This window comes from Triturus cristatus, chromosome 10 (assembly GCF_964204655.1).
Source record: "Triturus cristatus chromosome 10, aTriCri1.1, whole genome shotgun sequence".
Lineage (NCBI taxonomy): Eukaryota > Metazoa > Chordata > Amphibia > Caudata > Salamandridae > Triturus > Triturus cristatus.
Window position 1 is genome coordinate 152,875,965 of NC_140593.1, and position 72,089 is coordinate 152,948,053.

The 72,089-nt window shown below is 47.0% G+C and overlaps 2 protein-coding genes across 2 annotated transcripts; both read left to right on the top strand.

The window, feature by feature from the left end:
* The first annotated feature begins 2,875 nt into the window (after positions 1 to 2,875).
* LOC146789091 (uncharacterized) lies at positions 2,876 to 28,902 on the top strand. The gene is given in 4 exon segments (XM_085631028.1): positions 2,876 to 3,014; positions 21,229 to 22,183; positions 22,185 to 22,531; positions 28,751 to 28,902. Coding segments are annotated over 4 exon segments (1,593 nt in total).
* Positions 28,903 to 51,625: 22,723 nt separating this feature from the next.
* Positions 51,626 to 60,708, top strand: LOC146789092 (uncharacterized). Its single transcript, XM_085629993.1, has 10 exons — positions 51,626 to 51,773; positions 51,917 to 53,377; positions 54,135 to 54,227; positions 54,473 to 54,577; positions 55,180 to 55,289; positions 55,471 to 55,665; positions 56,903 to 57,065; positions 58,481 to 58,646; positions 59,137 to 59,231; positions 60,623 to 60,708. The coding sequence occupies exons 1-10, from the start codon at positions 51,626 to 51,628 to the stop codon at positions 60,706 to 60,708; spliced, it is 2,622 nt and encodes an 873-aa protein (XP_085486119.1).
* Positions 60,709 to 72,089: the final 11,381 nt, after the last annotated feature.

The window sequence follows — 72,089 nt, forward strand, 5'->3', positions numbered from 1 at the left end:
GTGAGAGGTGGTGTGGGTGCGGCAAGATAGGTTGACTGTTTTAGAACTTAAAATTATCATGTCTATGCTTCTCAAGGAGGCCTCCATGTGCAGCTGGGTGCAGGTGCTGTACAGCATCTGTGCACTACCGTAGACTGCACTCATCAAGTGATGACTTAGAGCAGGCGGACACATGTATGTTCAACTGTGAACAAAAAGGGAAGGTAGTTTATAGCTGTTGTTGACCTTAAGCCATGACTGTAGGGAAAGAGCACAGGTACTGGGAACCTGGACAGCAGGGACCCAGTACACCTGCATCAAAAGCCAGGCAAAATGTGGGGGGGGGCAGGTGGGGGGCACTGCACCAGAAACCCAGTCTCTTCTGGCTGGCCACTTGGAGAACTGCACTCTAGTCCACCACTAGCAGTCCCAATTAGCTATATTCTATGCATGCTGCTTTACATCTCACAATGGCACTCAGATATGAGATGCTAGTAACTAAGTCCACCCGAGCAGATCTTCCTGACCACTTCTCTCACCAAACATGCCTGCTCAGGACCATGAACTGTAAACAAAATATCAGACTGGACAACCCAGTGCAGTAACCATATAAATATATCATGATCATATGAAATACCACAAAAAGACCTGCACAGTTGATCAAAGCTGCGTGCCTACAAAAAAACAAGAAATGCACGATTGTCTCAACCTAATATAAACTATTTTTGACTTGTACTTGTGTTGGTTGTCTATTTACTTATGTAATATTGCGCGACCTCCTCTGATGTGTCTGTAAAACTTACCTTTTGTCTAGAATTTTTGTCCTGAATTTTGACCTTCAGTCCTGATTTTTTGTCCTGAATTTTGACCCTTTGTCCTGAATTTTTACATTCACCATCCTGAATTTGCAACCATGCCAGTTGGTCACCCTAGCAGTGATAATGCTAATAATAATGTGCACAAAGTTGGCACCCATTACCTAGCAGTGACAATGCAGCTCTTTGGGTTTTTGAGAAGCGCACATAGCACGTTAATGCTACCTCACAGCGCCATGACATAAAAGGTGCACGGAGAACGGTAGTAGAGATGGTCGGACCGGGTGTTGCACACGTCTGATGGCGATTAGTGACCCAAGGCCTCAGAATGCTGGTGAGATGTAGAAACATAAAGAGCTGCTGGGGCCGGGTGTGGAGTGAGACACCAGCGGTGACTGACCCGTGCGCACTCCAGCTGCCCCAGCCTGACGGGCTCCAGATTCACCCACACTCCGGACTCACTCCGGGTTCAGCCCATACTACGGATTTACTCCAGGATCTGCCCACACACTCCAGACTCATCAGCCCACACTGTGGATTCAGCACATACTACGGACTTACTCAGGGTTCGGCCCACACTCCAGACTCATCAGCCCAGACTCACTGCGGATTCAACACAGACTCACTTCGGATTCAGCCCACACTCCAGACTCACTTCAGAATCAGCCCACACTCCAGACTCACTACGGATTCAGCCCACACTCCAGACTCACTTCGGATGCAGCCCATACTTCAGACTCACTGCGGATTCAGCCCACACTCCAGACTCACTACGGATTCAGCCCCCACTCCAGACTCACTTCGGATTCAGCCCACACTTAGACTCACTTTGGATTCACCCCACACTTCAGACTCACTGCGGATTCAGCCCACACTCCAGACTCACTTCGGATTCAGCCCATACTCCAGACTCACTTCGGATTCAGCCCACACTTCAGACTCACTGCGGATTCAGCCCACACTTCAGACTCACTGCGGATTCAGCCCACACTCCAGACTCTCTTCGGATTCAGCCCACACTCCAGACTCACTGCGGATTCAGCCCATACTTCAGACTCTCTGCGGATTCAGCCCATACTTCAGACTCTGCGAATTCAGCCCACACTCCAGACTCACTGCGGATTCAGCCCACACTCCAGACTCACTGCGTATTCAGCCCATACTTAAGACTCACTTCGGATTCAGCCCATACTTCAGACTCTCTTCGGATTCAGCCCACACTCCAGACTCACTGCAGGATCAGCCCATACTTAAGGCTCACTTCGGATTCAGCCCATACTTCAGACTCTCTGCGGATTCAGCCCATACTTCAAACTCTCTGTGGATTCAGCCCACACTTCAGACTCTGCGGATTCAGCCCATACTCCAGACTCACTGCGGATTCAGCCCGCCCTTTAGGTTTACTCCAGCCGCAGGATGCCGGAGCCAGGAAAGGCACCAGAGCCCCTTCACTATTCCATTGGGATCTTGTCCATCTCTGTAGGTAGGACCTACACTGCTTCGTTTAAATAGCGCTAAAATCCGATTGAGGCAGGCAAGCGCTTTGTGAATGGAGAGTCATGGGTTCTCTTTAGATGAGGTGTTGGGGAATCATATTAGTGTTGAGTTGCTTTCTGAGGCCTAAGAGAATGGTTTAGGATGGGTTACGGGTGCCGGTAGAGCTGGCGAGAGTCAGTGACATGCTATCTTCACAACTCAGTGTGACTGACTGTTTCAGCTCTACCGGCCTTCGGAGGCAGAAGCGTCTCGGGAAGTCTTGGGTCCCCTATAGCTCAGCTCATGTCTGAATACAGCCATGTAGGCCGCTTTTCCACAGTTCCTCACCTGTAACCGATCAATATTTAATATTGGAATAATGAGGTGAACAGGTGTTTCCTGGGTTAACGGGCGTGCTGCCGAGATCTAAAAGGAACATGTGTGTTTGTGTCACGGATGTCTTTGGTGTGTATCCGGCTCCTCCCAAGATGGGAGAGAGGCTGGGGTGAGTGAAAGTTATCATTTCATGTCTGTCTCTGTTGTGTTTCCAAATTCCCTCCTAAAGAGGGACCCTGGCGGGCGTGTGTTTTATTTATCGCTGCATAATGGCTGTCTTTGCTGTTCTTCCAGGCTCCCTCCTGCTGTCAGTGACGTCATACAGCTCCTCCAGAGCCACGCCCTCATCCCCAGCAAAATCCCTGGGGGTCCTGCTGGTCATATTGACAGCTCTGCTGGGATATACAGGTGAGATCACATGCGTGGGGTTCAGGGGAATTGGGGAGGGAGGCACACGGCTGAGACTTTGTGCGACATAGTGCCTAAATACATAACGATTGCTTCAATGCGCTTATGACAACTCGATATGGGAATGTAGTGCTTGAAACTAATGCTAGGTGGAGATGCCCAGAGAGGAAGTCTTCCCTCGCCCACCCTGTGGGAGGGCCTCGGGGTCATGAGTGAGAAGAGACCCTTTCTTACGGAAAATGAAAGGAAAGTAAACATGTCGAAAAACCTGCGGCCTGTTCTGTGGGTTAATGGCGGGCAAAACAAGTGCAGTCTAGGAACTAATAAAGCCTGACCCCGTCTCTGGCTGAGATTTTACAGAAAAAATTTCGGGGGACTGAATCTTTAAGCAATAGGCAGAGTGGAGCTGATTTCGGGGGGGAGGGGGGGCTGAATCTTTAAGCAATAGGCAGAGTGGAGCTGCAGGGGACTTAGAAGGGGAGAAACAACAACAAGGCCTCATTAACATGCAAATGGTCTTTTAAAGACCTGTGAAGTGCTCGGGCGGGTCTGTGTGTGTGCCCAGGAAGCTGTCTCATCCCGGGCTGCCACACACGACGGGGGGGGGGGGGGGCTGAAGCCCTTTGAGTCCATAGGGTGTTGCACACCTGATTCCAGCATGCACACGGGGAGACAAACGAGACAGAAGATGTGCACGCGGGGATTGGATGCTTTACTGGTGGCGTGATACACCGGGGACTTTTTTTTCCCCGCCAGTAAAGGCAGTCCCCGCGTCCACATCTTCTGTCCGTCCTATGACGGGCCGCGCTTGTTGACAATCTGACCTCTATTCCTCAGGGAGCGGGCATCCCTACAGACCGACGGTGATGCTTCCCTCGGCGCCTCGTCGCAAACTTGCGACACAGGCGCACGTTTAAAATAGCCCCCTTCTAAGGTGGGGCCAGAGACCAAACCTACCATCGAGTTGTCTCCCCTGTCCCGTCACTGTGCCGAGTGCTCACCATTGTGCCCAAGTGTCTGAAGTGAGAATGCATCTTCCGATCTCTCTTTGAGAGAGCGCTGATAGAGTGAAATTCAATTTATAGTGAATTTTCTTTTTCTGATGTGCCAATCTGCCCGTTCACTTCCATTGCCTGTCACGCTTGTTTCGGAGGAACGCGGCCCCGTGCTACTCGAAACCAAGGTGACATTTCCTTCCCGCTCCCCAGAATTAATAACAGGCCTCGTATTCATGTGATCTTTGCTCCACTGTCTACTTCTGTATTGTTAAAGCTACACGTGGTTTTAATTGGTGTCGGTACCGTATGTGTGTAACTGGGCAGTGTGGTCAGCCTTCCATTAAGCTTGTCACCGCAGGAATCCATGTCTCTAGACCTGGGCTCTTCTTACTTTGAAGTTACTCCAGCTGGTTCAAAGGAAGAAACCCAAGACTACATGTGAGAAGGTAGCCTGATATATATGCTGTCCACTAGTTCTAGTGGGCACCTTGTATCAGTCCAAACAACCCCTTATGGTGATAGGTTAAAGACAACCTTTATTGAAAGCTATCCTAGTGGTAGCTATGGAGTGCAGCCTTCAGGCTAAGTCTTGAAGGAATGTAAAGCAGCTTGTTTTACCTGTCTATAATCTCTTGAATGATCAAATGAAAAGACAACCACGCCAGGTATATATTCAAAATATGTATTTAGAATAAAACACACCCTTTAGTCTCTTTATGAGACTGGAGTTTGAAGTACTTAGTTTACAACTCAGTAATTATCAGTAATAGCACAAATACACGTTTGGGCCCTAGGGGCGCACCAAACCATATACCAAAAAAGTGGTATAAGAACCACGACTGGAATAGACACTAGGCTTATAGCCTCTACAATCGCTGGGACCCCAAGGAACCACCCAAGGTAGTGACACAGGGGACCCACGGGGACTGTATGCAGTTTGTAAACACAACCGCGGGTTCCCGTTATCTTCTATGGGCAATGTCGCGGTTGGAAATTTAAAGATTAGGGACACTTCTAATCGAGTCAGGACCAAACCCTTTTGTACTTAAGAAGTTCTAGGGCTAGCACCCACGAGAGCACTGGAGTACTCGCGTTACGTCACCCAGGAAAACCGGGTGCATAGGTGTCTTTTGGTGTCGGGTCGCGTTGTCGATTTCAATGGGAGCCTGCAAAGAACTGCTGCTGCCGTGAAGAGGAAAAGTGTCCGCAGAGATCCAAGGCCGGATCTAGGATGGAAGGAACCTGAAAGCAGAGGGGACAGAGTCTGGGTCACTTGCCAGTGACTTAGGGCAGGATGGACCAATGCCCACAGATGTCGGGTGCTTCAGGTGAGTTGATGGGTGTCTTGACTGTTCAGCCACGAGGTCCAGGAGGTGTTGACGAAGTCCACAAGCCGGGTTCAATCTGTCCCACAAAGTCTGTCGAGTACTGCGGTGTTGGCGACCAGAAGGTCTGAGGGACTCACCCAGCAAGGGTAAGTCAGGGCACATCTGGAGCAACCAGGAAAGCCTAAGCAGAAATGGAGTTGCCTTCGTGGGGACCTGCTAGCCAACGGGCTAGTGATCGCGAAGGAGCCTTGAGCGGTCGCACTTGAAGCTGGCCCACGGATCACTCGTGGTGTGGAGGCCAACAATCTTCGGTGCAGAAGGTGAGCCAGGCTGGGGCTACTCAGAGCCTAAAGCACAACTTCAAGGAGGACCAGGAAGATAGTGTTGCTGCAAAAGTTCACGGTGTCCTGGGGTCACGGTTCCACGTCACCCACGATATCCACGGGCCTCGGCTTTGCTGTGGACTCAGGGTAGCCTCGGGGAAGTCTGGAAATCCACCTCTGGTGATGCAAAGACACCAGCATCCGGCGGGAGCTTCAGCGATGCAGACCAGTCAGATGTTTCTTTGGTGCCTGCCAAGCAGGGAAGTCACGCCTTGACCCCAAGGGAGATTTCTTCAGTCTTCTAGTCAGGATAGAACGTCGAAGGTCCAGGATATCTGTAGCAGAGTTTCGTCCAGGGTAATCTAAAGTCCTAGGGGCTGGATTCCTATACTTATAGTAAGTTGAGGGGATGGACTAACTCTAAGGCCCCACCTATGGGTGGGCCTGGAAAGAGGGGTGGTTACACCCATTTACTTTGTCCAGTTTCAGATCAGGGGCAGGTAGCCCCTGCAACCGGTTTGAACTGGGCTATGCACAGGGACAGCAAACGTGCCCCCAGTGCAGGACTTCCAAGCACCAGAGAGTGCTCCCACCCAGCCCCAATACACATCTGCCTGTCTGGGGAGATGGTCACACCTCCCTTCGACAGAAAACCTATTGTCCAGGCCTCCCCTGCCGGAGTTTCAGTCAGCAGCAGGAGGCCAGACCTGTGTCTGTGGCAGAGGCATCCAATTGTGATGCCCGGGCTCAGCAAAGTCCTACCGGGTTTAGCCAGTGTGAACATGTCTCTCCCTCTAGAAGGGTGGAATGCTACCCCCGCCGCCAGAACTGGCTGGGGGTGGGGTAGTATTCCAAAGCGTTTGTCACCAAACACAACATGTTTTGATGCAACCATTCCAAAGTTAGCATTTACCGCGAGGTTAAATGCACTTAAGAATATATAGTATGGCTGTATCACAGAACAGCCATAATAAAGTATTTCTGAAAGCTGCAGAGGGGCTCAGCTCATGCTTGGGCACCCTCTCACATAAAACCAAGCACTCTGCCTTCAGGATTGTCAAGGCCTGCCATAGGAGGGGCTTATAGGTTTATATGTGTCTGTATATATGTGTGGATATAGGTAGCCTATACCACTGTAAGGGTGCAAGCACACCCTTACCCAGGCTGCAGTAGCAGACCTGTGGTGCCATTTTGGAGTGCTTCCCAGGGGTGGCATAATATATGTTGCAGTCCCTGGGAGGCCTCTGAGGTACCTATGCCCTAGGTACATAGTATACCATATACTAGGGGCTTATAAGGCACTCCAGAATCCAATTAGATATGTACCTAATGTACATGGAAACTATTTTAGAGAGGAAGCAGCTAGGCTGTGGTCCTGATTAGCAGGGCCTCAGCCAGACTAAGGTAGACAACCAGTGAAACACCAGCAAAAAGTGTGAAGCAGATCCTACTCTCCTACACTACAATTGAGGTTCTGAAATTTGTCGTTTCTCGATCGTACCCAGACTCCATCTTGTGTTTTCCGCCATCTTAGGTTGCCCTCACTCAGGCAGCTGGTAAACAAGATGTTTTTGTCATTTCTGCCCTTGCGTGTCAGGTAGCTTTTCGTCCCGTGTTTATTAACTAGTGTCAGGGTCTGGCCGAATAGACTAATTCATGTCTGAGCCGGATAATCCCCGCCCGAACTATCTGTTAGCTCACACCATTCTTTCCTCCCGCTTATCTTATCTACTGCCCTTCGCTACACATCTCATGCATTCTCTGGTCTCACGACTGTCCTTCTAGAACATACAACCATGTTTTCTTTCCTTGTAAACTGTATCATGTGGATTCTCTTTGCAATTTGCTTAAAGGGGCCAGCAACAAACATCACCTGGAACACAAGTCAGTTTTTAGCTTAAACCATTGTTGGTAACATTTGTCGATGTCTCAAATTCTATATGTGTTTGGGTTATCCATTGTATCCATTGTATTTCACTGTATAAAAGCTTGTGCGCCACGGAGGTCAGGAGCAGTCTCTTGTGAACCCATCCCTGTGTGACTTCACAGACAACTGTACTAGCTGCAGCTAATAAAACTCGATCTTTTACGCCAGACGGAGTGTCCAGTGTCTCTGTATTGCAAGACAGGAGAACTAGAGAATTTCAGGCGTACTCTGCGCCGCTTGGCCCTTAAAGGTCAGGTTCCTCAAATGGCGACCACGAAGGGACGGCTTCAGTGGTAGCGGTGCAGCCAGAGGATCGTGAGGGGCCCCACAAGGAAAATCCGGAGGAGGCGCCCCACGTGATTGACCCCTGTATGTTGGAAGTGGACCGAAGGATTTTGCGGCGTGGCTTCTCCTTTCAGACGGCTGCTGCGACTGCTGCACTGACTGCCGTCCTGCCTTGGCCCCAGTTTTTGTGAAGATTTGGTAGAGCGAGACGATAGACGGACTTCCGGTTGGCGTAAGAGGATACTTAGTTAAGTATTTGATTGGTGGGTCGCTCCCACAAATTTTGCTTTTTGGGTCTTTTGAGTTTCCTTTTTGTATTTCAATTGTTGCAATAATTGAAGCCAAGGGTGAGTACGTTTGTGCTGTTTTGTTAAGAATTGACACCCCCCCCCTTTTTTGAAGTTTGTAGAACAGTCCAGAGAAATAACGATGCCTGGTCTAAGTAAGTTTCGTCGATTTTGTTGCTTAGGTTGTACTAGGAACTCCCAGCTCGAGGACTCTTGTCCGATTCCTCCGGTTGGAACTCCCACTTATGAGCTCTATTCAAAACATGGTATTGGCCCCATTACTTTTAACAAAACATCGGTCCGATATACCAGAAGAGATGGTGTTTTGCAGTGGCCACAAAATGGCAGTTTTGAGTCTAATATATTAGACAATTTAGAAACCACTTGGTTTAGAAGAAAAGCCCGGCCGGCAATGTTTGACTCGTTCCGCCTTTGGCGAAAGGAAGCCAAACAGAAAGAAATGAAACAAGCAAGAAGAGATCAAAAAGATACAAATATGTCGATTTTACAGGCTCCCCAGCAGTTAAGAAATAACGAAGTAGACTCTGCTAGGGAGGTATCAGAAAGACAACATCGCCTGGCAGTAGATAGATGCTATCCGGTGTTGCCTACTTCCCCTTCAGAGAAGAGTAAAGATATAGAGGAAGACCCTTTAATGTCTTGTTTGTTGAATTCTCCTCCACCCTATGTTAATGTTAATGTTATTAGAACTTATATAGCGCACAGCTACCCTAGGGTGTCCCGGCGCTTGCTGAAGTTCTCCCAACGCTTGCTACATTAGAGTCAAAACAACCAGGTTTTGAGCGCTTTCCTAAAGGAAAGAAGATCCTTGGAGTTCCTCAACTCAAAAGGAAGCTGATTCCAGGCCCTGGCCGCTCCTGCCACAAAACTTCTCCCACCCCATCTAGCTTTTCTTATGATGGGAAGGATGATAAGCTTTGCTCCCTGAGAGCGCAATGATCTTACTGGAACATACCAGCGAAATTGTTGTCTTAGATGCAGAGAGCCTGAATCATGCAGAGCGCGGAAAACTAAACAAAGAGCTTTGAATAAAATACGCTTTTTCACAGGTAGCCAATGAAGTTTCCTTATGGCGTCAGAAATAGAGGAAGACCTAGACGTTCCTGTGAGCAGCCTTGCTGCTGAGTTCTGGAGCAACTGGAGTTTATAAAGGTTACCTTCCTGCGTATTCACATAGAGACTATTGCAATAGTCCAGGCGAGACAAGATCAACGCTGTGACTACGTTGGATTTACATTCTATGGGTAGAAGCGGAAGCACTTTCCTCAGGTTCCTGAGAATGTACGAGGTGGAGGAGACCACCGCATTCACCTGAGCTTGCATGGAAAGGCAATCATCCAAAACTACACCCAGATTTTTTACTTTTCTCGAGGGTGCAACTCCTAATGCACCTCCTATGGCTCAGCCAGCAGCTGCTCAGAGACCAGCTCAGCCAAATAATACTTCTCTTCCTCCTCAGCCTTTGTTTTCTCCTTCTCCTGTTATTCCATCTCCTTTAAATTACTCTCTATCCCCTGTTCTGGTGAGAAACTCTCCAGGTACACCGAGGAGACTCACAAATGCTGTCACAAGTTTCTTTTCTCCCTTAATTGGAGCCCTGAATCTGTCTCCGTCTTCTTCTAGACGACAATCTCGTTGTCAGCTTCCTCTTACGGAAGAAAAAGCAGTATTAGGTTCCCTCGCCCGTAAATGGATTGAGAAAGGTCCAATATATAGTGCACGGGATATTTTGAGCACCTTTTGTCAATGGACAGAGCCCATTCAAAGATATGTTTTTGACATAATGTTAGGGTGACCAGATTCTCAAAACAAAAAACGGGGACAGGTCATAGACATAGAAGTAGGACTACGGTTTGCAGTAACCATCGACATAAAGGTAGGACTATTTGACAGCTGCCATGGACATAGAAAAAGGACTATAAAGACAGCTCCCTCCACAGACCGAGATGAAGCATTACAGACGACAAATCAGAGGTCTTTTATTGGCTGTAACCATTAATTCCATTTAAACAGACTTTGCCTCAACATTTGCTATAGTTGGTGACCACGGCTTTAGTGCTGGTGGCGCCCTGTGCGACAGTGTTTGTTGGCGCACCCCCAAGACCACCCCCACCATGGATTCTCTCACTAGCACCCTTTAACAGTGACCAAGTCTCCATAACCACACTCTCTCAGATGCATTGAATTAGTTATATAGCGCCACTCATACCAGTGTAGGGTGTCCGAGCACTTCGCATCACACACACATTACACAGAGACAATCAATCATGCATGTGTAATCAGTGTATAGGAAATGTTACATAAGCCAAAGGACTAAAAGTGTAGGGAGTCACATGTCATCCATACTGGTAGGCAGTATAGTTTAAGAGTGCTTTGTGTGGAGAAGCACAAACGCAGAGTTGAAAAAGAAACAGCATAGTTGGGAGTTTTCTTTAATAATAAGAATCGATTTCTAGCCAAATTATCCCTTTTTGCAACATTAATCAATGCTCTAATAATGTATACTTTGCAGTGTGTATGCAGTTCTAGGATGAAAGTTAATAGCTCACTATTCTATATCAGGACTTGAAGTTATAAATTGCAAGTAACAAAAGGATATCTCTTTTGAAAGCAGTAATCTGCTGATCTGTTTACATCATACGCACTCTGTAATCTACTTGGTACAGGTTCTTTGCAGCAGGCATGTTAACCCTCTACACTAACTTCACCGAAGTCAAAACCTCAACTATACAAAATGCTGATCTCTCTCCAGGAAGATTATTAATCACACGAGTTATCTTGACATTTATGTGAGGCCTGGTAATTGCTGGGGGTAAAGAAACGCTGCAGCAGGTGCTTCAAAAGCATAATAAACTTTAAGGCGCCCCCAGGAAGCCAGCACCCGGTGCGGTGGCACCGCTCGCACCGCCCTAAAGCCGGCCCTGGACACGAAGTACAAACAGGTTACTGTTTCTAAACAAGGATATAAGCAGCTCCTGCAAGTAGGCTTTTACAAAATAAAGACATTCAAAGACGCACTGCCATCAGTAGCTGTTGGAGCAGGAGCGCTGCATTAACAAAACAAAGGTATCTCTGGAAGCACCCTAAGTGACCGGCATTCAGGTGTGAATGTATGCAGATTGCATCCTTTGACTTCTCGGCCTGGAGACAGAGGTCGCATTCAAAGCGCTGAACCTCGCGCTGTGGAATGAAAGGAGCACCTCTCCCCACCCCCCATCCCATTCAAAGCCCGATTTCCCTTCCTGCTACAACGCTCACCTAAACGTCACGCTTTAATCAGTGCAAAGAGAGCATGCACGCGCATGCTCAAACAACCGAAACAAATGAAAAACCGGGACATTTGTATGTTTAACCCGGACACTGTTTAAAAACCCGGACATTTCATTGAATTGGAGAAAAGTGTCGGGACACGGGGACACTTCTCCAAAAACGGGGACCGTCCGGGGAAAACCGGGACGTCTGGTCACCCTACATAATGTGCGACACTCTCATTAAGGGTTGGGACGATATGGAATTAGACACGGCTCCTATGGAACTGATGAAGCTCCAAGCCGATTTTGATAAAGGTTTTATAGTAGGAGCAGACGTTGAGAAAGCGGTGATTATGCTGATTGAATTTAGGACTTAATTTCTCTCTCTAAAACTCCCCGAAACTGATCTTATTGACAAAACTAAACATTATCCAATGCGTGAAGTTCCCCCAGTATGGAGAGAGGCAGTAGGTGGTTCTCAGCCGGTAGCTGCTCATTTCCAGCGTATATGGGTACATGAACCTTGGAAAAGAGCCGAAGTTTTAGCCCTTAAACAAACACTTCCAGACCCACGTAAAAATCCTGCTGGCTATTATAAGGAGCTATCCCAGACAGTTGAGGCTTGCGTTATGAACTTAGCTGACATTGATATGTTATTTGGGAATGTTGTTCCACAAGCAATATGGGCGAAAATTCGTAGGGAAGAACATGCTGCCGAATTAGGTGGTGTTTGGGCAGCTATTAGAGCTGCTGACACAGCATAAGTTGGCGGCGCAAAGCCTGACAATCTGATTACAGCACTTCCTGGTAGAATCATTGATTTAATGAAGACTCTTATGCCTGCAGTACGAGTAAATTGGGATAAGTTAACCGCCTGTAAGCAAAAGAAAGACGAGAGCGTCTCCGATTTCTTCACTCATTTCGAGGAGACCTTTCTGGATCATAGTGCTCAGGATATGAGCACGGAAGGTGGACAACGCTTATTTGTGGACAAGTTCGTATTTAACTTGCTTCCCGAATTATCGAATAAATTAAAAAGTTCCGAGAGTGCATGGGCTGTTTCTTCTACTGCTAAAATATTGGCTACAGCACAATATTATGAAAACAGAGACAAGGAAGAGAAAGATAAGCAGGAGAAGAAAAATAAAGATTTAAAAACAAAGGTTCTTTTACAGCAGGCTTATCCTCCACGTCCTGCTCAGCACCAGTCTTCTCAGCCCCCACAGTTTCAGAAAGTGTTTCAGAAGCCCGAACATTATGTACCCCGATCTATGCTAGGTCCAAACCAATGTGCTTACTGTAAGGAAGAGGGACACTTTAAGAGTAATTGTCCAGTTTTGCTCCAACGTAATAATGGAGTGTTTGTCCCACGAGGCCGTGGTAATTTCCAGTCAGTCTCCAGGGGTAGAGGTAGAGGTTCGTCCCTCCAAGAGAAGCGTTCCTTTCCCTCTCTTAACGCTGTGAAATCTTTTGACCAACAGAGAGTCCAGTCTACACAATATTATAGTGACTATTATGTTGAAGGTGGCGACGAAAGTTTCCAAAATGAATAGGCCAGCCATAGACAAAGTAAGGGAGTAGTATCAATTACAGTAGATCAGAATGGTCCTTATGTCACTGTCAATGCAATGAGTATTTCAGAGCCATTTCTTTTAGATACTGGTGCAATGAGAAGTTCTATTATTCATTCTAAACTCCCTGGGGCACCTTTGTCTGGCTTAATAAACACGTCTGTAGGATTTTCCGGCGCCCCAGTTCGTAACCCAGTCTCTTGCCCTTTACCTGTTTCGATTGGTCCATATGACCTGGAAGCATCACTTATCCTTACAACTGGTTGTGGTGAGAATCTATTGGGTTTGGATCTGTTGAAAAGTTACATGCCACGTTACACTGCTCCCCTTCTGGTGTGTATCTTACACTAGGTAAGAAACTAACATCGTCAATGCATTTGTCTAGAGATAAGTTTCCACCTGAATTACTATCTCTTCCTGAAAGTCTTTGGGCTACGGGTGCGAATGATGTGGGTCGTCTTGCGATTCCACCATATGTTGTCACTCTCAAGCCTAATGTTAAACTGCCACGTATAGCTCAGTATAAGATTTCCATGAAGGTGAAAAAGCATTATTGGCTATTGTTCAAGAATTGGTCCAGAAGGGTGTGGTGGAAGAAACGAGAGGAAATGTGTGTAACAGCCCTATTCTTACGATTCTTAAGCGAAATGATCCTTCTCAACCACCAGTCTATAGATTTGTGATTGATCTTCAAGAGGTGAACAAAATTGTTTCACCACAGTTCCCTGTTGTCCCAGACATTACAGCCTTACTGATGATGATACCAGCTTCAGCAGCTTGGTTCACCGTGATTGACTTAAAGAACGCTTTCTTCAGCATTCCTATTGCTAAAGAGAGCAGAGATATTTTTGGATTTTGTTTAGGAGGCCGAAGCTTCCGATTCAAGAGAGCACCACAAGGCTATTGTGAAAGTCCATCCATTTATAGTCAAGCTCTTAAGTCACAGCTTGATACATTCCCTTTGCCTCCCGGAGCCACTCTTATTCAGTATGTGGATGATTTGTTGATTGCGACTGATTCAAAGGATGTGTGTAAAGATGTGACTGTGGCATTGTTGCGGCATTTGTCTGATCTCAATCATAAGGTATCACCTTCTAAATTACAGTACGTGTGCCAAGAAGTTACATACTTAGGTAATCTCTTATCAAAGGAGGGAATGCGACTGACCCCCGAACGCATTGAAGCAATTACGCACATGTCGGTACCATCGACCCAGAGGGAAGTACGTGCTTTCTTGGGCATTACTTCCTACTGCAGACAATGGATACCTAATTTCTCTTTATTAGCCAAACCTTTATTAGCACTTACACAGAAAGACACGCCCCATCCACTCCCATGGACTGATGAATGTCAGAAGAGTTTTTCTGACTTACGATCAGCCCTGTGTTCTGCTCCTGTGTTAGGTACCCCTGATTACAGTAAATGTTTCACGCTCTATGTCCATGAGAGAGAAGGTTGTGCATTGTTAGTTTTGACACAACAATTTGGAGACAAACAGAGGCCATGTGCCTACTTTTCTGCTACGTTAGACCCGGTAGCTAAAGCGTTACCTAGTTGTCTCAGAGCTACGGCGGCGACAGCAATCTCTATTCGTCAATCAGCTGGAGTAGTATTGGACCACACTCTCACTGTCATGGTACCACATGCTGTGGACACTTTATTGAATAGAACTAAAACACAACATCTCACGAGGGCTCGGTTGTCTGGTTATGAGTTGACTCTCTTGGTAAGCCACATACGTATAAAGCAATGTAACACCTTGAATCCAGCTACTTTGTTACCACTCCCAGATGAAAGAGATCCTCGGGATCATCATGATTGCTTTCTTCGCACAGAAGAAGAAACAAAAGGAAGAATAGATTTAAAGGATACTGCGCTCGAGGATCCGGATGGAACCTTGTGGGTTGACGGTTCCTGTTTCAAATTACCCAATGGCGAGACTACCTCAGCTTATGCAGTCACCACATTACATACAGTAGTGGAGACAGCATGTATCAGATACAATTCAGCCCAGGCTGCAGAATTGATAGCCTTGACTAGAGCATGTGTGCTGTCGAAAGGGAAAAGAGTGAATGTTTACACAGACAGCCAATATGCCTTTGGCGTGGCACACAGTTTTGGTCGTTTATGGAAGGAAAGAGGATTCTTTACTTCCCATGGAACGAAGATTCAGCATGGCCAGTTGGTCACCGATCTTCTTGACTCTCTCACATTACCTACCCAAATTGCCATCATCAAGTGTAGTGCACATAAAAGAGTCACAGATGACATTGGTCGCGGGAATGCTTTCGCAGACGAGGTAGCGAAAAACACAGCTAGGAACATCACAAGTCACATGTACGTTGCAGGCCCTGCAAATCAGATCCCAGAAAGAGGAATGTGTGAGGACACAATTGAGAGCGTAAGAACGATTCAGGAAGAGGCTACAGAGAAAGAATTGAGTAAGTGGAAAGAAAGTACGGGAATGTTGGATTCGAATGGATGTTGGACAGAATTGTCAGAGCATCAACGATGGATGTTGCCAGATGCATATGTATTACCTGTAGTGACTATGGCTCATGGACCAGCTCACATTAGTGCTAAAGGCATATGCAAACTTCTGGCTCCAGTTTGGCAAAATGAAGGAATTCCAAAATGTGCAGACAATGTGGTAAAACATTGCATTATATGCTTAATGCATAACCCAGGGAAGGGTACTCCAACTACTGCAGGCCATTTCTCTCCCCCTACGTACCCCTTTGAAGTATTACAGATTGATTATATACACATGGATCGATGCAACAATCTCAAGTATGTTCTGGTGGTAGTATGTGCATTCTCTAGATGGATAGAGGCTTACCCCTTAAAAGATAACACAGCTGTATCAACTGCTAAAGTATTACTGAAAGAGTTTTTTCCTAGATTCGGTTTGCCGCAAATTGTCTGGAGTGACAATGGAAGTGAATTTGTAGGCAAAATCATGCAGAAAGTATGTACGGGTCTTGGTATTAGACAAAAATTCCATGCGGCAAACCATCCACAATCAGCGGGTTTGGTAGAGTGCTACAATGGCATTCTCAAACTGAAATTGGCAAAGATTCAGGCCAGCACAGGTCTTGCCTGGCCTGACGCTTTACCATTGGCCTTACTATCCACCAGAACTACTGTACACTCTCGTATGGGACTTAGTCCATATGAAGTGATATTCGGACGCCCCGCCAATATTTGGGGAGTTCCTCGTCCTAGGAAGTACTCAGACATACCGTACCCTATGCTTATTGATTACCTTCATGACTTGACTGCTAAATTAAGTATTCTTCGCCAACAGGTTCAAAGTGCTCTGCCAGAGGCCTCAACAGACCCAGGTCACTCTATCAAACCGGGAGACTGGGTCTGCACCAAGAACTTTCAACGAAAGAAAAATCTTGATCCTCGCTGGTCACCTCCTCGCCAGGTTCTACTGGCTACGCGGACAGCAGTAAGGATAGAAGGCAAGAAAAACTGGGTCCACGCCGTGCATTGCAAAAAGGTACCCTTGCCCTTGCCTTTTGACCAGTGGGTCCGCGGTGGCATAAGTGAGTCTGAAGGAGACAAGACTCCCCGGTTCGTACCATTTAGTAACGCACGGCTGGAAGACACCCAGACTGAGGAAGAAAGTGATGACACTCTTCGAAGAACCATTCCATTACATCTACAAGTGAACACTACTCATCCGGAAATAATCTTTCAGGACCAAACGATTCCAACAAAGAAACGATACAACCTGAGGACCAGGCCTGAAGCAAAGACTTGAACATTTGTTACTTTTGCCACCAATGAACTATTTTTCCTTTTTAGATAGTATTTGTGCCATCTGTCCCCATCGCAGGCTCTCGGTAGGAGTCTTGGACTGAACCTGGTTTATGGTCAAGATCCGCTAGGTTCAGGATTATCAAATAGCCAAGTGATTGAGGAAGATTGCTGCGAGCGACAAATTTTTCTAGCCAGGATGGATGGTACATCACGTCAGGTAGATAGAAGACAGAATATGCAAACCAAATATTGTAAATCATTACGTAGTCGTTTTGGCGTAACCTTCTGTGTGTTGCTGATTCTATGTGTTTTATTAGCATGTATAGGTTGGATTGTCCATGTGTTACAACTAAAAACTGTTCCTTTATCTACTTCTGTACCTTCTCGTCCCACTAAAATTCAACACAAGATAAGTGCCCTTTCCGCACATGAACAAATAAGAAGGATGGAGTATCAAAATAATTTGTTTATCCAGCTGTTACACCAACACCAGTTAGTTGTCAACATATCTGACTGTTGGGAATGTGGACTCATGCCTCACACTGCCCATAAAGGGATGCCCTATTTAGTATTGCCTTTCTCATATGAAGGTTCAGCATGGGCTTACCTGACCATGTTTTCGGCTGCCTACCACAACAGACTTCGATATCCGATAGGTACATTTGAGAATGGAATGGATTTTAGCCACGGTACTTTGATAAAGGGTATAGTGACCATGGCTAAAATTTTAGGGAAGAGTAAGATTCCTTTGGATGAAAAGAAAGCCTACGAAGGTTGGAATGTAACTCATTACATTTCCAGTCTTAATAACAAGACCAAACAAGAGAAGTCTTCCCCAGCATGGACTGTACCCCACCAAGGCAACTTTTGTCTCCGAATCAATAGCAAGGAGAATGACACTCAACAAAACTGTTCCCAGATATATGTATTCACGCCTCAAAATAACCCTCCATTGATCCCATCACAAGGAACCTATTTTGTCTGCTATGACAAAGCATATACATGGCTCCCCTCTGACTTTTCGGGAACATGTTACATAGCATTCTTGCTTCCCCCAACGTATACTGCACCCTCAGACTCGGGGTGGGCGGAATTTGCGTAATCGCGTTACGCAAATCTCAGCGAAACGGTAAAAAATCTCCGCGAACACGCAGAAATTCCGCGAACACGCGGAATTGCTTGTTCGCGATGCTTTTTTCCTGTTCACAATCGCTGTTTGCGTGCTCGGGGAGAAATATCTCGCGAACAAGCATTTTGAGAACGCAAACAAGCAAAAATTTCACGAAGACGCAGAAAGCGTAATTTTGGGCAATTTCGCGTTCTCCGCAGAACGCAAAATTACCCAAATTCCGCAAATTCCGCGAACGGAACGGAATTTACCGCCCAGGCCTACCTCAGACCATCACAGACACAGATATGGTAGAGGCGTATTTGATGCCAAAGACACAGCTGGCCAGGAGGGAGGAGATTTCTTCAAAGGATTCATTCCCTTCTGGGGACCAATGATTAACAGCGGAAACATTAGGCGATTAGTTCGCGTGGTTGAGACAACCATCGATGTTACTGCAGGTGCCTTAAGTAACATCACTGCAGAACTCCGAGCGGACCGTCTCATGACGTTACAAAACAGAATTGCGCTAGATGTGATCCTAGCAGACCGAGGAGGAGTCTGTAAATTAATTGGATCAAGCTGCTGTATATACATTCCTGATGACGCCCCGACTGTATATTAGGCCATCTCAAAATGACATACCATCTCCGCATCGATCCATCAGGACGAAGGAGATTGGTCCCTCATGGGATGGTTATGGAGATTATTATCTACCTGGGGATGGAAGATACTAACATTCCTTGGAGCAATTCTGGCCATCATATTCTCTTGTTGCTTGTGCATACACTGTGGTCCTGCTATCTGAGGTCTGTTCGCTACCTTATGTGTATCAAAGCCTGTAACCCAACAAACAGAGAATATTAAGATGATGGTCCAGCAACAGTTAAACGACCTTATGGCAATTGATATCGACTCCGACTCAGACTAACATGAGCCCAGTCATTGTGTTATTGCCTGAGTAATGGCTAAAGGAGGGTCTGAGGTTCTGAAATTTGTCGTTTCTCGATCGTACCCAGACTCCATCTTGTGTTTTCCGCCATCTTAGGTTGCCCTCACTCAGGCAGCTGTTAAACAAGATGTTTTTGTCATTTCTGCCCTTGCGTGTCAGGTAGCTTTTCGTCCCGTGTTTATTAACTAGTGTCAGGGTCTGGCCGAATACACTAATTCATGTCTGAGCCGGATAATCCCCGCCCGAACTATCTGTTAGCTCACACCATTCTTTCCTCCCGCTTATCTTATCTACTGCCCTTCGCTACACATCTCATGCATTCTCTGGTCTCACGACTGTCCTTCTAGAACATACAACCATGTTTTCTTTCCTTGTAAACTGTATCATGTGGATTTCTTTGCAATTTGCTTAAAGGGGCCAGCAATAAACATCACCTGGAACCCGAGTCAGTTTTTAGCTTAAACCATTGTTGGTAACATTTGTCGATGTCTCAAATTCTATATGTGTTTGGGTTATCCATTGTATCCATTGTATTTCACTGTATAAAAGTTTGTGCGCCACGGAGGTCAGGAGCAGTCTCTTGTGAACCCATCCCTGTGTGACTTCACGGACAACTGTACTAGCTGCAGCTAATAAAACTCTATCTTTTACGCCAGACGGAGTGTCCAATGTCTCTGTATTGCAAGTCAGGAGAACTTGAGGATTTCAGGCGTACTCTGCGCCGCTTGGCCCTTAAAGGTTAGGTTCCTCACAATTCCCAGAACACAAAGGGTAATACATTAAAAGTCCAGCACTGAAAAAAGGTGACAATGCTTCCTTTCCTCTCTCATCTTCATGCAATAACCCCTTGTGGTTTTATAGGACAGAAGGCACTTACGTAGACAAATTTTAAACAATGGATTTGACTGTTCTAGCGACCATGTCGCCACACACTATGAGATTGATTGAGTTTTAAGTCAACAGCCTTAAGCATACTGGGACTTGTAATTTTAGTTTGTAAACATAGGCCCGCATGTGGAAAAAGGAGACTGTCTGATGAGTACAGTCTTAACATGGGTCACTCTTGCAACGACGCTGTTTCCAAACCTCCAAATCATTGCTTTCTAGTGTGCTAGTCCACTTACTTCAACGGAAGCAACACAAGCTCATAAACCCCAGAATGCATTTGTTTAATCACTCTGTGTTCTTGCACAGTGGAAGGCCCATCACAAAGATCGACAGGCCATCTTTCACTGGCTTACTGCTGTATTTGGAAGTTAACCTGGTACAAACAAGATTACATATTTTTACAGACAGTGTTATCATGTGTAAACATGTCAAAGTAATAAACTAATACTATCATAAAATGTTCTACAGTATGCCGCATAATTTCTACATAATTTTTTCACCCTTCCACATAATTTGGTCCTCCCCAGGCACATAATACTAGTCGCCCTGGATATTGCCTGGTACTGGTTATTTGAATTCTCTGGTGTCAAGTAATCCATTCCAAACATTTACTCAATTTTCTCTGTGGTAGATTAATTAGAGGGAGTCGTGACCATTAGTGAGGAATGTGAGTTCATGTAATGGTTGGTGGGGTACGTGGATAGGCGAGAGGAGATCACATATTGCTAGGTTGCAGGGGTATAGTTTCAAAGAAGGAGGTTGTAATACATGAGGGGGGGTGATGGCAAATGCAATAATGGTGAGTTGCAGAGAACCAAGATTTAAAAACGGAGGATCTGATTATAATCGTACAATGGTGTTCAGAATGATGTCAAACGTATTACTGTAAGTCTCATAACGGGTTGCATCTATATTGCGGAATGTCAGTTAATGTGCCATGAAGTATGTGTACTGCTCACTACACTAACCCTGGACTGCACCACACTGTGCCCCGTTACGCATTACCAAGGTTGGTAGTTGAATATAATGTAAAGGAGGGTGATCTAGGACAGTTAGACAAAATTTTACTCTAATTGCCAAAGGGATACTCGTCAGATGGTTTTACCTAATCTAAACAGACTGGAACCTGGTCACTCACTTAACAAGCATTAAAAATGCAATAGGTCTCGCCTTTCATTAAGTTAAAGCCATTTGCTTTGCTACACAATACCATTAGCAAAGCAAATGGCTTTAACTTAATCAAAGGCGAGAACTATTGCATTTTCAATGCTTGTTACTTAAATGTATGTCTCCCATTTCTCAGTCTCTGTCTCCTCTCACCCAATCTCTTTAATTCCTCTAATTTTCCCTCCATTCAGATTTCTTTCTCTTTAAATCCATCTTTCCTATACTAACTTCTTCCTTCCATACATTTCACTCTCTTTCCAATCTCTACCTTGTCATCTACTTGGGTCTCCAATTTTCTTCCTTCCTTTATTTACTTCTCCCTTCTTCTCTCCTGCAGGAGTCCGGAGGAGCCGTGGTCCAGTCCCCTTGTTTGTGTCCTTCTGCCTGATGGTCTCAGCGCTATGGTGCTCTAAGGGAGTGATCCATATCATGGACGGTCAGGGGGTCATCAGTGGGTCCCTTGATCTTCATAATGCCATGGTCCCGGGTCTTGCAGCCTTCATCCTGGGACTGATCATCATCAGTCTGGTGGCCATCCTTCAGAAGGAGGCTGCCCTCGCCATGATGGCGTTGGCCATCTTGCTCTACTCTGCCCATGAAACCGCCACATACTATGACAGTAGCTTTGGTGCCTCGGCTGTGGCATCTAACCACCTCATCGTCTGTCTCGTTGGGGCATACTGTGGTGGAGGGAGGCTCCTTCATATACTTACTGGGAAGATGGTCATCCTCCCTGGTACAGACCTGGCTACAACTAAAGCCATCACCCATGGCTCACCCATGGCCTCCAGCAGCAACGACCTGGTCATCATTGGGCTGACCTTGAATATGGTGTCCGCCAGCGTCTTTGGATGCAGGGTCCTGGGAGTGACCACCAGTCTCTTTGTGGGGCAGGTGCATTGGCTATGGATGGTGGGGCTCTTCCAGATTGGGGTCTACATCCTGTCGTATCGATCCTTGGATACCCTGGCGGCCATCTTCTTTGGCTTCATCTCCATCCTACGGTTCGCTGAAAGGTATTCCTTGCTCTACCGGTTCCGGCAGGCAACTGAACCCATTTTCCCTGTCCCATTACTGGCGGTCTTTTTGCTTCTATTTATGGTCTTGGCTGTATTCATGGCTGGTAGGAACCTAGTGGATGGGCTGTATCTGCTGTTTTTTGTGACCTACTCCATCGCTTTGGCTTTGCGTCCCACTGGTTTCTTCCAAGGTGGACCCCAAGGAGTGAATGTGGCTATTTACGTCGCTTCAGCACTTATGACACTCATTAAACTTTACAACATGAAAGCGGCCACCAATTCCAACAGGGTAGGGGATTGTTAAGAGACTGTTCACACCTATTAGCATGTTCAAGTTACGTCAAGAAAAAGACCTGCATGTTCCTTACCTCGGCTATTCTAAGTATGCTGATGGAGAGGTGCTTGGCCACGCAGGCAGCATTTTGGCCGCCTTTGCAATCACCATGTCTGTGGACCCAACAGATGCACGTGCCACTGTCGTCCTACCGTCGGTGGTGGTAGCTGGAGGGCTTCTAAAATTTGTCTGTGGCTCTGTGGCCTTCTCGCGTGGTAAGACCCTTGAGAGCAGCACCTTTATTCTTTATGGAATTATGTGGGACATCTGGGGTCTCACCAGGTATGGTGAGGGGCTTCCACGTGGCGGATACACTTGTTTTGCAGTGACGGGAATAAATACCCGATCACAGTTGATTGTAAAACAAACTATCAGCGTTGCCTATACATGGCTACTATCTGGGTTAGTAAATGTCGTAAATCTGGAATAGGATATAGTGTATACACGGCTAATGTGTGCCAGGTAGCCCCTTCATTGCTCAAAGGACCAGCTCTGATACTCTGAACTAGATGCAGTAGATATCCACCAAACCACGGTTGTTGTTTTTGATATTTGTTTTGATATTCCAGTGATACTTCCACGTCATGGTAGGGATTATAGTTAGCAAATAATGCAGCAGCTCTTTATGAATGAAAGCTCTCCGTATAGGGATCCACAGCATCAAACTCCACTGATGAGTGAAACATTTGAAAGAGCATGCAGCATGAGTATTTACAGTGACATTTACCCCAACTCCTGTGTTAGGAAAACCCTTAGCCAAGAGGTGTCGAGTAAGAGGTGGGGTGAAATTTACTCCTGTTGGGATCGATTTCTGCACCACTGCCAGATTCAAAACATAACCTTTAAAACTGAAATTAATATGTAGTTACCTTTAATTACTCAAGTGCCTGACAAACCCACAGGAGAGAGGGAGCACCAGCGTGAACTGATGGAAGAGACCAATATTACGAGAGATGTCTCCATCATTAGTAAGAATTGGCAAAAACTTAATTGCTTAAAGATAGGGTCCTCTGTATGAGCACCAATGATATGTCCTGTGGATTTCTGCTGCAGAATATGGCCTGAGAAAGGATTCTCTGGACCTTCTGATACTAAAACCTTAGTGCACCAACATAAGACAGCGAACCCGGCCCACAACCCACTGAGCATTACTTGAGAAAGGTTCATTGGTTTGAGAAACCCTCCCTTCTCTTTGGCTAAATAAACTAATCTTAGAACCAAACCGGCCCTTTCAGAAGCCATTTATTTGGTTTTCCTCACACCGACATACATTATTAGAACAACTGAAGCAGTGTACAATAACGAGACAGCTGTTGGAACAGTGTCTTTGCCACAGTGGCCGTATTGTCCTCAGGCAGATAAGGCTGTCGAAGGACTTGATTAGCCTTCTTCGCATTCTTCAACAAGGAAAGGTGTTTACAGCTAGAGCTGAAGTTCCGCTCTAACCAACAATGCCTTAATGCAGTTCATGTACAGTTATACAACAATAAAACACTATTACAATATGGCGATCATAAAGTATGTCAGCTGGTGTGGTGTCACCTGGGCAGTGCACGTGTCCACTTTAGTTTGGAGGAATTAAAGCTGAAGCTATGATGGCTACTTCATTATAGGGAAATAAGTGTTGAGACATTAGGTGACTATGCATTCACAGTTTGGGCCTCTGATGGTAGACCAGTAGGTCATGGATTGGTATACAGTAGATAAACATAGTTCTAAGATGCTGACCATTTCACCTGTGATGGTCATGTGATCTGTGAGTAGGCCTACACCTGTTTAACACCTACAATCACTGTGTGGTATTTAACTAACCAATTTGATGACACTAGGGTTATTATTTGGCGAGTATGTGCAAGCTGACACACAAGAGAGAAGTAAGTGTAATGGTAAGTGGGCTGTTAGCATGAGCATGCCATCAACGGACTCAGGGAGGTAGTATGGTGACAGGTTTCATTTACCTGGTAAGCCTTCATCTTTAGTATGTTTGGCTATAATGAATTTGAGGGTCTCATGTTAACGCTTTTGTGTAGTTGAGTCATCTTTTTAGGGTAAAATTGCTTTCTGGTTGAGGCTGGGTTGACAGTATGTAGAGCCACTGCTACTTGGGGGCAGTGGGACCATGACAAGGCGCACGTGCTAAACCTGATGTATTAATACCCAATATATAAATAAGTATTTACATCAAGATTTGTGGTGTGTGAAGGCACCATTGGGTTCAGAGAACTGAGGGAATACTTCTGGTCCTCCTTGTTTCAGTAGGTGGGTCGCGTCATTACTTTATTTACATTGAATCTTTGCTTCTAGTATGTGAGGAAGTGATGTTTGGGTTATGGGTCGACTGTCTGTGTAATCCCTGCTTCTCATGAAGCTGTAATAGGATAAGAGCAATTCTTTTGAGTGCAGGGAAGGTACATATTTGAAGTGGGGGCAGAGTGCTGATCATAATTCCCATATATAGAGGTATTTATAGCATGACAGTCAATAGTATCTGTGAGCCATTAACTCATATAAGCAGATAAGGTTTGTTGCAAAATGTGGCTGTTTTTTCTTTAGACAAGTTGGAAGAATACGGTTCTAGCTTTTTAGAAAATTCCTGGATCAGGTTAGTGGAAAATATTGGTAATAATCTGCTGCCTGCTTTGAAAGTATTTAGTTCACTCTAGGTAATAGGGTGATAGCCAAAAAGGCATGACACGGGTTATGGCAGTATATGATGCACTGGTGATGGTTTCTGGTGGCACTCCTTCATGGCTTCATTTGGTAAATGCATTGTCTCCTTTCCCTTACGTACTGAGGGCCTTATTTATGAAGGCCTGCATCACTTTTGCGCTGCCGTTGCGTCACTTTTAGTGAGGCAGCGGCTGCGTAAATAATGCGCTATGTTGCGCCATATTTAAAAAAGTGACGCATCTAGTCAGATGCGTCACTTCCCCCACAAGAAAGGGTCGTAGGAGTGGCGCAGTGAAATCTATGAGATTTTGCTGTGCCACTTCTAGGACGCCAATGCATCAAAACCTTACGCCTGCCTCATGGCAGGCGTAAGCATGACGCAGGCCCTTTCACATGGGGCTTGCCCCATGTGAAAGGGCCTGCGTAAGGGAAAATGTTTGTTGTACTCTTGAGAAGTTATGTTTTCTTGTTTCAAAAATCTGATTTATTGTCCCTTATATCCTTTCACCTTCCTTAAGGTCCCCTTTGGTATCTCCCTTCAATTCCCCCTGCCCTGGTTCTATTCTTAGAATGCTGCTTTTTCTCACAAGAGACTTGTAAATTGAGAGCTAATTGTTGGTGATCTAGTAAGGAATAAACATGATTGTCCATTCCATGAGATTCCTGTTGTCGTTTCTGGATTCCTGACACCACATCTGAACCACTGAAGAACTGAGTCACACTTTTTCTCATCATTACAACTTCATTATTCGCCTACTTGCTAGTCATAGCCTAAGGCCTGGGTGCCTCACTCAAGGCTTCTCTCACTCACAAGTGTTCTAAACCTTTGGCTCACCAATCACCAGGAGACTTGTGCCTTTTCCAGGCTGAACACCTCACCTTGTACATTTTATCTCATAGCCTTTGAGGCATCTGCTTTACATGAGCTCCGGTTACATTACACAAAGGCAGGTTCGTTTTTAGGCACGAGGTGATAGAGGGCCCGATTACGACTTTTGGTGCAGCAAGAGTGGGCGGTATGCCACAGACATGCTCCTGCTGTGCCATTGCCATGGTTGACCACCGCCAGATTATGAGTTTCCTCCTGTTTGGCAGGCTGTTTTTTAAAGTTCCCAGAAGTGGTGCCTCTAAACATGGGCACCGCAATGGGAACTTCACAAACAAATCCTGCATGGCATGAACTGAAAAGTCCATGCCGTGCAGGAACTGGGGTGCATGCACACTGGGGAACACATGTTGTGCCCCACTGCTTGAATCCCCATGCACATGGGGAACAGGGGTCCCTGTAGGGCCTTCTTTTTTCAGGACCACTAGCCTTTTCATGGAGTAAAGACCACCATTGCTCCTGAAACTAGTAATATGCATGGTGGTGCCGCAGTGGCACCACCTGCATATTACATAGCCCTAACCGCCGTGCCACTGCCAGGGAACCGCGGTTCCCTGGCGGCTGCGGCGGTGCAATGGAGGTCCACATGCCGAAGTCGTAATATGACGGTCGGACCGCTGCGCCACCATGAGTCTGGCAGTCCTCAGACCAACAGACTCGAAATCCGGACCTAACTGATTGACCAAGGATCGCAGGTTATTGAGCCAATGCCAAGACTGGAACCTGGTTTGCCATATCCAGAGTCGGCAGCTCTGGTGGTAATGCCACATCCTCTCAAATAATTGCATTGTCCATGCTAGGTAAACTGTGCCATGTTTTTGCACATGGTGACACACAATGTTAATTACTGGAGTCTCTGTATAAACCAAGGTGTTCTCCCTTCTGGGTGCATGCCCTTTATGGACCCAAGGATGCTGCTCTGTAGGACCGGGGAGGTGGAGGGCCGAGGTCATTATGAACTGTCCCAAACAGACGCTCACCCCTATGAGGTGTTTACTTTCAGTAACTTGTAGGATGTCCTGAATTCTGAAACAAACGCGATGAGTGGAGCCCCCTGCAGGGCTCGGGATGGGTGCTGCCTGTAGGATTCACCCAATGTCTCCCAAGTCCCCAGACGAGAGAGAACCTCCTATTTGGCTATGCAGGTTGGGATGAATTCCCATAAGTCCACACCCTCCACCTCCCAGTCTGCTCCCCCACCTGCATCTGTGCTAAGACATGGCAGGACCCGAAGAGACGTTTTGCAACAATTTTACTGTTTAAGTCAGTGCTGCGAAGCCTTAGTGAACGTGCGCTTAAGAAATAGCATATTATAATTGATGCGATAATTCACCATTTCCTTACTTGTGTGCTGAACATTTAACCACAGCAATCTTTTTGGGCATTTGTAATGCATTCAATAAATCCTTCACATTTTTACTATTCCGGATTGGGGATCCTGAAGAAGTCAATTATCCTTGTTACATCCACAACTGACCAAAATCATGCAACATCGAAAAACCTTATTGACTATCAGTGAATTTGGTTACTCTCAGATTTTTGCCAATTTTACATACTTTTGTCAAAGCAATTAGTTCAGAAATGTGAGCAGAATTTACCCCTTTTAGACAGGATGCTTCAAGAACTATAGACACTGTACATACTGCATAAGCAGCACTCAATACACCTTTTTCATCTCTCAGACAGGATCCATCCACAAACATCACACTATCTGATTCTTCTAGTGGTGTATCTTTTATGTCAGGCCTTGATTTTGTGCATAATTCTGTCACACCCAAACAATAATGATCTGCTTCATGCTTCACTTCTTCACAATTTGAACTTGGCAACAATGTTGCTGGAATCAATGTTGTACACCTTGTCACCATCACATTTTCAGCACCCAAAATCACTCTCTCATATCTAGTCAGACGACTACACGTCATATGTTGAGTTCGTGATCTTGTTAAAAGAATCTCAACTGAGTGTGGCACATATACCTTCACTCAATGTCCCATAACAATTGCTTCACTCTGCTCAAGGCTCACACAAGTAGCAGCCACTGCTTTCAAACAGTCTGGTAATGCTGCAGCCACTGAATCCAAAGTAGAAAAATATGCTACTGGACGACGTGCCATTCCATGTTTTTGTGTTAGGACCGAAAGTGCACATCTATCTCTCTCACAGCATAATAATGCCAAATATTTGTGTAATCTGGCATTCCCAATGCAGGTGCTTGACAAAGACTATTGCGTAATTCAATAAAAGCTTTCATACTCTCCTCATCCAACTCAATAGGATCAACCACATCCTTATGTGTCAACCTCTGTAAAGGTTTTGCCATCAGTGAAAACCCACTGATCCATTGTCTGCAGTATCCAACCATTCCCAAAAACATTCAAACTTCCTTTTGAGTTCTAGGAGAACTCATTTACAAAATCACATTTATTCAGTCTTGCGTTACTTTTCTAACTCGTTTCTCAATTTTGAGTCCCAAATATTGTACTTCTTTTTGACAAAACTGTAATTTTGCTGCTGCACTTTATGCCCACCTTCTGCCAAATGATTCAGTAAGGCAATAGTATCTGTCACACAGGCCTCTCTTGTTTTTGATGCCACCAGTAGGTCATCAATGTACTACACTAAAACTGAATTTTCTTGCATGATCAATGACTCCAAACACTTTTTCAAGATCTGATTAAAAATCAAAGGGCTCTCTGTATACTGCATGCCAAGACACGGTCTCCGAACCGGAAAGCAAATAAATATTGGCTATCCGGATGTAAAGGTATCGGGAAAAATGCTTGACCAAGATCAATCACTGTGTACCATTCTTCATCACAAGGAATTTGATAAAGAATCACTGCTGGGTTTGGCACTATTGGACAACAGGGTACTACAAACTTAATAATTTTCCTCAGATCTTGTACTATTCTTTATTTTCCACTTGGTTTCTTAATCCCCATAATAGGTGAATTACAAGGACTACTTAGTATTTCTAATCTAGAATTCTATTTCTTCGTTGATATCATCCTTTTGTTTTCCAAACCTATCACAGATAACTTCTGGAAACAATGGATGAAATTGCATTCCTGGATCATCTTCATTGATGACCATGACTAGTTCAGCAGCAGAAGGATTCAATATTATCTTCAAGAGACTTTGGTCTCCTGTATGGGCGAAGTATAGTTTTGCTTCTGCTGATCTACTCTTGAAGGACACTTTGGTGCAGAAATGTCCAATCAGACTTATCCTGTGTCCATCGAACGTCACTGCTTGGATATCAGCTGGGAGCAATGATATGTGATCTGTTGATCAAGTTGCCTCCATAATGTCTCTAGCTATTATACTGGTGATCTTGATTCAGTTAGGAATGTCAACTCTGCCTCCATCAGTTAGAGTACGCATCTGGGAGGTTTTAAATTCTCATTGTCATTGTTTTCATCTGGTCTAATCATCAATACTCGATTAGTGTTTTCTTTCTCCCTTCTTGCATTAATTTCACAGATTTCTTCTTCAGATATTTGGGCAACCTTAGTATTGCCCTGTTTTGCTTCTCTGCATACCTTTGCAAAGTGGCCCCGTCGATGACAGGCCCTTCACTCCTTGTTCATGGCAGGGCATCCTTTGAAGTTAGCGACATGAGATAGGCTTCCACATCTGTAACATTCCATTTTGGATCCTGCCCTATTCTCTTTGTGTAGGTGGCTTTGGATGCCAAATTTCTTCTCCTTAATAAAACATGCTTCTACATCCTTCTTCTGTTCTTTGACTTCATTAACTTCCTTAACCCAGGACATAGATTGCTGAGTGGCTTTTGGTAATTTAACCACTTCTTCTGGCGACGGTTCACCCATAACCCACGAATGTTCTTGAATCTTCCTTATATTGGTATTCACTATCAGTTGGACCCTGATCATTTCAGCGGTCTTCGTACCAAATTTGCAGGTGGTGGAAAGGCTGCTCAAAACTGTCAAGAATTCATTGAAACACTCATTTTCCCTTTACCTCCTGGTGGAGAAGTGGTACTTCTAGTAGGATTGAACCTTATTTCTAGTCTCAGCATAGCCTTCTCGAATGCATCTGAATCCTCATTCAGCGATTGTACTTTGGGTTGCGATCTAAAGATTTCTTTTTTTTAAGTTTGAGTTTATTGAAGAAAATAAAGAAGGGAAGGGAAAGAAGGGAGGGAAAAGGGGGTAGTCATCATGATAAACATATACAAAGTATAAGAAATTCAATAGAAACTCTCATGAAAAGCAAATATAACAAGCATGAAGCTGACATGAACAAAGCATACGTATAGTAATAAAAAATTACCATATAATACAGTAGAACGTAATCTCATAACAAAAAAGGCATTATGGACACAAGAAAATCATGGTGGCTTACGCACCTCCACTGTGTTAGGGTCTGGAGAGGCGTGCGCAGGAGCAAAGGAGGAGAGGTAGGATACCAAAGGGAGCCAAATCAGGTCGCGTTTAATTGCTAGGGAAACGGGGGATAAGTAATTAGTATCTAAGCGATGATGGAAGCAAACTACGTTCCACCAAGATTGGTAGGAGACATTTGCAGCCTGTTTCCAATTAGAAGTAATGGTATGGAAAGCCACAGCGACTAGAAGGTCAAGTAGTAGATAATGGGAAGGAGATTGTGGGAGTCTTGGTGATAGGGAACCTAGAAAAACTTATGAAGGGGAAAAGGGAGTTTGAAGTCGGAATATCTTTTGTATTTGCGTCCAAACTAGGTGCCAGAATTTGGAGATAGGAGGACATTCAAACAACATGTGTTTGAGATCTGCAACGGGACAGGAACATGACCAACAAATAGGGGATGTATCAGGTGAAAAACGGGATAAAGCATGTGGAGTACATAAAGTTCTGTTATAAATTAAATATAAGGTTTGGGTAGTATTAGCAGCTCTAAAAGCCTTATGAAGCTTAGCCCATATTTTGTCCCAAAAAGGTATTGGCCAAAGATCCAATTCCCAAGCGTTCTCAATTTTAGATTTTAGTCTATCAGTGGAGAAACGAAAAGAGTTATAAATAGCGGAGGCTGAGGGAGATGTCTCCAATAATAAAGACGTAGCTTTGCGTTCTAAAGGAATATCAGTAGATGGTGCAAAAGAGCGAAGATATAAGATCAAGACTGGGAGAAGGACATTGTATTGCGAACGAGCAGAAGAGGGTAAGGAGAAGGAGGATTGGAGTTCTTGGAATGTAAGAGGAGTATCTTGGGAAATTAGTTGAGAGATCCAAAACAGTCCTCGAGAATGCCAAGTCTTCCAAAATATGGTGCGATTACAAATTTTGAAAGAGAGTTGTGCCAAATCGGTTGTTCGTGAATGGAAAGAAGGAAGGGATAAGATGATATTAAGTAAGGGAGAAGAAGAATACGGGAATGGGAAATAACAGGCATGCGAAAACTAACTAAAGAAGACGTAAAGGATAGGAACTCGCGAAAGGTAAAGGGGGATAGAAAGGAAGATTCCATACTTAGCCAAACGGGCGGGTGGTGCGAAAGATCAGAGGAGAACCAACGGGTCGATTGCTTCAAAGAGAAAGCTCTATGATATTCCCTAAAATCCGGAAAGCGCACACCAGACTGGGTTTTATCTTTGCGCAATGAAGCCAAAGCTATCCAAGACCGCTTGCCATTTTATAAGAATTTCAACAACAAAGAATCAATCCGTTTAAAGAAGGAAACTGGAATATGTATCGGAAGCATAGAGATGGTATAAAGAAGAAGAGGGGCTAACATTATTTTTATAGAATTGAGCCGACCCCACCAGGACAAAAAGAGCGGATTCCAACGTTGAATAGCTGTATCCATTTTCTTGAAGACATAATCAAAATTAAATTTGAGCGTGTCCGGCAAGAGAGGAGCGAACCAAATACCCAAATATTTGATCTTAGATGGTTGCCAGGAGAAGCCCATTTGAGAGAAAAGATGCTTTTGACAAATAGGGTTTAAAGGTAGAATCTCGCATTTATCAGCATTTAGATGATAGCCAGAGACCGCAGAGAAGGAGGATACTTGTTGGAGAAAGGAGGGAATAGAGGAAACAGGATCAGAGCAATAAAAAAGAATATCATCAGCATAGACCGAAAGTTTAACCTGACGTGAACCAAATTCAAAACCAGCAATACTGTTGTCCAGACGAATTTTGGTAAGAAAGGGTTCCAAGGCTAAAACAAAAAGTAAAGGGGAAAGAGGACAGCCTTGTCGCACCCCCCATGTAACGAGAAATAATCCAAGGTCATCCCGTTGACAAAAATGGAAGCTTGGGGGTTAGAATAGAGTAAGGAAATAATAGAGATGAATTTGGGAGAAAAGCCAATCCAACGCAAGGCGTGAAACATAAAATCCCATCCAATCCTATCAAAGGCCTTCTCTGCATCCAAGGAAATAGCCGCAAAAGGGAGTGGCAAAGAGGAGGCTTTACTAAGTATATTAAGAAAAACGCGGGAATTGTCAGAAGAGAGACGGCCCTTGACAAAACCGGACTGTTCAGGGCCGATGAGATCAGGTAAAAGGGGGTCCATGCGCAAAGCCAAAATTTTAGCCAAAATTTTATAATACGTATTGACCAGAGAAATTGGTCTATAATTTTTGCAAGACGAGTGGTCCTTATCCTCTTTGGGAATCAAACAGATTAAAGCCTGTTGGAAGGAACCACTGGAGGAACCAGCTGTAAGGAAAGATTGGAATAATAGTAATAGTTTAGGGAGAAGAAGGGAGGCGAAGTGACTGTAAAATTCAATAGTGAAACCATCAGGGCCTGGAGACTTACCGTGTCGCAATTTAGAAACAGCATGGGAAATTTCAGAGAGCGAAATGTCCTGTTCTAGGGCAGCAAAATCAACGGAAGAGGCCGGGGGGGAAGGAAGCGAATGAAAATATGAAAGAAGATCCGTAGTCTCCGGGATGTGCTCGGGGGTATAAAGATTATCATAAAATTTAACAAACTAAGAAAGAATGTCTTTATCTTTAAAGTAAGAGTTCCCGGTGGAAGTCTTAATGGACTTAATCTTCGTACGCTCCTTTCTTATCTTTAAGTAATTGGCCAAAAGTTTCCCCATTTTGTTTTACCCCCATAATACCTGGAATTACATTTTAGCAAAAGGTTAGAGGCGGCATCAGTTGTGAACTTGTTGAAGGAAATTTTCGCATCTATAAGATTTTTAAGAGAAGCCTCAGATTTAGAAGCATGATAATCAAGTTCTAAAGCCTTAATATCAGCTAAAATGCATTTGGATTTGGCTTCACGAAGTTTCTTCTGGCGGGCTACAAAATTAATAATAAAACCCCTAGAAGCTGCTTTAAACGAATCCCAAACAATTACAAAAGAGGAATCAGGGGTGTGATTGAAAAGGAAAAATTCTGTGGCAAAGGCAGTAAATTCTGAACAAAAAGTAGGTTCCAAAAGCAAAGCATTGTTGAAACGCCATCTACCAGAGTGAGGGGAAACAAGAAGTAGGTCAAGGTCCACATGAATCGGAGCATGGTCCGAGATTAGGATGGAACCAATGTTAGAACGTATAGCGTGTTGGGATAGGGATTTACTAAGGAAGATAGAATCAATGCGGGATTGTGACTGATGGGGAGGGGAGTAAAGACTGTATTCTGTAATATCAGGATTACACAATCTCCAGATATCTACCAAGGCCTTATTTTGAAAGGTGTTAACAAATTGAGAGTGCATCCTAGAAGGAACAAATTTAACATTGGAATGACGATCGAGGAAGGGATCAACAACTTGATTACAATCTCCCCCGAAAAGTATGTAATCTCCAGAAATGGAGGACAGCTTAGTTGAAATAGAGGGCCAAAATGATCTGTCGATCCCAGTTGGAGCATTCACATTAAACAGAGTGATAGGAATATTATCTATAAGCAGTGTAACAATAACCCAACGACCATCAACATCACATTCATGGGAAATTGAAGAAACATTTAACCTTTTATGTAATAAAATCACAACACCATTTTTCTTGGAAACTGTGGAGGAACAAAAAACATGACCCACCCAGCAGCGCTTGAGTTTCAGAGCCTCCGTTTCAGAGAGATGAGTCTCCTGAAGGAGGGCAACATCAGATTTAAGTCTCGCTAAATGTGATAAAACCCTTTACCTTTCAATGGGACTATTTAAACCTTTACCGTTCCACGATGTAACACGGAATGGAACAACAAAGAAAAATAGCTAATAGCAACATGCATAATAATGCAGAAAAAATAACTTGAGAAAACTGAGAGAACCATAACCAATTAAAGAGAGAGAGAGGGTAGGAGGAAAGAGAGTAAGGAAGACGAAAGGAAAAGGAAAAGAAATGAGGAACCACCATGAATAAAATATTGAAACCAAGGAAAGGAAGAAGTAAAAAGGGGAAAAGTGAGGAGAGAGAAGGAAAAAAGAGAGAAGAAAGAGCAAAAGATAAGAGGTCAAATGTAGAAAAAAGGACAAAAACCAACAAAAAGACAGTACATGTTCGAGACGAACGACTGAAAAACATACTTACTGAACGAAAAGCACAAGAACGAGGATGGGGTGGTGGCGCCGGGAGACAACGACGACGACAACATCCAGAGCAGAATTAAACCACAACGAACATAGGACCAAAAACGCAGCATATCGAAAATAGCATGGCACATCAAGATAGGAGGGAGGAAGGAGATGTCTGTAAAAAACAAGGGAGAGATACAATTGTAGGAGATAGACATGTCATAGGGAAACAGAAAACAATTGAAACTACATAGGGAACACATGAGCGTGAAACGGTCAGTAGGGGATTTTCGACATCAGCAATAGAGGAGAGACAACAGAATCACGAAACAGCAATTTCCAAAAGAAGTAGCAAGATCCGTCAAGCAGGTCTGGATACACCCATAACATCTGGGCTGTGCCGTCGGAGAAACGCCTGCAAGGCAGCAGGGTCTTCATATGTGGTTGTTTTATCTTTATATGTGACCTTGAAGAGACAAGGATGTAGTAGTCCATATCTAGCTTTCAGGGCCCGTAGTTGAGGTCGCATGTCCAAGAACTTCTTCCTTCGATCTGCAGTGGCCTTGGAGACATCTTGTGAAAGATAGAGGCGATGACCTGCCCACATGATTTGCTTCTTGAGCTTGGCAGCTGAAAGGACCTGCAGGAGGTCAGTAAATTGCAGGAATAACATGATGACTCCTCTAGGCTTACTAGCGACCCTCGGTCCAAGGCGATGAGCCCTTTGGATGTTGACGGAGGATATGGCTGGGGCATCTAAGATCTTGGCAAGGAAGGATTGGAAGAAGACGGTAGGATTTGACCCCTCTGTAAGTTCTGGATGACCATAAAGGCGTAAATTGTTCCTACGATTCCTGTTTTCCAAATCCTCCGTCTGGCGTTTAAGTAGAAGTATTTCCGACTCCATTGACGGAACATGGGAGCAAGAGAATTGCAGTGACTCCGTAGCCGCTTCCAAAGATTGAACACGAGACTCCAGAGACGACCATTTTTCCTGCATAGCCTGCATGTTCTTTGTGGTAGCCTCCATAAAGGGTTTGAACGCCCGAAGTTCTTCCAAAATGAGATCCATGGGAGAGGATGAGGAGTTACTCTCTGGGGACGGTGGATCCTTTTTCAGACACTTAGAGGAAACTAGAGAGGACGCCAACTTCCCTTTATTGCGAGCTTTTGGGATGGCTCCTCGTATTGAGTCTGATTTTGAAGCTCTGACGTCCTCCATGTCCTGAGGAGGAGAGTCCGAATCTGAGTTCACAGGTAATTGAGTTGAAGTAGCCAGGTTTAAATTCTGTATGTTACCCATGAAGAGTCCGACGTATGTAGTACGTGAGTAAAGAATGAGCAGCCAGGTAGGATGACGTATCCTGTGAGAATATCAAGCAGATATTATCCTGAACGGAAGAAGCCCTGCAAGTACTGCTGTATATGTACTACACTCCGTCAGAGCTACTCAACCCTTACTCTTGGAGCTGTTTCAGAGGAGCCAACATCAGAGGCAATGAGTGGAGAAATCGAAAATAGATAGCAATTGAGGTTGCAGCATAGATGAAAAATTTAGAGATAAGTTGAGAGGCTGGTTACTCAAATGCTGAAGAAGACCATTGCGCAAGTGTCATGGGAGGTAACACCCAAAATGGCTGCCAGAACAAAATCTCCTTATCAATTATAAACATTGTGACGCAACACGAGAAGCTTCACCATCATCGACCTTGCCAATGCTTGTTTAATTGGCAGCAGAGCAACTCCTATACCAACATCTCAAAAATAGCTGAATTTGAGAAAATGAGGAGGAAACCCGAGGTCTCGTCCGGGAAATAGTGTCACAAAACAGTCCAGCCACAGAGCTATCAACCTTTCATGTGAAGAAAGCACCAAGTAAGAGTTATTTATATTCTCAAATCTTCAAAGCCTGTGCTCCAGTAACTATTTTAAACAGAAAACTAGTGATATTAATCACTTACTTAGTAGAGTGGAGGTTGTCCCCTCATTATGACAGACTACCTCAAGATGTCCAGTAAAACCCTCTCTGATGAGGAATATCCGAAGCGCTCCATAGAGACAACGCAGGCATCCATGCAGTTTTTGTTGCACATAAAGCAGGTAGGCAAAAACAGTTCCGAAGTTAAAAATTAGCCATAGCTGAATTTGAAGGATGAAAAAACAGCTGGTATCGCACTGAAGGAGAATTTGCCGTCGGTCGCGTATCTAAGATGGCGGCCGCTTCGTTCACGGAACCGCTCAGAGGGAAGCGAGAGCAAAATAGCACCTACATGCCTGTCAGCGCTGTCAAGAAGTATCCCTCCGTGTGCCTGCTCGTCGGGCGAAGTCAGGCCGTCATCCCGAAGCTCCTGGTGATGGTGAGTGCCGCGTCAGGTTCGCCGTCATCATCGCTGCAGAGGAGAGTCAGGGAATCGCCGCCATTTCCCTCGAGCGCTAGCCACGGCCCCGATCTAAAGAATTCTTGACCTTCTGAGCCTAGTAGGTAGAGTAAGATGCACTTTTTCCTTTCAGCAGGCATCTTGTAGGCATCTATGGCTGTAAGAGAGGTAGTAAACTCTTCCTTCCACCTTTTACACTCAACTGGTGGATCTCCCTTCGTCAGTAATAATTTGATCAAAAGTAGATCAAATTGCATGATGTTGTTGTCATGCTCATGCAATAAGTAAAGAGTTTGACAATAGTAACTGTATTCGTGTTGACTGGCTTTGTTAACAAATAAAGAGCAAGAATTCAAGGTTTGCTCTTCACCTGTGATAATGAATGTAACTAGAGATGCAGCAGAAAGCTGCAGCATGCAAAAGTTGACAGGTAAATGTACTTTGCTCAATAAAGTGTTCAGTTTTGCACCAGTTTTGCACCAGTAATATCAAAACATATCTCCTCTGCTGAAAATCTGAAGCAGGTATGGTAACTCATGGTATAAAGTGGCAACCATTCTTGTTTGATCCAGCATATTTTAGAAATGTCAATGTTTTCTCCCAATGTAACTATCTCCACTGCTTCCTGAAATGAGGCAGGTCCATTAGCAACAGTCTCTACCCAAACCGGCATTGTCGAGGTAAATTATATAATTCAAAATGGCTGCATTGTGGCTGGAATGCATGGATCAATGGCCAAGCAATGCAAATTAAATTGGCGGCCTCCATGAGAAAACGAGGTTTGAACCGCCGTACTGAACATGGAGCATCTGGAAAATGAGGGCGTAGGAGGCGGCCTTTTCAAAATCCTTTCTGACAAGCCTGCCTCTCACTTCATGGTCCCTGGCTCCTCCTTCAAGCAGGGGAAGGCCAAAGTCAGCAGTTGCAGCATCGCCTAAACACACAATTTGCATCACTGTGATCATACTCGCCTCGCTGCAACCAGATTCTGCAAACAGTTCTCGGCGACTGCATACCCAACCAGCAACAATGACAGTAGCCTGACGGATGTTGAAAGCGGAGGTTCAGGATCCCTTCACTTGTCGCCAAAAAGTTGTTGTAATGCAGGCAATTAAATAAACAGCAAACGTCTGTTGAGAGGACACTTTATTTACTTCCTCTCGCTGGTCAGCATCACTCACAATGAAAAGGCGCTCAGCTTGAAATCCTTCAGAACATAACGTTCTACGAGGAACCAATCTGACCGCTAGTGCAGAGGAAACACAGGAACAATGGTAAACATCATTACAATAAGTGATTACATTACCATAATTGATTGCATTACTATACAGTATGTACAATACAAGAGGGCTGAACAAGCCAATGTTCTAATTACTTATATGAGCTCTCAGCTATCCCTCTTCATTCAATGGTCTGTTGTGTCAATCCTGTTTTTCTTCTGCCCACTACAACATAGAGCATGGGCGATGGTTCAGGCCAATTTTTGCACTGGCTAACTTCACTATGAGGGAGAGTATTCAATCGTCAACGAAGAGCTCATCTACACACCAAGCAGTTCCCTTAAGTGCCAGGAACTAATATGGTAGTACTGACTGTTTCTGAGCACATGGGTGATGGCCACCAGATTCTCCAACTATGAAGATGTGCAAGATCCATAAAAAAACAAGCATTGACAAAGCCAAAAGGCTGGTGCCCAGCACCAGAGCTATAGGTTTTGGCAATGTTTGTTTTTATTTATCTTTGGCTCAAAACTGTTCTGCAAAAAAATCAGATTTGATCTGTGAGGAATCCACATATTTTATAAATTTCCTTGCTCGGTGGATGACTGCAAAAAAGTGAAAAGTGGAGTAACTCTTTAAACACCCTTGCTATAGGTACGCCCCCCTTCATTATACAGAGACAGTACATCCGAGAACGTGTTCACAAGTAGGAACATGCCCTAGCCCTTACACAGGGAGCCTTTCCCAAATCTTGGTGGATCGTAAGAGCCTATGGAGGGTGAGCCCCCCCACCAGCTCACCAGTCATTCCCTCGATGACTTCAAGTCTACTCACTGAGGAAGGTGAGCGAGCTCCCTCGGCGTAGTTGGAAGCACAGACGTACCAAAGCCCCATAGAGTGTCAAACCACCTGGAACCTGTCTGATGACATGCAGTCTCACTAGGAATCAGTGTAATGGGGAAAGGTATGTGATCTGCATTATGAATTATACATGTTCCAGAGACAGTGGGTATGTAAAAGTAAATGTAGTGAGTCTCGGCAGGGACACTCAACTTCCTGTGATTCTAGGCAAATCACTTGATCTTCCCGTTCCCAGAAAAACAAAAGAATAAAACGAAACTGACCGTATATAATGTAAGGTAGGAGAGGGGGTCAGAAGGGTATGAGCTGTGTCTAAGAGGGTGGTCTAGAGATGAGGTGGTCTAGTGGTTACGAGGGTGGAGCGTAGTGGGAGGAGTAGGAGGAGGACTGCCCGGCAGGAAGAGGCGGAGCGGGGCAGAGTGAGGGCAGTGAGAGTAGGGCCACGCTGATGTAAGGTCAGAAATAAAGAGCCTAAAGAAACCTATCGTGTCTGTCGTCATTTGGCACAACGAAGACACGACAGCTGGCGACGAGGGTGGGATGGAGCTAAATGCTCTCCCAGAACACTGGCACGCTGACGAGACTGGCGAAGGACTGGATGCGAGGAAACCAGCAGAAGCATCGTCACCCACGGGACGCACCCTGAGCGTGTGAAGAGCCCAGCAGCGTGAGGAGCGAGATCGCGGAACGCGCCCTGCATCGGAAGAGGGCCGGCGTTCGAAGGGCAGGAAAGAAAGCGACGACGCTGACACGCGCGTCTCCAGGTTAGAGCAGCGTGAAGACTCTCTCACTCACCTGCCTGTTGTGAAGCCCTGAGTGAGACGGATGATGGGAGGAGGCCGCCTGAGCAGTGCGCAGACCGGGTATGAATGAACTGAAAGCACGGCAGCACGTGTGAAGCCCATGCGCGTTATCCGGCCGGCGACCATCTTGAAGTCAGGCGGGGTACAAGACGTCCCATGCAAATAGACCCGGGTGGCCATTTTGAAGTCAGGCATCACCAAAATTTAAACAAGCACGAGCAAACGAAAAAATAAAAAATAAAAGAGAACAAAGCACACAAGCATACAAGGGACAGACACCTCAGAAAATAACAATTCAATAAAGACATAACAGAGCATCTACCGTGCTGAAGCAGAGTTCACTTCACGTGACACAAGATGTCGCAACCAGGATCCCCAGCCCGCCCAGAAGCGAAGCCGATCGTCGTGGGACTGTCGCATCTGCGCCCTCCGGAGCCCCTGGCGCTCGTGGTCGGGAGTAGCATGGGCCCTCGCTGGGAAGAATGGATAGAAGATTTTGAGGACTATATCAAAGGCTCAAAAGTGATAGGGGATGAAGATCAACTGATCGCACTTCGAAATCTCGTGGGAAAGGACATCAGCAAGATGATAAAAGAACTCCCCGCGGCAGACGCGGGAACGTATGCTAGAGTGCGAGAAGCCCTGGATAAGAAGTTTTTGCATAAGAAGAATGTGGACTACGAACGGTACGTGTTTCAGAGAGCGCGACAGGAGAAAGATGAGGTCATGGGCTCGTACATAACGCGGCTACGGCGATTGGCGCGCCACTGCAACTTCGAAGCTTTCTCGACGGATGTTGGCATACGGCTGCGTGTGATTGACGGCTGTCAGTCAGAGTCACTTCGCAGGAAATTACTGAAGAAGAGCCACACCTTAGATGAAATAGAAGAACTCACGAGGCTACACGATCAGACAGAGGAACAGGCCAAGACAATGGAGGCAGGACGCATGGAACGCAAGGAGCTAGCCTGTCAAGTACGCACCGAACGCCCCCGCCGGGGATCAAGAGAGCGGGAGCGACACGCCCGGCCGCCGTCGAGACACCGCCGCCCTGGACATCGACGGCCAGACTCGGGGAGGAGGAGCAGGCGTCAGGATCATGGGAAAAAGACGCCAGTGCGAAGGTGCTACAGATGCGGGTACGACTTCCCACACATCGGAGCATGCCCCGCCCTGGGGCAGCAGTGCCACAAGTGTGGCCGGAACAATCACTTTGAGACCATGTGCGGGGAGTACCGCCGTGAAAAAGACAAAGATTCAACAAGGTTGCCAAGAGGCGAGACGCGCCGCCATCATGCACGAGCGGTACATGACCGTCGGAAGTCATCATCCAAATCCTCCCAGTCTAGCAGGGAGTCACGGTCCTCAAGGTGGTCCAGAAGATCACCGTCTAGAGACTCTGAGTCACTATCAAGTGAACAGGAATATTCCGTGGAATATGCAAACATGATTGCCGATCCAGACCAACTAAAAAAATACCCCCGACTGGACATCAGCATAGGCACGCATCCCACGAAGTTTGTGATGGACAGTGGGGCATCCCTCAACTACATCCCCGTGACAGAGTATAAGAAGATGAACCCTCGGCCTCGGCTCAATCCAGCACATGTCCGCGTCTACACCTGGATGTCCAGGAAGCCGCTCCCATGTCTTGGGAAGTTCTCAACGACACTGAGGCATCAAACAACATCTATTCCAGCCGTGATACATGTCATCGAGGGGCCGGAAGCAGACTGTCTCCTCAGCCTGCCAACAGCTGAACGGTTAAAACTGGTAGAGATACTCTACCGTGTCAACAGTGACAACGACACCATCCACAAATTCCCGAAGCTGTTCTCCGGGCTCGGCAAAATGAACAGAGGCCAGATTCGCCTCCACATAAATGACCAGGTCCGCCCAGTTGCCCAGCATCCACGGAAAGTACCTTTCCACCTCCAGCAAGCGGTGGAAGATGAGCTACAAGATCTGCTGGAAGCCGACATCATCGAACGGACAGAAGGCGTCACGCCGTGGGTATCTCCGGTAGTGGTCGTACCGAAGAAAGGAACACCAGGGAAGGTCCGACTCTGTGTGGACATGCGGATGCCCAACACCGCCATCGAGAGAGAGCGTCATCCAGGACCCCATTTAAGTGACATGATAGCTGCCCTAAATGGGGCGAGGGTGTTTTCTAAACTGGACCTCAACAAAGGCTACCACCAGTTGGAGCTCCACGAAAGCTCCCGATTTATCACAACGTTTGCAACGCACCTAGGGCTGTTCAGATATAAGAGGCTGAATTTTGGCATCTCATCAGCCGCCGAGATATTTCAAGAGGCTATTAGACAAACAATCCATCACATCCCGAACACGCTGAACTACAGCGATGACATTTTAGTCTACGGGGCGAACGTCCAAGACCACGACACGGCCCTGGACAGAGTTTGCCATGCCCTCCTAGAAGCAAACCTCACGCTCAACAGAGAGAAGTGTGAGTTTCACCAGTCGCAACTGAAATTCTTTGGCCACATCTTTTCTGGAGCCGGGATGAAGCCAGACCCTGACAAGGTGAGCACTCTGAACAACACCAGGAGTCCACTTGACGTCAGTGATGTACGGTCCTTCCTGGGCATGGCGAGCTACTGCTCAAGATACATTAAGGACTACGCCACACTCAGCCACCCCCTTCGCACACTGACCAAACAGGGACAAGTGTTTGAGTGGACGTCAGAATGCGAGCGAGCATTTCAGGACATAAAACGGGCAGTGGGCACGGTGGAGAGCCTGGCATACTTCAGCCCAGACCGCAAAACCGAAATAACCGTGGACGCAAGCCCCGTCGGACTAGGTGCCATCCTGGCCCAATACAACAAAGACACGGACCAACGTCACATAGTGGCCCACGCCAGCCGGAGCCTTTCAGACACAGAGAAGGCCTACTCCCAACCTGAAAAGGAAAGCCTTGCGGTGGTGTGGGCGTGCGAACACTTCCACGTGTTTATCTACGGCAAACATTTCACCATGGTGACGGACCACCAAGCACTCATCACCATCTATGGCAAACCACGTTCCAAAATGCCACCCCGCATTGAACGGTGGGGACTCCGTCTGCAGGAATACACGTTCACCATTGTGCACAAACCTGGGAAGGCGGCCAACCCAGCCGACTATATGTCGCGTCACCCTGAGGACTCACAGTGTCCCACACCTTCCATTGCAGACGAATACATCCACTTTGTAGTGGATCAGGCGCGGCCACTAGCGGTTCCCCTAGAGGCTATCCAGGACGCCACCCGGCAAGATACAATGCTGCAACAGGTGATTCGAAGAGTTCGAACAAACCGGTGGCGGCACGAAGACTCGGAGGACGAGAGCGGTGACCCAACAAGGCGTCAGGAGTGGCAAGCATTCCGGAACGTGTGTGAGGAACTATCAGTCACAACGGACGGCCTGCTGTTAAGGGATCACCGAATTGTCATCCCCCAGCAACTGAGGCAAGGAGTCGTCAACTTGGCGCACGAAAGCCATCGAGGAGTGGTCACGACGAAAAGGGCCCTTCGTGAACGCGTCTGGGTCCCTTTCCTGGACAAAATGGTAGAGCACACTCTGAAAGACTGTCTGCAATGCCAAGTGGTAAGGCAAGGAGACCCGCCAGCCCCACTTCAGATGACGCCCCTACCGCCAGGAGTATGGCAAGAACTAGCAATGGATTTCTATGGCCCCATGCCGTCGGGCAAGTATGTGTTGGTAATAATAGATGAATACTCGAGATTCCCCATCGCCCGGTTTGTGACATCCACCAACGCGGCCGCCACACTCACCATCCTGGATGAAGTCTTTGCAGCCTGGGGAATACCCACAGAAGTGAAAACGGACAATGGTCCCCCTTTCAACGGCCGGGAATTCAGTGACTTCATGACACTAATGAATGTGCGGCACCGACGGATAACACCACTATGGCCGCAGGCCAACGGCACAGCTGAAAGGTTCATGGCCACCCTCAAAAAGACATTCCAGCAAGCCGCTCTTGACAAGAAAGACCCACAGGCGGCACTCAACGATGTACTCCGAGCGTACCGGACGACGCCGCACGCCACCACAGGCAAATGTCTAGCAACACTCATGCTGGGGCGCCCGGTCAGGACACGGATACCCACCTGGGAGGGAGCACTACGACCAATTTGCCCCAGCCGCGTCCATCGGGAAGTGGAAGCCACTGACAAAGCTCGCAAAGAAAGCATGAAGACGTATGCGGATGGCAGAAGACGAGCTCGCTCCCTCTCGTTCCACGAAGGAGATTGCGTGGTCGTCAAGCAGGAGCAATGCAAGAAGACGGATAGCAAATTCAGAGCGGAACCTCTGACAGTCATTCGACAGAAAGGCACCATGCTGACAGCGGAGTCAGACCACAGGCGCGTAACCCGAAACGTGTCTCACTTTCAGAAGTGCAGTCCGGCTCTGCAAGAGACGCTCGAGTCGCGAATGACACCATCAAGAGTTCGACAGTCAGAAGCACGGAGCGAAGACGACAGCCACCCGGGACAGGAACCCGGTGCCGGCGCCACTGTAGCGCTTGAAGGACGTACACTTAGACCACGACAAACAATCCGCCAGCCCAAGCGGCTAATTGAAGAGATGTAACTCTTTAGTGACTCGCTTCATTTGCTAACAAAGGGGGAGATGTAGAGATGAGGTGGTCTAGTGGTTACGAGGGTGGAGCGTAGTGGGAGGAGTAGGAGGAGGACTGCCCGGCAGGAAGAGGCGGAGCGGGGCAGAGTGAGGGCAGTGAGAGTAGGGCCACGCTGATGTAAGGTCAGAAATAAAGAGCCTAAAGAAACCTATCGTGTCTGTCGTCATTTGGCACAACGAAGACACGACAGGTGGGGGAAGGAGGGGCTGCCCCGCTATAACGATAACTCTCGTAAGGAGCTACTTACAAATATCGCTTTGTCTTTTCTTATACTTCGGCAGTCTATCTTGCTTCTAATTATTATACGCTACCAGATATTTAAGCGCACTGACATCGGCAATGACGTGCCCCCTCTTTTCAAATAATTAAATGAAGAGGTCTTATGTTAATTGACGGGGTCTTTCTGTCCCGAAACAAAGGCCTTGAGTAGAGGTCCGCTGCGGAGCCGATATGTCAGTCCCGTGCTACTTCAACACCCCTCCGCCCCCAGAAGAGATGGAACTTCCCAAAGGGAGCTGAAAGTTATGGGGAATTCCCGGAGTGAGCCCCATCTTCCCGTCTGCGCCCCTCTGCTTCGGAGATCTCACCTCACATGAACCCTAAGAAAGGGGTGAATTTTTTTACGGTAAAAATCTATTGCATATTTGTGATAAAATCAGGAGATTCAAAATGGAAAGGAGGGACACTCAGAGTGATCTTGTGCAGGGGTGCTGTACGAGACCATGCCCCCCTACACTCCAGAGGTCACAATATGGAGCTCTATGTGTGAAACACACCTGGCCGTGGCCCAGTCCCTGCACTCCTGGTGGCACAATATCTAGCTCTGGTGTGACACATGAAGCTCTTTGTGAAACACATACCTGGACGTGGCCCACTCCCTGCACTCCTGGTGTCACTATATCTAGCTCTGGTGTGACACATGGAGCTCCTTGTGAAAGACACACGTGCCCGTGGCCCAGTCCCTGCACTCCTGATGTCACTGTTTCTAGCTCTGGTGTGACACATGGAGCTCTTTGTGAAACACATACCTGGACGTGGCCCAGTCCCTGCACTCCTGATGTCACTGTATCTAGCTCTGGTGTGACACATGGAGCTCCTTGTGAAAGACATTGCTGGGCAGTGCACAACTCCCGCGCCCCTTAGTTTCATCATACAGAGTTCTTTGTACCGCCAGTACTTCCCTCAACTTGAATGTCACCACATGGAGCTCCTTGTGAAACACACATGTGGGACTTCACCAGTGCTTTGACTCCTGATGTTACCTCATGCAGCTCTTTGTGAAAGGCATGACAAGGTCTTGCACCCCTTTGTTCACCACATGGAGTTCCTTGTGAAAGACGTAACCTACTCCAGCACCACTCCGGCTTCCCTTTTTTTCACAGCACATGGAGGTCTTTAGCAAGGACATACACAGGCCTGCACCACTCCCCGAACCCCTTGTTTCACCACATGGAGCTGCTTGTGAAAGACATTCATGCGCCCTGCACCACTCCCTGTGTCCCTTGCTGTCACCACACAGACCTCTTTGTAAAGACATGCCCAGGACCTGTATCACCTCCTCATCCTCGGTGGAACCATATGAGCTCCTTAGACAGGCGTACCAAGGCCCTGCACCACTCCCTGCACTCTTGGTCTAACTATTGTGAAAGGCATTCGTGGCCCTGCACCACTCCCCGCACCCTTGGTCTCACCACATTGAGCTCCTTATCGTGGACATACCTGGGCCTGCACCACTCCCTGCACCCTTGGTCTCACAACATGGAGCTCGTTATCGTGGACATACCTGGGCCTGCACCACTCCCTGCACTCTGGGTCTCACTATTGTGAAAGGCATTCGTCGCCCTGCACCACTCCCCGCACCCTTGGTCTCACCACATGGAGCTCCTTATCATGGACATACCTGGGCACCACTTCCCACACACCTGAGGGCACCAGTGAAGCTCCTTGTGAATGTGTGACCCAAGCAGGAGAGGAGTTGTCCTAACAGCAAGGGCTGTCGACCTCTAATCGAGTCTTGGCGGGGACGATCAACTCTTGTGATTCTGGGCAAATCACTTAATCTCCCCGCCTAACAAAAATGTAACGCAACTGGTGCTCGTCAAGTTCGCGCTATATAAAACTCTGTAAAAAAAAAAGCACTGGTCCCTGTACCACTCCCTGCCCTCCTGGTGTAACCTCTCTGATCTCATTGTACAAGTTTGTTCCTGGGGGTGGGTCCACCCCCTAAGTCACCACAGTGAGCTCCTTCTGAATGTGTGACCCAGGCACCAGACCCTGTACCACTCCCTGCCCTCCTGGTACAGCCACTCTGATCTGATTGCACAAGGTGTCCTCCTGAGGAGGGTTCACTCCCTGCACCCTTAAGTCACCACAATTACCCCTTTGTGAATGAGTGATCAGGGCGAAGGTCTCAGCACAACACCCAGCCCTGGTGCCACCACCATGATACTGCACAAGTCTGATTCTGGGCGTGGATCCTCTGCTTGAGCCGTGAAGTCACCACTGGGAGCTTCTTGTGAAAGGATGAACCAGCTTCTCTTTCACTCCCTCTCTCACAATCAGACTCACTTCCTTACGGCGCTGCCACGAGTATTCACGAGGAAACCCCTGCTCGCGGCAGCGAGTGCGGGGGACAATCCACCGCAGACTTTGTCCTTGTGGGAACTGCGTCTCGTCGCCCAGACCTGCCTTGGATATAATAATATTAATAACCATCGTCATCTTTATTACAAAAATAACTTCTAAATATACATTTCTCAAACTAAATAGTAATTAATCTCTCGAGCTCTACCTTATGTGCCCCTAGTTTTATTTTATTATATTCCACTCTGTCTTCGGGGACCTTTGACCTAGGAAGAGAAATCTCTGTATTTTAAACTTTGTTTCAAGATAAATAAAAGTTGCGGGTCATTCTCGGCCCCCTGGAGTGGGAGGAGCTCGGAGGAGGGACAGGTTGAGGTGAGGGGTGGAGGATGGAGAGAGACGAGGGGGAAATTCCACACACCTTCCAGGGCTCCCCCCACCACCACCACCAGCCCCTCCCACCTCAGACTGTATAAAACCTGCGCGAGCGGAGAACAGACAGAAGAGGAGCAGCTGCTGTCTGAGGGGTCAGGACCTCACAGAGCACCCCCAAACAAGAGCGACCCTCACAGCACCCCCAAACAAGAACGACTCTCACAGCACCCCCAAACAAGAACGACTCTCACAGCGGACTCCTCAGAGACGAGACCTTCCCTCACAGGACTCTTAAGAGACAGAAGAGGAGGAGACACTGGCCCCTGGTCCCCTACGCTGCATTGAAGACATTGACCAGGCGGTTCACCACTTCACAGCTGCAGTCCACACTGCCATCGAGCGCAGCGTTCCCGAGCAGAAACCCCAACGCTGCTCCATCTACGACCTCCCGAAGGGCATCAAGCAGTCGATTGCTGACAAGAACAGAGCCCGGAGAGAGTGGCAAAGGAATCGCACCCCCGACCTGCTGAAGAAATACAACGAGCTGACAAGACAGCTGAAGATGCAAATAAGCCAGCACAGAGGTGAAAAGTGGGAAGCAGCTACGGCTAACTTAAAGGACTCGGACAACTCTCTCTGGAAAATGACCCGACGCTTGACGGGAAAGAAGGACCCAAACCCACCGATACAAGGGAAGACTCACCTGGCATGCAGCAACAGGGACAAGGCTGAGGTCTTTGCTGACACGTTGGAGGCATCCTTCAGGCCTAACCAGGCTAGCAAACTGGCAGCAGAAGTTGAGCAAGAGGTCGCTAAGCACCACCGGGAGCACCCACCAGAAACCGAAGCTGCAAACATTGAGGAATGCTCCACAGGCGAGTTATCGGCCCTGGTAAAGACACTAAAAAACGGCAAGGCACCTGGAAAGGACAGAATAGTCAACCAAGCCATCAAGATGCTCCCAGACGCTGCAGTGGACCACCTTGCTGAGATATTCAACGCCTGCATGCAGCACCAGTATTTCCCTAAAGCCTGGAAAGAAGCAAGAGTCATCGTATTCCCCAAGGCTGGGAACCCATTACGAGATCCTGCAAATTACCGCCCTATAAGTCTGCTATCTGGCCTATCAAAGCTCTTCGAAAAAGTTATCCTTGCCCGCCTTGTGGACTTTGTGACAAGCGAAAACCTCCTCGCCAAAGAACAGTTTGGGTTCCGGAAAGACCACTCGACAAATCACCAACTCCTCAGAGTTGTGGACATCATCAGCCATGGATTCAACATCAACAAGTCCACTGGAATAGTCTTTCTGGATGTAGCCAAAGCATTCGACCGAGTATGGCATGAGGGACTGCTTTGCAAACTTATCAAGCTCAAGTTTCCAAGCTACCTGATTAAACTGCTGTCTAGCTACCTGTCAAAACGGACCTTCCACGTGGCGGTACGAGACGAATGCTCAACGCCACGCCCAATCCTCGCTGGAGTGCCCCAGGGATCAATCCTAGGACCATTCCTCTTTAACATATTCACAAACGACATCCCCACGGACCTAAAGAAGACAGATCTGGCTCTCTACGCCGATGATGCAGCAGTCATCTCCCAATCCTTCAGCGAACAGGAAGTGGCTAAGAACCTTGAGGCATCACTCAGCAGACTCTCCGAATGGTACAGCGACTGGCAGATCACCCTGAACACTAGCAAAACCACAGCAACACTATTCACCAGGAAGCTGAACAGAAAACACCCAGCGATCCTCCTCAATGGGGATGAGATCAAATGGGAAAACAGCAGCTCCTACCTGGGGGTGACTCTGGACTCTAAACTCACATGGAGAAACCACATAGAGAAGACCTGCCAGAAAGCAGCAACAAAACTGTCTGCACTATACCCACTCCTGAAGACCAAGTCGATGCCCTTGCAGAGCAAGGTGCGAGTAATCACCGCAATAATTCGACCAACTATGACGTACGCTGCGCCAGTTTGGAGTGGCTGCCGCCCGCAGCTTCGGAAAGACCTGCAGAGACTACAGAGCAGGGCCTTACGGATCGCAGCAGGTGCTCCACTCTTCACAAGAACAGCAGACCTCCACAGAGACCTAGGCGTTGAGATGTTGGACGACCATCTCCGCAAACTCAACATGACATTCTACAAAGGACTGGATCAAAAAGATAACCCACTGATCAGGAAACTTGCAGACATTTCGACAAACCCATTTGACCGCTACCCGAGGCCCATCGAAGCGCTAAACTTGTGAAACTGAAACAACAACACAGCATCCAAAAACCCATCACTGCCTGAGGGCAAATCGCCCCGGCAGGTACCCAAAACTCATCACTGTCAGAAGGCAACCGCCGCGGCAGCCATCAAAAGCTCATCACCGCCAGAAGACATTTGGCAGACGAATACAAGACTCTGCGACTAAACTTGCTGACACCTCCGCAAACCATATTGACCGCAACCTGCGGCCTTTCACAGCGCTGACCTTGTGATCCAACCTCAACTGTGACAAAGCGTCACATCAATAAGACAACCGAAACAGCGACTAAAAAACTCAAAAATGAATGTGGAGTAATGAGGCTATCGCCTCGGTATCCAAAAACTCACCGCTGTCAGATGGAATCTGACAGGCGAAAACAAGACACACTGACTTGAACAGGCAGACGAGGAGCAGCTGCTGTCTGAGGGGTCAGGACCTCACAGAGCACCCCAAACAAGAACGACCCTCACAGCACCCCCAAACAAGAACGACTCTCACAGCGGACTCCTCAGAGACGAGACCTTCCCACACAGGACTCTTAAGAGACAGAAGAGGCACACCGGCCCTCAGAGATCTTCCCTCAAAAACAGAAGAGACCCATCAACCCTCAAAGAAACCTTCTCGGAGGCAGGACCGGCCCTCATAGGTCACCCCAAGAGGCAAGTCCTACCCTCACAGAGTACACCTCAGAAATAGGACCGGTCGTCACAGGGCGTCTTTCCAGACCATATCCTCAAGGAGAGGCCCTCGGATACAGGAAGCTAGACGACCCTCACCCAAGGGTCCCTCAAAGAAAACGGAGGCGCGGCCCGTGACGGAAAACAGAGCTCCCGTCCCTCGGTATGTAACTTTCGTCCCTCAGTGATATTTTCCTCTTGTGTACAACCTGTCCACGCCTACACCGTTTAGTGTGAGCAACCTGTCCTTGTCTCTACACACTGCACAGCGTGGCCCTGTACACTGCCTTACACTGATCGACAGGCTGCCTGGCTCTCACTTGACACCTGTCCGATCTCCACCTGCCCGTCTCTCTGTGCATCTCACCTCTGGTTCACATTTCACTTCTTAACTCGTCTCACCTCGTAAACTTTCACCAAATTTCAGCTCCTGTTCTCACCTCTAAGCTCCATTTTATCTCTTGCCCTAGTCTTAGTTTCACTGCCCAGCCCCATCTCATCCCCTGCACCGAATGCCCCTTTCTCACCTGCCTTCCATCTCACTCACTGTCCCACTCTCATGTGCCTTCCATCGCACCCACTGTCCCACTCTCATGTGCCTTCCATCTCACCTACTGTCCCACTCTCACGCCTTCCATCTCACTCACTGTCCCACTCTCGCATGTCTTCCGTCTCACCCACTGCCCCACTCTGACATGTCTTTCATCCCACTCACTGCCCCACTCTCACATGTCTTCCATCTCAACTACTGTCCTACTCACACGTCTTCTATCTCACCCACTGTCCCACTCTCGCATGTGTCTTCTATCTCACCCACTGTCCCACTTTCATGTCTCTTCCATCTCACTCACTGTCCCACTCTGGCATGTCTCTTCAATCTCACTCTCTGTCCGACTCTCAAATGTCTCCTCCATCTCACCTACTTTCCCACTCACGTGTCTTTCAACTCACCCACTGTCCTAATCTCACGACTTCAATCGCACCCACTGTCCCACTCCACATGAGTCTTCTATCTCACCCACTGGCCCACTCTCGAATGTGTCTTCTATCTCGCCCACTGTCCCACTCTCACGTCTCTTCCATCTCACTCACTGTCCCACTCTGGCATGTCTCTTCCATCTCACTCTCTGTCCGACTCTCAAATGTCTCCTCCATCTCACCTACATTCCAACTCACGTGTCTTTCATCTCACCCACTGTCCTACTCTCACGACTTCCATCTCACCCACTGTCCCACTCCACATGAGTCTTCCATCTCACCCACTGTCCCACTCTCACATCCTGTTGCCATCGCACCTCTGTCTGATATTAGGCCTCTGGCTCCTGTCCCACCTCCTGTTCCCCATCTAACCCCGGGCACCAATCTAATCTGGGTCTTACCCACCCAGCTACCCGTCTTCCATCTCATTCTTACCTCCTGCCCCTCTCACCTCCTGTCCCACTCTCACCTCCTATCCCGCTCTCACCTGCGGCTAATTTCTTGTCTATTGACCATTCTCCCCTCCCCCAGGTCTGCCGCTCACCATGGAAGGCTTCGCCTCTGTGTACTACAGTGAACCATCCGTCATGGGCTTCCTCGCCAACGTCATCAGCGCCTTCCTGGTGGCCCTAGAGAACTTCTTTTCCTTCCACACCAGTGTGAACGCTGAAGGGGTGGAGAACATCCTGGCAAGTGAGTGTGGCAGCCACAGATCGCAAAAAGGGTTACAGGTGGCGCTGGGATAACATGCATAAAACACTTGGAGGGAGGGGGTACACACTCGCGCACACAGACACACACACCAGTGCTGACAATTCATGTGTTATTTTTTGCAGGGGTCCATCTCATTCTGATTGGAGGACTGACACAACTCATTGCAGGCTTCCTGTGCTTCCGGAAGTACGATCACCTGGGGAGCACCGCCTTTGTGGCATTCGCCGCCCTCTGGAGCAGCTACGGGGCTACACGTGTCGTCCTGGGAGCGTATCCCACCATCCACAACACCACACAAACCCTGAACATTTCTAACAGCCAGACAATCATGGCTGCCTCCCCTCTTCCGGTCAGCGAGAGCGCAGTAGCAGGGCTGGTGGCATACACCGCCGTCGCCTTCATCCTCTCCTTCTGCTCGGCCACCGTTAACTACGTCATGCCTTTCGTGTTTGGCGCCATCGCCCTCACACTGGTCTTCGAGGCAGTGGGGCTCTTCGGACAGTGGGCGCTGGTGGTCTCCGGGACCCTGGAGCTGCTCATTGTGTTGTTTGGGTTCTATGGTGCCACTGCCCTGCTCCTGAAGGGCCTGACCCAGAGGAATGTCCTTCCAGGCTTCGGGAACCCCATGTTCAGCGTCTTGCTTCTGGGCTCGGCCAACAGCACCTCTTCCAGTGGCATCGGGGAGGAGACCAAGAAGAACTCCAAGTACGCGGAGCCCATGGCCTTGGGACACATCGCTGACACTGTGGCCTCGCTCATCTTTGCCTTTTATTCCTTTGGGTACATGAAGACCTTCTACATTGGTGCCATCTGGGTAAGCATCAATGCGCTGTCCCAGCTCTGCGCCAGCTACTACAGTTACTTGAGAGAAGACGTCTACCACACCACCAAGCTTGGACTCCACAGCCTGTTCTGGTTGCTGATGTCCTGGGAAGAGTTCATCCTCACGGTGCTCCTCTCGGGGGACAATGTGGATAAGAGCCGAGCGGGCATGGTGGGGGGCTGGTTCTTTCTGGTCGCCGCTTGCATCCTCTGCCTGATGTCCCTCAACAGAGACCTCCTGGCGGTGCTGCAGAATTCATGCTTCCTCCTCCTCACTGTCTCCACCATCCAACAGATTCCACTCCAGGGATCCCATATCTTCTTCGGAGTGGTCTGCAGCATTTACACAGCCACCTCCCTCTACGCCACTTTTGCCAGCCTCATTAACTCCATCGCTGACAAGTCGTTGATCTCTACTGGACCCCAAGTGATGTCATCAGCTATGCTCCAGGAGTTGCTGCTGTGCCTGAAGCGCGTCACCAGCAGGTCTAAGGAGGGCCAGGAGGTCAGCACTACCAGATGCCAGCTCCCTGATGCCCTCTTCTTCATCTGCAATGGCTTGGCCTCACTCTCTGCCATCCAGGGGTCCCTCGATGACCCTACCAGAGCCCACCTCTCCATCCCTTGGGTGCTGATCCCTGGCGCTCTCTTCCAGTTGTATGTCTGCAGGATCGTGGTCCAGAGAGGTCGAAGATTTGGGTCGGTCCTACCATTCTGTTATGCTGCTGTATGGGCCACATGGGCGTGGCTACGACTTGCAGGTAACTTGTGATCTCTTAATCTTATTCTTTACAATGTGCAAAATGTTTGCCGAAAAGTCCTAGGGATCCAGTGTCATGAAGCTTCTGTGTGGTTTAGATTATAAGGCATACCAGTAGGGGCAGTGGGGGTGATCTATATTTGTGGTTATTAGTTTCATTTGTAGTAGCCATGCAGTTCTTTTTCTGACTGGGGGCCCTTGTAAGCAGTGACCTGTAGAAGTACCGGCTAGGGATCATATGTGATGGCTGCCAGGTGGAGGGCAAAGGGTGGAAGAGGAGTGCAGCTGGTGGCCACTAGGAGGGGACTAATGACTTATGGAACCATTAATAGATCTGGATAAACTATTGTTGATAATCCATTTGTGGGAAGAACCAATAGTTATTATCACCTTTGTTCAAATAACTGCTAATTTCTTGTACCCGGGGGCATATTTACCAGAATTAAATTATCCCTTGTCTTCTGACACATGCGAGAAAACAACTTAAACTGGGATTAGGTGTTTCGAGAAGTGTGTTTCACCAAATCAGGGCGCACCTGTTCAGGATGAGGTGGAAGATACAGTTTTACACATCATCAGAAGACAATATCCAGCACCATGATTGGCTGTTAGATGAGTGAGGTGTTGGGCAGTATATGGTCCTCCTTCATCCCTTGTCTCTGGTCCTAGCCATCTGCTGCCTTTGAAGGAAGAGCTCCTTCCTATGTTCTGTTTCATCCATGACTAACCCTCTGCCCCTCCTCCTCTTCCCTCTCCAGGTCCCCTGCTGAATATCCACGTCGCCAGTTATGGTGCATTCACTGTTGGTGCTGTCACCTTCCTGGTCATCAATGTCTTCCTGATGTCCTTGGGTAAGTCTCTCCGGATACTGATGTCCAGTCATCCCTCTGTTGAATACTTGAGGCCCAGGTGCCCTAACAGACAGCAGCTGCTTCCGGCTGTAGTGGGTACGGGCCGGTGTCTGTCACTCGATGGTCCTTTGTTCTGGGGCATCGTAGTGTCCTCATCTAAAGACTTGAGCAACTGTGACCCCCACTGACATCTGAAATATGTCATATCCGACATCTGACGCCATCCTGTTCTGCTTGTTCCACAGTCGCCTATGCCAACGTGGTGCTGGTGCTGCTCGCCCTGCTGATGGAGGTGGTGATGGTCTGTTTCCTGCTCTTCACCTTGGAATGCCTGCCCCTCGCGCTCGAGAGTAAGTGGACACCTTCCACTGTGGGTTCCTCTTCTGTGTTAATGCATGCCAGTGATCTCCAAAGGGTTAATTCATGATAAACTGGCAACTTCTATCAAGTGCCATCCCGAGTCCACCTGTAATGTGTTGGGGGCTAAAGGGAAGTGGTCTGTAGAAAGGACTGGCGTGTGCCTTACAAGCCTGGCTCGAATGGAGTCAGTTACAACCCTGACATTTGTCTGGTTCTCTGCCAGACCTCCACATTTCTTAGTTTTTGTATCTGTCTCTCCACTGCTGCCTTAACATCACCGTGTTATAATACGAAGAGTTGGGGTGAGCCCCATAACCCAGGGAACCAGGCCAATTAAGTATAAACCAACAAAGGGGTTCATGCACCAGTTTAAATGCTTTACCACACTTAATTTCATACAGACCGAAGTAGAGTGAAAAATTAATCTCTGTCTTATTTTTATATTTTATCTGGGTGGCATTTACCTTTTTTAAATCCCTCCTGAAGGAACCCCTGTCTTGGTTTAACATCAACGTGATCAGCACGCGCCTCTTTTTTTGTTGATAGTATTAAACTTAAAGTCTAATTTTCCCGTCTTTGTGTGTTTTATTAGTCACAGTATTATCTGTCTTCAGTCTCGTCTGTATCTACGGGGCAGCGGCATCTCTTGGAAACTGCATTTTCACCAAGGACCTAATTCCCATGGGACCACCTCTCTTCAAGGTACAGTGATAAGTACATGCAATATGTTACGATTACTATTCTTAAGTTAACACTCAGTTCCGATAAATGTGTCTCTCAAATAACCAGTCTTGAGTCCTCTAACTCTGGGATGTGCATGTGCTGCTCAAGGACAGCTGTAGGTGGCGCTGTCTCACCCCTTGTCTGCTCTTTGCACTTTTAGGAAACAAAGTCAGAGGAGAAAGTTGAGGCGTCGGACTCCTGCGTGTGCCCCGATTCCTATCGCACCAGCAGTCTAAGGACCATCGCTGCCCTGCTGGACCAGGGTGGGGTGTGCGGAGTCCCCACAGACACGGTCTACGCTCTGGCGGCCTCCTGCAAACACCCTGAGGCCATCCAGAAGATATACACCATCAAGGTGAGCACCGAGGAGCGGACTTCCGCAGAATTTACCCGAATACTTAGAATTCACCCTGCGGGCGGAGACCTTGTCATGGAAACGTCAGGGTAAAACCATTCTGCAGAGGTGTGATTACCATGGTGATACCAGCCTAGAGTATGTACAGTTGGATATATTGACATGGAATTTACAGGGTAAAACCATTCTGCAGGGGTGTGATTACCATGGTGATACCAGCCTGGAGTATGTACAGTTGGATATATTGACATGGAAAATACAGGGAAAAACCATTCTGCAGGGGTGTGATTACCATGGTGATACCAGCCTGGAGTATGTATAGTTGGATATATTGACATGGAAATGACAGGGTAAAACCATTCTGCAAGTGAGGGTTTTCATGGTAATATCTGCCTAGAAAGTTCCAACTCCAAAATGTAAAAAAAAAAAGAAAGCAGCCAGGTTAAAGGGTAGCTTGTCATACTTTGGGGGAGAGTGTGAGATGGGGGTGATAAGGGAAGTGTGGGCTCCAGTCCACACATAGTCTCAGGAGAGAACCCTGCTTTAGGGGCAGGAGATCCCAGCGAGATGCTATCACGTGCACAAGAAAGATACTAATGCCCCAGATTACACAGTGACTCTGCATTCTCAGACTGTGCAGATTCCATTGCATTGAACTCTGTGGCCAGTGTCTGTCTGCTATAGGACATTAGAAAGAGAGTAACAGAGAACAAGGGAACCCTGTGTGCCAAGAGGGACCGAGGGCAATAGTGTATTGCAAGAGACATAGGTCCCTACCAAACAACATAAGTGTATAAGCACAGAACTACAATTAGACCTGTGTGGTACTTCCAAATGGAAAGGATTGTATTTATTTAAACATGCAGTAAAAAGGAACAATAACATTGACAGTCCAGTGGTTAATGTGACGGGTATGGAAATCAACAGATTTCCAGACCGCAGGAATTTGCATCAATATCTGAGATTAACGATACATATTTAGAACATTCACAATGCCAAAAGACAACTCGTGTTCAACATAAATCATCATACACTAGGAGTCACGGTGTAAGTGTCATTAGAAGGCAATAAAGGCTTTTAACTTGTACAATCTGTTGGCTAGCACTAGAGACATTTTGTTTATTTACAGAGGTGGTGTGACTGGGTCTAAGGATCCTGCACATAATCTCTGACGGTCCTGCTCTCCCCCTTCTCTCTCTAAACCATTCATTACTTCCCTCTCTTCCATCCTCTGCAGGACCGACCCCTGGAGAAGCCCATCTGTATCTGCATCTCCCACCTGGACCAGCTGCGGGCCGTGAGACCCCCGTTCAGCCCCCTGTTGTGGGACTTCATGGGGAGCGTCTACCCTGGGGGTATCAGCTGCATCGTCCAGAAGGGGGAGTGGCTGAAGAGGATGGGTACGTGTGACCTCTTCTGCATGGGCTGTTTCTTTGTCAAAGAAAGGTGGGCTGGGGAGGCTAGAGGGGTGAGGGCTACAAATGCCAGAAATTGTGCCTGTGGCAATTCAGGGGTGTGCTCACTTCAAGTATATGCTGCTTGTCTAGATCATGCTTTACTCACCCCCCCCATGTGTACCGACCCCCATCTCTTGCAGGAATTACTTCACCCCTTAAGGTCTACAGAACCCCATCTCAGGTCCTATTGTATGTACATATCAGAGTTCATTCAGCCCCTCCTAATATATGCATACCCCAGTTCATGCAGATATTACCTGCACGTTCACCCCTTGATATCTACAGACCCCCATCTCATGGAGGTATCACATGCACATGGACCCCCTGATGTCTACAGACCCCCATCTCATGCAGGCATTGCATGTACATTCACCCTCCTGATGTTTACAGATCCCCATCTCATATAGCTATTACATGTGCATATCAGGGTCCAGTGACCCCCATTCTCGAGGTCCCTATCAGATGGAGCTATTGCATATACATATCAGGGTGCAGTCCCCCCTTTAATGTGTAGCGACCTCAATCTCATGCAGGTATTACATGCACATTCACCCCTAAAGCACACAAACCCCCCATCTCATGTACCCATTGCATGTGCATATTATATATATTATGTATATATGTGTGTGTGTGTGTACATGTGTGTAAACCAGATGAAGAAATATATGTGACTCGCACAATTCCTGACTAAAACATTAATTAAACCCTGCAGCAATGACAAAACAAAGAAAGGTTGCGTTCGGTATACTATGGCTGTATGAGAAAAAATGTTTTGTGTGTTGAGTCAGTGTACTTTTCAGTTGTAAAATAGTCCCTCACGCAGACAAAATGATACATCAAACAGCCATAAAATTATGGAAGACAGAAATACTTTTTTAAAGAATGTTTAACATTATGTATTGCAGACATCTGGCCTCTCAAGATATAACAAACAAATGTGTGCATGCCTTTCACAGTTTTTTAATCAGCCGCAGTGCATGCAGGTAACAGCTGTGGGGCGGTGGGGCCGCGTTGGGCTGCATTGCCCCTCGAACCCCCCCCAACGCGGCCCCACCACTGTATCCTGCATGGACCGTGGCTGTTTGAAATGCTTTAGAAGAGCTTCTTTCATAATAAATGGACAATGTGTGCCCACTGCACAACTAGAGCAATCACGTCTTCAAGGACCTTCATCAACTCTTGATGTTCTGAGGCTAGACCATTCAAACATCTGCTCAGATTAAGCACAACCAAATGAAGGCACAACTGTACAGCATCTCTGTTCATGATGCTGAGAAAATAAATAAAGTCAAACTCAAATGCTCAATCACTCACACCTGACTTGTTGCTGATTCATTTTTTATGTTCTCTTTCTGTAGGAGTTGGACCAGCTTATGACATTGTGGGCACCAAAGACTCCATCATGATCCGAGTGCCGGACCACACTATCTCTGCCCACCTGACCGACATGACCGGCCCTCTGGCCATCACTTCTGCCAATCCCAGTGGGGAGTGTGACAGCACCCACCATGACATGGTCATCTCGTGAGTACTCATTCAGAACAGGGGCTGAAATCAGGAAAAGGTTGTGAGTGGGCCTTCTGCGTAAGAGATGGTGCCTGGGGTTTGAGAGTTACTAGATGGCTGCTAGGAGCTGAGGGCAGGGACAAGGATTGCGGAAGGGCGTGAGCTGAAGATTCTGAAAGGTGAATGGAAGAGTCTTGGAGTATTGATGGGCGGTGAGCTATTTTGAATGAGTTTAGGCTTTTTTAAGCATATGACTAGACTGGTGCTACTGAAAGGTGAAAGGAGGGAAAAGGGTGTTGATGATATCTCATGCATATGTTTTAGGGTATTTGAGATGCTTGGCATAAGCCTATATGTGGGTGCATTAAACACAGGTGTGTTTGACTAGTTGAGCTTGAGGTCAGGTAGATGTTTGCCTTCCTCTGGCTTTCCCTTAATCCCCAGCACCTGAGCCTTTGTCGATTATTTCTTTAAATGACTGATTTTGTATTTCTGCTCTGTGTTTCAGGCGTCTACGGCACAAGCTGGAGGGGGTGCTGTGTGATGGGGACTCCTATGAGATGGTGGGCTCCACGGTGGTGAACTGTCTGAGAATAGACGAAGGTGGGTCTTAACCAATGCTTGTTTCTGTTTCATCTCTGTCCCCTGCTATTCCCAAACTAGATCAGTTGCATCCTTGGATATGAACAGGGAGCTCTGCACCCCCACCCCTTCCCACCCGCCAAACACCTGCCATGAGATTTGGGAAAAAACTGTCCGGATCCAGTGGATTCCTGGTGTCCAAGGCATACAGACTTACAAAGCCCAGAATGAATGGACAGTTGAAGCATTAAAGGGGCTAAGATAAATGCGTAACAAAGAGATGCACTTTATTGAGCCCCTGAGGAAAACTCCAAGCGCGTGTTCTAAGTTTGCAGGGATGCCACCGGAGGTTTCTTACCTCTGCCAAATCCTGACCCCTACTTTAAACTTTACAAGCATTTCTCTTTATCATTAGTCTGCACTATTGGTGTACCATCTTGCATAATTTGTTTCACAAAATTTTGCTAAAATTACATGAACGGTGTGAAATTCAGTTCGCCTTTATCTTGCATGAAATTTTCATGGTAGTATATACCGCAGATTAAAAAGTCATGATAGATACTGGCAGAAGACTTAATCAGCGAAAAATGTCTCTTACGGAGGCATTTTATGCTCAAAACCATCTCCAGTAAAGAAGAAATGATGCAAATTGCATACTGCAAATTCATCAAATTTAGTAATAGTGCTTACAAATTCACTCAGACTTAGCACATGGACCCAGAACCTCCCTCAGTAAGACACTATTCCCCAAGGCGGGATCTTTTATTTTTTCCCCAAACCCATTGTTTTTTCTCAGGGACAATTCCACCCCGCCCAAGTTACCCAATGACTGAAGGTCCTTACTCTAGTCCCATCTGTAAGTAGAGACCTCAGAATCACAGATTCTGACATGCAGATTTACAAAATATTGCCCATGCACAAATATACACAAATGTCTATTTAAAGAGCATTAGACCTGTTAAAAATTCCTAATTCCAGTGAGACTCACTCCATAATTTTTGAAGTACAGATTTAACTTACTATTCCATCTCCTGTCTGTATTTATTGGCCAAGTGCTTGATAGTGAGTTTACTGTGGGTCGACATTTTTGCAGGGGGATTGTTGTTTGTGGTAGATATTTTGGCAGTGAAAGATTTCGAGTCTGTATTTTAGCAGTTTGTTGTTTCCATGATATCCCACCCTGCCCCAGTCATTCAATGTCTCCTTGAGGGCGCAGACCCCACGCTTTCTCCAGTCAGTATATGCCATGTGAGAGGGCGGTTCCCTCCTGGACTCCATCACCCATTGGATGCTGAGGAGCCAATCCCTACTGTGCTCATTATGCTTGTCTCTTCCCTTCCCTCTGCTGCTCACAGACCTCAGAACTCTCTAAACCCTCTCAATCTCATGCTGTTGTGCTTCTTCCTTTCCAGGGATCCTGAGCATCGTGAGGGAGGGCTGCGTCCCCACCAGCCACATCATGCAGACATTCGAGAGGGTGAAGAACTTGCAGGTGTGAGGCTACCATTTGCTACGACAAGTCTTGTTCTACTGACCACAGCAGCATCTGCACAAGACCTGAGCCAGCTGCCATTTGCACTTTATTAACCGGAAATAGAAGTATCACAATCTGAGGCCGGATATCCGCGTCGAGCCTGAGCTGAAGGGAAGACATTGCCAGAACAGACTTACAGACGGCAGTGGAGCCGGGCATTCCTACAGACAGCTCACAATACTTTTTTGTCAGGATGCTTCAGTTTGATTGATTTGCAGATATTTTCTACCCTTCACACTCCAACAGGGCATGGACCTGAAAGTCAGCGCTTGGTGATGTGTACAGCGACAGATCCTCGATTCCACGCCCCCCAGGATGCAGGGGCACAGATCTAATGTATATATACTGTTGCATTCTGTTTGTGTTCTTTGCTTGTACATTATATTTAAGGCTCCCGGTTTTACGGTATTTATTTTTTGACCATTTCCATCTGTATTTATCTGTATTTATTTTTGGGACATTCTATCTGTATTTATCCAAATTTATTTTGTGTTTTGCGTGTAAATGAAGTTATAAAACTGTGCATTTCCATATCTATTTAAATGATAGACGCACAATCATACTTTGATGTCCGTCATGTTTTAGCTATTTAAGCTGCCAAATATTACATACCAATACATCCACTGGTAAATACTAGCATTATACCATAAATGTATTTTTTTACCCTCTGCCCTAAAGGAATTTTAATTTATAGCTGATACCGATGTTGTTGAAAAATTCTATTTATTTTGTTACTCTTAGGATGTCTGGTCCTGTCAGACCTCTCACCAGGTTCGTGTGACAGAATACTGTCAGATCCAGACATCCCATATTGTTGCAACCAGAACTATTGGCTTCACTAGATGGTGCCGGCCACCCAATCGAGAGGAGCTTCAAGGATCCCTGATAGAAGATTTCTAGTTTTAGGGACCTGAACATAGTATTTAACTTATTTAATATATTGGAGTTTGTATTTATTGAAATAAAATTGCCCTTAAAAAGAAACTGTCTTTTCTCTTTGCTGTCAGGGGTACACTTTACAATGAATCCTCCTGTGATGCAGCTGTGAAAGAAAGGTGTCATGTATGTGTGAGCGTGTGTGTGCAATAATTGTGCAAAATTCAGTGGTATAAAACCCATATTTACCATGAAGTTTGGGAAATATTTAATAGTTTTCATTGAAATATGAGTTTTATCATCATAATCACAGCCCCAAAAAGCACTCTGCATCAGACCTTTACCATTGTCTGGGCTATTAGAATTAGGCTCAAGGGAGAACAAAAATATGTGTCATGGCTATCAAAACTAAGGAAATAAAAGGCAAATTATGTAGCACAATCTCTGAAAATATTATTTTTATCCATTTGAGGTAGAAACAATAGGTTCTGTTGAAATCCGCAAATTATGTGTTAAATGTGATAAATTACGCAGTAAACGCTGCAGCCACAGAATCACATAAATCCAAAACCCTTCACCGTTGCCCATTATTTTATAAAAGTTATTATTAATGAAAGGGAAACAAACCCTAAACATTCTAATTCCAGTCAGTGCCCATTAAGAGAACAGGTTTTTGCCAGCTAATTACCCCATAGAAAACATCAATACTAAAGAATGCATAACAGGTGACCTGTAATATGTTCCATTACTGACATATATAGATTTGCTGTATTGCCACCTCGGAGTTATGGGCGACATTTATAAACCACTCTGCCTTTGGACACGTGGTTTAAGGAGTGACAAGAAAATATTGCAATAGCAATGCTGGTTATGTTATGTACAGCATCTAGGTTTAGCAGAAAAGCACCACGATGGTCAACATAAATACAAAAAATTACTAATATGTTAGACTTTTACTGACTAATGCAAAATACAACAAACATGATCTGCACACGATATTCCGCTGAACGCTTCTGTTCTGATTTCTCCATATAAAACTTACGTTGAATTTACTAATCAGACCTTGTCACACAAGAATATGAGAATAATTTAAGCGGATGCAGTACCGACCTTTTACTCATTAATCCCTATAAAACTCTTCTCACCCTAATTAACAATCCCACCAATACATGTCTTCATTTCTGTGGATGCATTTCGCTATAAGTCATCCTCCAACGTTCCATATGCACTTGAACAGGGAAACAATATAACTCGAGTGACACCTTGAAACTTCCTGTCTTAGCTCCGCCCTCTGACAGGTGTTTCACCTCTGCTGACCATGTCTCGTCCATGCCATATCCTACCCTGCCTCGGGCCACATCCCTTCGAAACAGTGGACAACTCATTTAGACTGTAGCCCCCCAGACTTCCTATTGTGGGGCTCATCACCTCATAATGGTAACTTCCTGGAATTCATTTACTCCTCCTTGACCAGCCTCCTTTGCTGCAATCCACAACACTTGGACTGACAACACAGCCACTGCGTTGATCTGCTCCATGCCATTGACTGAGCACATCTGAAAGCATCAAAGCAACAGGCTCAATAATTCAATAGCTTCAACACTGGAGCAGTCAAAGAGGAGCTTAACACACTTTAATTTTAATTAATTCTATACATCAATTTTAATAATTATTAATGCACATTAAAAACATTTTCTTCTTCAGGTGGGAATTGATTTTTCAATTTGAATTATGGAAAAATAATTGTAATTTAATTTAATATATTTCAATTGATTAAGTTTTAACTGAAAATTAATTTAATAGATATGTAGCATTTTTTCTGTTTTTCTCTACATTTAAAGTAAATACATGAAATAAATTTACTTTAATATTTAATACAAAAATATGCGCACGCTACGCCTTCAAATCACATAATTTTCTCCATTATTTTAGACACTCTAATGCATGAACTTAAGGAAATTAAAACCTCAATACATTGAGTGTACCAAGCCACTGCTGAAACTGTATGTGAATCGGAAGTTATACAATCTGAAATTTCTGGCTTCATGCTACAATTAAACACCTCCTAAACATGACTACCAGAACTAAAAAAACGGGTTCAGAAGCTTCTTATTCAGGTCTGAAATATGGAAATTATGAGAGACGGTCACTAACCCCGAGGACAGAAGTAGGAGGGACAACAACCACTTATATGGCTTGCCTGAGGCTGTGAGGGTGACAACCTACCACCTTCCTGCCTAAACTTATGACTAGTGACTTTGGCTTAGCCATAGAGCTCCAGAGAGCTAATTGATTGAGAATTAAGGGACTAATCTCTACTGACCGATCTTGCCCATTAATGATGTACATATTATGCCACCACCATGCCAAAACGACTCTTCAGACAAGTCGAGCAACACAGCCCCAATATCTATAAACAGAGAACATTCTACTTTGCTGGTGACTTCTCCTACGATGCGCACCTAAAATAAAAAATAAAAATCAAGTATGGCATACCTGATCCTGTAAGTATGCTAGTTATGATACTCGTCAAAACATGGGAATGCTATGACCCACAAGAACCAGAAGACCGATTGGAAACACAGGAGGAAACTTAAATGGAAGTGGTAACATCCCCTCTCCTAAGTGAGGAATCATCATGGTCCCACACGTTAGACTCTATCGCTGCAATATCTAGTACACCTGCCTCTGTGTCCTCCAGGGATCCTCTCCTCAGAGGCAAATCACAGGAAGGCCACTTCTTAAGAAAGAGATATAAGTCATGATCCCCCCCAAAGCCCAGAGTCTACAATCAAGTTGCCCACTTCAGTCTTTACTAATTAGGAGTGGGAGCGACCCACAGTGTGATCAGTTGGTTGTTCACCCATATAAACACCGAGGCAGTTCCCCGCAGACTTGTTCTAGATCGCCTGAACACGTTTCCCTTTCTCTTTGTATGCATAGCAAGACCTCCCAACTATATACCATTGCCCATGGGTTACACCCAGCGCAGCTGGAGATATCCGGCCACATCACTTGTGGCAAACAAGAATTTCAGAATGTAGACAGACAGTGTGAAAACGAACCCCCTAAAATTCACCAAAGATGCACTCAACGAGAGGCTGATCTTTCGTCGTCAATGATCTTACAACCGACATATGATGGAAAATGGTAGTTTCTTACCAAGGTTCCCAGAAGTCAGACATTGTCTTACTGCAAGAATCTCATTTAGCTATCATAGAAGTAGCTAAGCTTACAGGAGGGTGGGTCGTACAGGTGGTGGCAGCATCAGTCTTGGATGCCTTCCTCCCCCCGATTTCCCCAACACGGTTCGCCCACCTTACAGGGAAGGCAGTGTGGGTAACCTCTTGCTAAAGGCACTACTCATAAAGCTGCAATAAACATGGGGGCATATTCTCAAGGACTTATCGCCGATGTATCTGCACTTTAGCGCCGCAAAGGTGGCGATAGATTTGTCGCACTATTCCCAAGCTGGTGCGAACTGCCCATATCCCCAGTTTTCCAGCAATAGCTGCCACAAAAAACATCGCCACGGATGAGAGCGATAACTAAAGCTAATGATATGCAGAGTAGGCGTTCCCGTGCAAAAACACAGGAAAACACCACTGCGCGACATTCACAACAATCAGCCAGATCTGCGATGCAAACTAAAAACAGGCCATAAGGCGCATTAGCAGCAGGGATCTAACACCTGCCTTTTACTAGTGTTAAGCAGGACAACAACCTGCAGAATGAAATGGAGCCCAGCCCAGAGTCACATCTGAATGCCAACACATGTCATGGAGCTACTGATCATGCAGCTCGGAGACCCAAGAGGGCCACAACACCCACCTCCATCAACCCCAGGCCCCCCCCGTACTTCACCCAGGCAGCGCAGAACAAGACAGCTGACCTCCATAAAATGGCATGGTCCCTCAGCCGCACAATTGCAGAATTTGGGGAGAGGTGGGAACCAAGTATGTGTCAAGGAGGGAAGTCACCCATGAACAACAATGTACACAATGCCAAGTGTGGCAGTGATATGCTGGACAGACTTCCGCATGCAGAGCACAGACATGTCCATGTGGACATATACTACTGGTGTTTGTAGTGTTGTGGACAGTGGACGCAACCATGTTACCTCAGGCAGTGGGGAAGACCTCAGTCATGTAGCTTTGTCGTCCCCCCCTGTAAGCCTAAGCGGAGTGGGCTGGTCCGGCGTACGCCAGTCCCGCGTAGGAGCATGAATAAATTGGCTTGGTCTCTGGGCGTGGTTCACTTCCGGTATGGCCAACTTGTCTGCCAGGGTGGCGCACCTCACCCAGCCACGAGTCCTCCGCCTTGACCGCCAGCCTCCTCAGCCGATCTCTGGCCTCTGCGGCACAGGCCCCCAGAGCATCCAGTGGCACAGCACGGCGGAGTCATGTGTGTGCCGACTACTGCCTTCGGCCTACACTGCGGTCAGCAGGTCCCTCAATTCAAGTTGGGTCTTGATTTATTTATGGCAGAGTCCAGTAGGCCACAGACATTGCTCCCAGTGCGGCCCGCCCGGATGACGCATCACCGCTGGCTGCGCACAGGCTGAGCTCATCGGGTGCCACTAACTCTGTGCAGCTCAAGTCAACGCCACATGGCTGTGGGCCCTTGTTGACCGCTGCCTACGGCCTACACTGCGGTCAGCAGGGCTCACAAATCAAATCCAATCCTGACTTGCAAGGTCACGCCATCACCGCTGGCTGCGCACACGCTGAGCTCATCAGGTGCCACTAACTGTGTGCAGCTCAAGTCAATGCCGCGTGGTTGTGGGCCCTAGCTGACCGCTGCCTCTGGCCTACACTGCGGTCAGCTGGGCTCACAATTCGAATCCAGTCTTGATTTATTTATGGTGCAGGCCAGTAGGCAACAGACAGTGCTTCTAGTGCGGCCCGCCCGGACGATGCATCTTCTTAGTTTGCGCACACGCTGAGCTCTTCAGGTGCCACTAACTCTGTGCACCACAAGACACGGACCCTTTATGATTGAGTTTTGTTGTGTGGACAGCTGATGCAACAATGTCACTTCAGGCAGTGGGGAAGACCTGGGACGATGATGATGAAGATGAGGCAGGTGTACCACACCTCACTGCAGCTGCAGCAGGAATCTCCCGAAGGGACACAAACATTAACAATTACTTCACATGAGCACGCACATCTCTGGTGCCCCTAACTCAATGCACCACAAGTCATGGACCCTTTATGTTTGAATCTACTGTGTGTGATTCCAGTTGTGCTGCTCCTACCGCAGTGCACTGCAAGTCATGGACCCTTTATGTTTGAATCTACTGTGTGTGATTCCAGTTCTGCTGCTCCTACCACAGTGCACTGCAAGTCATGGACACTTTATATTATTGAATCTTCTGTGTGTGATTCCAGTTCTGCTGCCCATACCTCAGTGCACTGCAAGTCATGGACCCTTTATGATTGAATCTTCTGTGTGTGTGATCCGAAGATCCATGTTCTAGTTATTGCCAGCACCAACCACTCCCTGAGGACTGGCTTACACTCACCCCACACCCATCCAGCACAGGCATCATTGGACATGTGGCCCTGGTAATAAAAAGGGGCCGGGCGCACGTGCCCATGGCCAGTTCCACTATCTATCTAAGTGTGTCCATGTGTTCTTTATGTATGCATGATGGCTCCGGGCCCTACCACATTACACTGTGGTCTGGACATCGGACGCAACCATGTCACCTCAGGCAGTGGCTAAGACCTTGGAAATGTAGCTTTGTTGTCCCCCTCTGTAAGCGTGAGAGGAGTGGGCTGGGCCGGCATACGCCAGTCCAGCATAGGGGTGTCAAGAATTTGCCCGGGGCTCTGGGCGTGGTTCAGTTCTTGCCTGAACAAGGAAGTAACTAATGGGTGTGTCTCTGTTGTAGTGTCGGCACCACCCTGCCGGCAATCGACAATGTTGCAATGTAGCATGCACCCTGAGGGCGGGCTCGCACGAACTTAGAAATGAAGGAATGCAAGACCACTCGGGGTCTTGGCTCATACATGCCAAGTGTTGTGTGTATCTGTCATGCCGCAGCATGAGCAAAATGCCCAGCCCTACTCGCAGCGCGAGTTCAGCCACGCCCTATCCTTACCGTAGGTCTACACTCATGTGGCCGACCACCTTCAACGCCCAACTTCACAGTGTCGTTATCAGGCTTGCGGACATGTGCAGGCAGGCATGACTATGGTGTGCCGTAGGTGTGCAAGTGATGCAACTGTGCTGCCCACACAAGTAAATGGGCTTGGGGGAGGGAGGAGCAGCAGTGAGGCAACGTAACACAGTGATGCCGCACATTTGCCACATGCAAGACATCTCAAACATGAATCCCAAAGTCGCACACATCCCATCCCAACAAGCCACCTCACAGTTCCTAAATGCAAGCAGATGACAAACCAACAATAGGGATGAAAGCTCCTTTGTCTGAACTATCAGGCGGAAGCCCATCTGCACCTCCAACCTCGGAATTGCATGTGCCCGGCACCCCCGACAGATACTATAGCAGCTGATGCAGACTCCCACACTACGCACAGCCCGACGAGTGACCAACGTATACACACCCCACACACAGGAGTCCTTGCTCGAAGTTATCTTGCATGGAATGGCCTTCACACTTATTCCCACACCATCCCAGGCGTACGACCTTTGTACACTAAAACAACTCTTTTTTCCGAGCTGTAGCATTTCATCCAAAGAACTGGCGCAGGTCAGAATAGTGCCGCTTCATCCAGAGCCACTAACGCAATGACAGAACATCCTGGAAACATGCACAACCCCTGTCACGTGGAACTGTACTGTGCACGTATGCTGCATTTACTGGGGGCACTGCCATTGGCAGTGCTGTGGATCAGTTACCGGCTAAGCTTCCGCCTTGCCAACGTCACCTGCGTTCAGCCTGTGTTGCATTGTCGATTGTGCATATTCGAGTGGTCCATGAATGTCTGCCTATCCAACAGGATGGTAGCTGAACTGGATTTTGACATGTGTGTGCGCCCCCTGTTGGCCCACGAAGAGGAGTAGTCATTGTGATACCCGTTTAAGGGATGCCTTGATACTTGACATATATGCTGGCAGCTGGACCTGGGAGATTGCACAAATCCTTGTGTGCAGTGACCACATTGAACTGCTCCCCTATTGGGCTGTAGTGCTAATTGGTGTAAGGGGTGGACGCAGCACATCTGGCCGGACCAGCTAATGGATCACCTCGCCTTCCTGTTTGGTGAAGTCGACAACGACCTCATGTTGGAAATAATAGCCTATGAAGCTGCAATCTCTTTCATGGACAAGTAACTGTGTACCTGCAGCCACAACAGATTGGAACCCATTGCACATGTCCCAACACCTTGTTACATCTTGGAGATCTGGTCACATATCCCACGACAACAGTGGACATGGCTGCATTCGCCTGAACTACGAATACATGAGCGGACAATAACGCGGGTTAACAAACACCTGTGAAAGGTGAGGCACTCCCCCAGAGTGGACAGCGGCGCTTGGCAACGTTCCTCATTCTGACATACTGCTGCATTGGTCTGCATGTTGTGGCACTTATCTTGCTCGTACTGACACGCATATGCTAATAAAGTCTGCACACCTTCACTTGTATTCAACTGTGATGAGTGTTGATTTGAATGACAATGTGTGTCTCACTGCCTATCTGGGTCAGCGCCATACATGTGCATTGATAGCATTACCCAGGCAGTACTTTTTTGTGGAATCACTGTCCCTACATTCATCCATACTTTCATACTCGATTGATCACGGCCAAGACACATCTGTATGAATTTGAATGTTTTATTCACATTCAATGGAGCGTTGAAGCTGGACCAGTACAGGGCCATGCAAACCCCACTTTACATTGTTGGCCCGTCGAGGGCCAGCCAGAGTCCTTTCGGGATTGACAAGTTCATAGGGAGTGGAAGACTACAGTCCGCAGTGTGATTGCTGTGTCATTGGTAACCAAACAAAATTTGGCAGTCCATGTCGAGGTCCAAGGTGAGTGTCACTGAGTGTATAGGGGGACAGTGGAAGGTGTTATTCCAGGGCATGATGCAGAGGACCGAACCAAGCTGAAACCGGCTATATGGCGGAGATGAATGCTACCACTTCATTCCAGCCACAAAGCCAGATTCATCAGCATCTTCGTCCTCTGATGTGTCAGGTGCCTCACATGCGGGTGGTGGTGTTTTGTCTGCATCACTGTGTGGCAGTGACACATCAGGGGACGGAGTTTGAAATTCTGCCGCAATGTGTGGCACCGACACTTCAGGGGGAGGAGATGTGGATGTAGTAGTAGCACCAGCATCCATCCACGCCAGGCCTTGTGGTGGCAATGCCATGACGATGATCTGCAGGGCATGGAAGATCACAGCTACACCTCGCTGGTGTGCAGCCGTGGCAAACATTCTTTCCGCCTGCATCCGCTCCAAGCTCTCCATCATTCTCATGTGTCCCAACGCCCGGATGACATCGCTGGAGCCACTCTGACTAGACAGTTCTTCTTGGCTCAGAGTCATGAATCCAGCGATGTCAGCCATGGATTGTTGGAGAGCATGGAGCGGACAGTGGGTGTCTGTTAGGGACTGTAAGTGGTCCCTGATGGGACTTAGACATCCAAGTATGGCATCTAGTTTGGCTGCCATGAGGTCGAATCCCACCCGCAGCTGGTCAGCCATTTCCTCCCGGCACCCTTACACACAGCATTGGAATGCCATGTGTTGGTCGTGGGGGTCCTGGGAGACAGCCATGGTGGTGGGTGCTTCCTGCTGGGTGGTCTGCGCAGGGGGTGGGGTCTCATCCATGCAGCTGGGCTGCCCTGCTCCTGAAGGTGGGGTGCCGGAGCTGTCCATGAGCTGCTGGAGTGCGTCGGTGTAGATGTTGGGGAGGTCCTCTTCATCATCAGTGCTGTGTTGTTGGGTCTGCTCTGCAGGAGGTGTTGATTCTCCCTCTGCAATGTGAAGGGGAGATGCAGATTGACATTTTGTTCACATGTATGTTCACGCATTGTAGAAGTTTACTGTCAGACTGTATGGCAATCTACATTGTGACTGTTTGTGAGGAGATGCCTATTTGAAGCGGGACAGTTGACATTTCTACACCGTCAGGGATGTGAGGTTGAACTTGTACATTGTCATCTCGCAGTTTCGTGCTATGCTAAATGCGAATGGCCATTTTCTACACACAAGTGGCAGCAGCTGTGTCCTCTGTTCTGTTGTGAAAGTGTTGCAGTTTGTACCACATTGTTGTCAATGTAGAGGTGCTCTGATTCTTGTGTGTGTGCTGCATTGTGGGTGAGTTGCCCCTTCAGCTCTGATTTGGCTGGCCCTTATATCTTTCAGGCAGTGTGCCTTTCACTTCTGTGTTTATGCAGTGCTAAGATGTTGCTGACTTGGGTAACTTGGGCTCTTGGTCGGAGTTGTGGATCTTGGGCATGGTTTGCTCGCAGATGTGCTGTACTTAATTGTGCATGTGTGCCATTGTGCCCATCTCCCTCTGTCCCCCCAGTCCCTGGTCGTTACCTACCCTGTTGCTGTTAGCTCAGGTCATGTTGTGCAGTGTCCGGTCCCCCAACTCCTGCCAATGTCTCCCCAATGATGGTCCCAGGCTGGTCCTCCGTGGGGCTTGTGGGGTTCTGGTTGTCCTCTGTACTTGCTCCGGCTACCTCCATGGTGCTTCGAAGTTGTTTGTGTTTTTGGGTGCCGCTTTTATAGTGATTTTGGCCGCCTGACTGGTGGGACTTGCAGGCCTGGCGCCGCTTCTTGCTGGATTTTTTATCGCAGTTGTGCCCATCGCAAGTTTTTTCATGTTTGTGTTTCGATTTTTATCACAGTCCAGGTGATTTTATCTCGGACATACGATGCGTTATCTGGAAACTATTGCATGTTACCATCGTGTTGTGAATCCGACGTTAACACAGAGTTATTTTCCCGCGATATGAAAAATTGTGTTAACTTATTTTGGCGATGATTATCACACGTTCTTGGGAATATCTCCCATGGTGCGAACTACAGGGTTCATATGCCCTTGTAAAACTGGTGTGTCAGGGCCACACCTGTGCTGTTGGATCCATCTAAGCCCCAAACGCTGGGAAACTGGAATTCTTTGCCAGATTCAACAGTGTGATAACAGAGACAGTCCATTCACAGCTAGTGATCGGCAGAGACTGTAAGCCCTCATTCGACCCCACCCTTGATGGATCCAGCCATCCGGACCAGTGTTTCAACAAAGATAAAGCCCTATTGTGGGATCTTGAGGCAGATCACTCCCTTATTGATCCATGGAGGCTCATGTACCAGACACACAAAGACTATCCATTCTTCTCGTGCCCCCTGGAACTGAGAGCAGAATCTCCTACTTTCTGAATGGTCCTGCAATATGTTTATAGACAAAATATAGGCCACAATATTTATGTAAAATTCAAAGTCCAAAAGGATTGTAATATTTGGACATTTAGAACA

Bases quoted from the DNA above. Each gene is read 5' to 3' on its own strand.
- LOC146789092 (XM_085629993.1), top strand. From the start codon at position 51,626: ATGGAAGGCTTCGCCTCTGTGTACTACAGTGAACCATCCGTCATGGGC. The intron at 54,228-54,472 runs GTAAGTCTCTCC...CTTGTTCCACAG, and splicing joins TGTCTTCCTGATGTCCTTGG to TCGCCTATGCCAACGTGGTG. The intron at 57,066-58,480 runs GTACGTGTGACC...CTCTTTCTGTAG, and splicing joins GGAGTGGCTGAAGAGGATGG to GAGTTGGACCAGCTTATGAC.